General features: G+C 38.9%; 4 protein-coding genes and 1 pseudogene across 4 annotated transcripts; 2 read left to right on the forward strand and 3 right to left on the reverse strand.

The window, feature by feature from the left end:
* Nucleotides 1–9,629: 9,629 nt before the first annotated feature.
* Nucleotides 9,630–10,492, forward strand: LOC115955025. The gene is made up of 2 exons (XM_031073055.1): nucleotides 9,630–9,899; nucleotides 9,980–10,492. The coding sequence occupies exons 1-2, from the start codon at nucleotides 9,852–9,854 to the stop codon at nucleotides 10,490–10,492; spliced, it is 561 nt and encodes a 186-aa protein (XP_030928915.1). The 5' UTR covers nucleotides 9,630–9,851.
* Nucleotides 10,493–11,722: 1,230 nt separating this feature from the next.
* On the reverse strand, nucleotides 11,723–13,299 carry LOC115955035. The gene is made up of 3 exons (XM_031073067.1): nucleotides 12,797–13,299; nucleotides 12,025–12,700; nucleotides 11,723–11,779 (listed from the first exon to the last, which is right to left on the reverse strand). The coding sequence occupies exons 1-3, from the start codon at nucleotides 13,297–13,299 to the stop codon at nucleotides 11,723–11,725; spliced, it is 1,236 nt and encodes a 411-aa protein (XP_030928927.1).
* A 6,418-nt stretch (nucleotides 13,300–19,717) lies between these two features.
* On the reverse strand, nucleotides 19,718–26,418 carry LOC115955041 (annotated as a pseudogene).
* A 2,315-nt stretch (nucleotides 26,419–28,733) lies between these two features.
* LOC115958365 (transcription factor RF2a-like) lies at nucleotides 28,734–31,609 on the forward strand. The gene is made up of 4 exons (XM_031076813.1): nucleotides 28,734–28,748; nucleotides 28,877–29,009; nucleotides 29,113–29,197; nucleotides 31,273–31,609. The coding sequence occupies exons 2-4, from the start codon at nucleotides 28,914–28,916 to the stop codon at nucleotides 31,431–31,433; spliced, it is 342 nt and encodes a 113-aa protein (XP_030932673.1). The 5' UTR covers nucleotides 28,734–28,748; nucleotides 28,877–28,913; the 3' UTR covers nucleotides 31,434–31,609.
* Nucleotides 31,610–33,157: 1,548 nt separating this feature from the next.
* On the reverse strand, nucleotides 33,158–43,637 carry LOC115991408 (ER membrane protein complex subunit 10). Its single transcript, XM_031115106.1, has 8 exons — nucleotides 43,177–43,637; nucleotides 42,993–43,055; nucleotides 42,817–42,912; nucleotides 42,460–42,507; nucleotides 34,805–34,876; nucleotides 34,141–34,199; nucleotides 33,684–33,771; nucleotides 33,158–33,555 (listed from the first exon to the last, which is right to left on the reverse strand). Exons 1-8 carry the CDS (start codon nucleotides 43,498–43,500, stop codon nucleotides 33,409–33,411), a joined length of 897 nt encoding a protein of 298 aa, XP_030970966.1. The 5' UTR covers nucleotides 43,501–43,637; the 3' UTR covers nucleotides 33,158–33,408.
* Nucleotides 43,638–71,728: the final 28,091 nt, after the last annotated feature.

Below are 71,728 nucleotides of genomic sequence, written 5' to 3' on the forward strand. Positions count from 1 at the left end.
TAAGTGCCACTCCGCCAAACCAAGATCCAAGACTGCATCAAGACCGTCCATGGTAGATCGTTTTCTCCATCCATAGCAGATCGTTTTCTCCTCATCAAGCTTGTGAGCTCCGGCCATGGAGCTACAGTGGAGAGAGAGATTTCATCCATAGAGGGTGGAGAGAGAGAGAGAGAGAGAGAGAGAGAGAGAGAATTGGAGATTAGAAAAATAAATTGACTTAAAAAGATAAGGTTAAAGAAATAAGAAGAAAAAGAAAAATAATTTCAAAAAGAGAGAATTTGAGATTAGTAAATGCTGATAAGGTTAAAGAAATAAAAAGAAAAAGAAAAAGACTAAGATAACGATTTTCGTTTTTTTCATAAATGATTTTAGTTTAAATTAGATTTTTTTTTTTAAATTTTTTGAGGTGGCTTTTTTTAAAATTAAAATGCTAATGTGGTATTTAAATATATATATATATATATATATATTATTATTATTATTTTTGTAAGGACCAAAAGATCTGATGGCCTAAGCCCACTTAGAACAGTGAATTGTGCAGTTCAACCTTGGCCCAAATCAATAAAATTTGTAAGAGATGAAACAAATAACAAGAGAGGGCTATGCTCGAGGATAAATATAAGGAAGAAAGGGCTAATGTAATAGAATAGATGAGTAAATGTCTCCCTACAAGCCTGCCCGAGGAGGCCAATGTTATACAGAAAGTTTGTCTCATCCCTTCTCACTATTCACTCTCTTCTTTCAATGTTTTCCCTTTTTTCTCTTTTTGATACTTGTGTTTGGCCCCCATTTTTTTGAAAACCGTCTTTTTTATATACTCTCCCTTCCTTCGCATCCTGACCTTCCATCTTTCCCTCCCCCATTTCTCTTCGTGATACTTGTCCCCTTAAACATTTGAAAAATGTGGTAGATGGAGTTTGCTTAGCTGTGAATTACACTGTTCAGATCACTTCCTCACTACCCCCAATTGGAAACTTCCCCTACTTTCACTAATTCTCTCTCTTCAGACTATTCTTCCCAACTGGATCGCCTTAGAGTACTTTGTCTCATCCTCTCCTCTCCTCAATTTCCTTTTCAGGCATGTGATACCCCCATGTCAGTACTACAACTCATTAGTCCTGTCCTCGGTCCTCGGGCACCCACAATAGCCCCCTAAAACTTTTTCTATTAACTCTAAGATAAAAGCGATGTTTTAGTTATACATCCCATTTGATACGTGCCAAACGCGTTTCCATGTGGTAATGTCTTTTCTCTTGTCATCAGCATATTCCTGGTGCCTCAGTATTCACAATCCCATATTTATTGTGTCAGGCAGTTGCTTGTTCCCCCACGTTCTACGGTGAAATGATGATCCTACGGTCCTTACTTACCTGCATTTATGAGCGGGAATTTTACCGCTCATTTTTCACCCCTATATAAGGAGAGGCTGAGGCTAGTTTGGCCTCATTTACTCATTTGGCAAATTTTCATTAAAGCAGCAACTCGAGGAAAGACTATTGTATTACTTGTAGGTGTGTTTGGATTCATATTTTTTGCGCTAGATTTTTCATTTCTTACACCATAGATCTTTATGGGTAGATTTGCTAGGCTGGTAGATACCCCTGAAGGCTGGGTTGCCTTTAGGGCTAAATACAGGATCCCCAACGGTGTTGAACTTCAACACTGTGAACTAGGCAAATGGCTGGTTATGAATAGACTTGCTGGCTCAATGGTGATTCCAATGATCACATTCATAAAAGGCGGGATGGAAATTCCCATGGGAAGGATCACTAGAGACTTCCTGATGAACTATAGGCTGACCCCCACACAATGCTCCCCCAACATTTTTTGGGTCCTCAGTAGCGTAGATATGATAAACTGGAAAATAGGGACCAACCTTACATGGCATGACATGAATTGGGTGTACAGCTGCCAGAAAGGGAAGTAAACCAAATACTACATCAAATGTAGGGTCTCCGTCGTTAGGTTAATATCCTGAATGCCTGAGTCAAACAAGGGGATGGATGGGGACTTCCTCATCATCTCAGGTGACTGGCACCATGGGTTGTACTGTCCCACCCTGGAAGGGGAACCAGGTAGGGTTCCCACAAACCTTAGATGCGCGTAGGAAAAAAGAAAAACTTTAACAAGATTTTTTCTTTAACCTATGACTTATGTTACTCCCCCTTTTCGCAGACGAACACCACACCGCCCCGAAAAAGAATCTCGTGAATTTTCCCAACCTAAATCGGATCCTTAAATCAGAAATTTTTCTACATAAGGATGGCCAACTCTAGGCGATGCACCTAATCCTCAGGTTTGAACCCCTCTTCAAACGTTTCCAAAGCCCGAAGAACGTAATCAGAGCTAAAGATAAATGGTTGGCCTTAATTGACATAGCAATCCTGGTTTTCTGCTAACTAATCCTCCTTCACCTAGAACGCAAGAGGCCTAACTTCCAACCCCGCTGGTGACCAGACTCCTTTACTTTCACGAGCAGCCTATACCCTCAGACGACGAGGATACAGAGGGCACTCCCAAACCCACCCAAGAAGTAATAGACAAGGATTTCGAGGTCTTCTACCATCAAAAAGACCCCGAAGATTCCCCCAACCCTTCCCAATGCAGTCCACCTTATGCCTAAGTCAACACTAACCAAGAGGAAGTTGACTTATCTGAAGGGATGGGGTTCCAAAAAAAGACCCCAGACTTGCTGGCCCTACTCAGAGCGCACGCTGAGGGTGCCTCCCCAGCAGTTCCCATAGTGCCTCAACCACCCACTCCTGCCCCTACGCACGCGTCCTCTGGTGACACTGTGGACAAGAAAAGAAAAAGGGTCCAAGGGGGCAAGGGATCCGAGGACATTGAAGAGGGAAAAGCCACACGTCCCTCGAAGCAGCCCTCATCCAAGGAGCCCTCAAAATCTAGGGCTTAGCAGAAAAAGAACATTCCTTCTGGGAGGCTCAAAGGCTCCAGCCGAAGGCCTCGGCCTGAGGGCCTTCGTTTGTGCTGAGCTCGGGGAGCCTCGTCATGAATGACACCAATCTCTAGGATCTGCAGAAAGGGAGATCGGGAATTTTGGCAGAATGTCTAAAAAAGGCTCTCCTTCTGCCTAAAGACATGCAGGAGCTGTGGTCTTTTCGAAAGCATGAGGTCTTTCTTTCACTAAAGAGAGACCTTGCCAAGGTATATACTCATTCTCTTGTTTCCATAAGTTAACATAATTCATGCAAGGATACTAACCCATAGCAATTTTCCAATCTGGGCAAGTAGCCTTCGTGGCTGAGGAGTGGGTATACCATGCCTTGGGCCAAGCTCATAAAGTTGAAGGCAAACTTGAGGCCACCTAGATGGCCCATGCTAAGACTGAGAAGAGGTAGAAGGACACTCTTTTTCACCTGGCCGAGGTAGAGAAATCAAGAAATAATGCTAAATATGCCTTGGCTAGGTTTGAGAAACAGGCAGAGGAGGCAAGAGCTTCTTAGAAGGTCGAAAGTCAGCTGGCCTTGGCCATGGTGAAGGCCAAACAACAACAGAAGCAGCTAGAGGCCAAGGATGCTGAAAGGGCCAAAGCCAAGCAGGATGCCTATGATGCGGGCATGACTAAGATTGCTCAAAGTCTTACAGCCTAGCTTAGGGATGTTGTTCGGGCCTTTTGCCTAGAGGTATGGGGTGAAGCACTGAACGTAGCTGGGGTTAGTGCTGAATCAGAGCTCCGAGCTCCTGATAAGGTATACTATCCCTTAGCCTTATGTTTTGCTCCTAGTTTCCCTCAGCCCCCAGTTAATCCTAACCCTGCCTCCACCTCGGCTCAACCTACCTTTACTTTACTGCCACACCTCCTGCAGAGCAAGGGCACGATCAACCAGCTCTAGTAGCTACTGTGGACGTGGAACAGGAGGTAACTGAAGTTGAGCAACTGAAGAGGAAGAAGAAGGAGAAGGAGAAAGAGAAAGAAAAAGAGGCTGCAGCCTAACTTAGTTATAGGTTGAGCTATTTAGCCAATTTTGTACTAGGGCTTGAGAGTAGTTAATGTCTCATCCTTCTCTTATAGCAATCCAACTCTTGAACTTTAATGAAAATACCTGATTTTTACTTTGCACTTTTCCATCTATTCAAGTTTAATTTGCCCAAGTATATTCCCCGCTATTCCCCTTTTTTAATATTATCTGGAACATACTAATCTTTAACTAACTTAACTAATTCCCTATACTATCCTGATCAATCTGAAATGAACCTTAAGAAAGTTATTGGACTGACACTTAGGGCAATTCATAATAACATTATGATACTTGGTATAAATTTCAAGCAACAACTTACCTCAATTCGGACTTGGAATGCTAAAAAAAACCAATCTACCTTGTGCTTGTAACTCGAGGAAGCAAGCAAGACTTATGGTTCTATCCAATACTTAGAAAATTCTACGTAAATGCTAACTCGACCAAGGTTCATGACCCAAGGAGCTGAACAAGACTAAGATCCTGTTTTACACTTAGAAATTTTTCCCATACAAGATTAATTTACCTAAGGCTTGTGACCCAAGGAGTCAAACAAGGCTGAGGTTCTGTTTAACACTTAGAACTTTTTCCATACAAGGTTAATTTACCCAAGGCTTGTGACCTGAGGAGTCGAACAAGGCCGAGGTTCTATTTAACACTTAGAACTTTTTCCATCCAAGGTTAATTTACCCAAGGCTTTGACCCGAGGAGTCGAACAAGGCCAATGTTCTGGTTAACACTTAGAACTATTTCCATGCAAGGTTAATTTACCCAAGGCTTGTGACCCGGGGAGTCTAACAAGGCCGAGATTCTGTTAACACTTAGAAATTTTTCCATACAAGGTTAATTTACCCAAGGCTTGTGACCCGAGGGGTTGAACAATGCCGAGGTTCTGTTTAACACTTGGCGCTTTTTCCATACAAGGTTAATTTACCCAAGGCTTGTGACCCGAGGAGTTGAACAATGCCGAGGTTCTGTTTAACACTTAGCGCTTTTTCCATACAAGGTTAATTTACCCAAGGCTTGTGACCTGAGGAGTCGAACAAGGCCGAGGTTCTGTTTAACACTTAGAACTTTTTCCATACAAGGTTAATTTACCAATGGCCAATGCCAAGGCCAAGTCTTTTAAGTAGTAATCCCCAATGCCAGCAGCAGAGGTTATCCTATATGGTCTTTCCCAGTTGGGGCCAAGTTTTCCCCAGACAAGGTTCTTTACTGTCCCCACCACTTTTCTTAAGACCAAATCTCCCGAAGCTAATGGCCTTAACCTCACCCCCTTATCATACCCTTGCTTAAGTCTCTGCTGGTAATGTACCATTTTTACTGTAGCCACATTTCTCCTTTCTTCGGCCATATCTAGGCTATCCAAGAGTAAACAATTATTTTCCTCAGCATTGAACTGATCAGTTCTTAGGGTTGGGAATCCTAACTCCAGGGGAATTGCCGCTTCTGCCCCATAAGTCATTGAAAAATAAGTCTCTCCTATTAGTCTTCGGGGCATAGTACGATAAGTCCATAGTACATGGGCAATTCATCGACCCATTTCCCTATAGCATCATCTAATTTTTTCTTCAGTCCAGACACTATAACCTTATTAGTGGCCTTGGCCTGGCCATTCCTTTGAGGATAAGCAGGTGTAGAATACATGTTCTTGATCTCCAACTCCTTACAATATCTTCGAAAGGCTTTATTGTCAAACTGAAGACCATTATCGGAGATCAATGTATGTGGGACTCCAAACCTTGTGACGATATTCCTCCAGATAAACCTATTAGCATCCACGTCCCTGATATTAGCAAGTGGCTCAGCTTCTACCCACTTGGTAAAATAATCAGTCCCGACAAGGAGCCACCTTCGATTCCCTATAGCTCGAGGAAATGGTCCCACTATATCCAAGCCCCAATGAGCAAATGGCCAAGGGCTGCAGAGTGGATTCAAGACTCCCCCTAGTTGATGAATATTTGGGGCATATCTCTGACATTGGTCACACCTCTTCGCATAATCTTAGGAGGTTTTCTGCATGCTCGGCCACCAATATCCCTGGGTGAGGGCTTTATGAGCCAAAGACCTCCCACCTGTGTGATTCCCACATATATCCTCATGTAACTCTTCCAATAAAGGCTCCACTGTTTCGGGATCTTGTACAACTTCTGCTCTTTAGATAGCCAATAACGAGGAGCATTCCTACACACCTTCTCTGCCTCCCCCTTGTCTTTAGGCAAGAATCCTCATTCCAAAAAAGTTACTATGGGGTCCATTTAGCTTGGCCCCACCTGGAGACTATGTACCCCCACTAAAGGCCCCCTTGTAAGACTAAAGCCATCCATGTCATCAACAATAACAACTCGAGGAAGATTTGATCCTAGAGAAGTGGCCAACATTGCCAAAGAGTTTGCATGGGAGTTCTGTCCCCTAGGGATTTACTTTAAAACAAAACTCTTAAACTGGGCTCGAACCTGTTTTACTTTGGCAAGATACCCTTACATCCTTTCGTCTCAGTCTTCAAACTCTCCATTGACGTGGCCTACCACCAATCGAGAATCTAAATGCAACTCCACCATTTCTCCTCCTAGCTGACTGACCATAGCCACCCCAGCTAATAGGGCTTTACACTTAGCCTCGTTGTTGGTATCTAGGAAACCCAATCGCAATGACTTCTCCATTACTAGTTTCTCGAGAGTGATTAACACAATCCCTATCCCTGCTCCTTTTCGGCTGGTTGCCCTGTTAGTGTAAACTTCCCAAGGGAGAATTACCACGGCCGAGGTGGTCATAACACTCAATGCTTTCTCTTCCTCACTGAATGTACCCTCGGTGAATTCTGCCACAAAGTCTGCTAGGGCTTGACCCTTTATAGCAGTCCAAGGCATGTACTTGACATCATAGGCACCCAGCATGGTTCCCCATTGTGAGAGTGCCTTTTTTTTGTGACACTCAGGCCCAAGGATCCCGGGCCTAATAAGTGGTTTGGTGGACCGGGCCTTGACTCACCGCAGCTAACAGGCTGTTTAAGAATCAAGTGATGCACAGGGGATGCTTCCTACAATACACGTAAAATGACAAGCAAGGATATTCGTATTGAAAGACATATCAAAACAACAAGGTAAATTCAGAGAACAGGATCAGCAAAGGAGCACAAAATAATGTTATGAGGATCTTTGAATCACTGAGACATATTTCATTAATATGTTATTTGTTATAGTTACAAAATGCTCACTAAGACGTGATACAAGGTTCAATCAAGCTCAAAAATTACAGTCTTAAATGGCTATCTCAGCCTTCAAAACTTGCAAAGTTTGATTCTCTTTGAATCCAAGTATGTGCAATAGTGGCTTTTACAGGATACCGGGAAGCAATATTAACTTTGATAATTCTCTCTTTATCAGTGGGTTGATAGGACTCGAACGTTGATCTTTGGGCTATTTCCTGTAATACAAAGGACACAAAATCAGAGGGGACCGGTGGGGACCGGCCAAAAATCCTCCGATGATCAAGTCAGTTACTTTGAACTCTCTGTAACGAAGAAATGTTCTCTCAAAAGTAAAAGTGTCTGAATACCTTTACCCTTCATCGAAGAAGCCTTATATAGTGTGTGTGTGTGTGGAACGGTTATCTCTTTAGTAACCGTTCCCAATGTCGAGGAGTCCGGAGAATTGGGAGTAACTTCCATAACTGCTGTGGAAGTTACCTAGGTCGGACGGGCCGATGAACTCGTCCATCCATAGTAAGGATGGACGAGACCTCCAGGATGATCTCGTCCATTTTTAGTGGAAGATGGACGAGATCATCTTGGAAGGCTTGACGTTCATAAATGATAAGTAGATCTCACGAGGTATTGCTCGTCCATGTATGGACGAGGTTCGCCAGTACACATCCAAGTTTAACCGCCTATTGTAGCTTCTTTTGTTGGACGAGACATATGGACGAGTTATAGACTTGGGATTATTTATGACACCATCAGTTGCCCCCTCGTCCATGTGAGTCGTCCAAATGGTTGAACGTCCTTGGACTGGTGTAATTGGTTATTAATTGTTTGCACCACGTGTCATTTTTTTATTGGCGACTGATTCCATCGATTTATATTTCCGAGGTAGATGCCACGTGTCGCTTTCGTATTGGTTGGGTCGTTTCGATTACCTAGGTCAGCATCCTATAAATAGTGGAATGCCTCCCTTAACCCTTTTCATTCCAGAGATTTTCTTCCTTGACATCCGTCGTCTAGAGCCTCGTCTAGGAGTTCCTCTGCGTCTAGAGTCTTCTTCCGTCTAGAGCCAGGTACTCTTCTTCTCCTCGTCTTTAGGTTTTAAGTTTCTTGTTAGAGATGTCTGTTGCTTCCTCGTCTAATGATAGCCTTAATAAGGCTATAGACGAGTACTGTGAGGATACTAGTGAGAGGTCTGACTCTAGCAGCGCTAGTGATGAGAGTGGAGGAAGCACGGACGAGAACTACTCTTCTGGGGCCCCTGGGCTCCCTATTGAGGTCGTCCAAGAACAGCTTAGGAGAGCTTCTGGCTCTCAAGCTGGTTCTCCGTCCAATCCTACGGACGAGGTAGAAACCGTCTTCAGTTGCGCTGTAGGCGTCCATTCTAAGACGGACGAACAGAGGTTAACTAGCCTTAAATCTTGGTATCAAATCCCAGACGAGTTTAACCCTAGGCTGCCGGTCCGTGGAGAGTGGTGTTGTGAGCCCCGTTTTGGTATAGGCGTCTATGAATCTTACTTCTTAGGTGGCCTTAGGTTTCCTTTAAATGCCTTCACTAGAGAGTTATTAGTTAAGTTAGGTTTAGATGTTTGTCAATTCAATCCTAACGCATGGAGACTAATTATCTCCATGCAAATTTTGTGGAGGGAAGTTTTTGGTGGGGACCGTCCTCTTACAGTGGACGAGTTCCTTTATTGTTATAAACCTTCTGCCATAAGTCAATCTGAAGGTTTTTATCAGTTTACTGCTAGAGGGAATGATTGTAGGTTGATTAAGTCCCTAGCTTCGTCTGATAGGAAATGGAAGACGGAGTTCATTTTCGTTTCAGGCTTCTGGGCAGGGAACCCTGTGGACGTTGGCAGGGATCCCTTTCCCCCTTACACTGGGGACCTAAGGAACCTTCGTCCAGAAGGTATGTCCCTTCCCCTTGTTTATTTTTATTCTCGCTTCTATTTGGCATATTTACAATTTCTGACCTTTGTTTGTTCATTCTGCTGTAGCTGCCAAACGTCCGTCCTTGAGCAAATTTCACCGTGACCGCATCCACAGGGCTCGTCTACATTCAGATAGGAGCTTTCATTCTCTTGTCACGTTTAGACGTCTAGCCAAGTGGGGTTTAGGTCCTAAGCCTTCAGACGAAGCTATCGCCCACGAAGTTACTGTGCGAAAAAGTAAGTTTTAGCTAAACCTCCTTTTCTTTTTCTTTTTTATTTATACATTCCTAACTTGTTCATCTCGTCTTAGGAATGTCAACAATGAAAGAGAACAGAGGGAAGGAGATTGCAGGAGAGGGGAAACGTCCTGAGGGTCAGACCCAGGATCGTCCTGAGGGTCAGACACGTCCAACGGCTGGGGACAAAAGGAAGTTCTTGCCAAAGAATATTGACTTGGAAGGGCTCCCCAATCGTAGAGACAAAAGGGTTAAGCAAAGCTCGTCCAAGGTGGTCAAGTCCAAACCTCCCCAGTCCCAGCCTGCCGTCCAGATAGTTGATGTGGACTCGTCCACTCCAGTTGAGTCCACTCCGTCCAAGACTCCGCCCAGAACTCCTTTGGCCAAGTCTACCACGCCTGGCTCGTCCCAGCCTTCTACGAACATTGTTGAGAACGAAGACCTGGCTTGGGAACGTTTCCAGTTAGCCGTCAAGGACGAGGATATAAACACGTGCTATAACATGGGCTTGAAGGAATTTGAGCATTCAGGCGTCCATGACCTCTTCAAGGTATGTTAGTATCTCTCGTCCTTGTTCAGTTAGCCACTTTTCCTTATTTAATCATTCTATGTTGCTTTGTCTATTCATAGGCCATGTCGAAGTTTATAGCAGCGTCTAGACAGGCAACAGAGCTGGACAAGACGAGAGTCTTGTTGGAGACGAGGATTCAGCAGGTGAATGCTGAGTGTAAAAAATGGGCTGGGGTTGCTGAAAAAGCTAAGGACGAGGTCAAGGAACGTAACAAGCTGATTGAGGAGCTAAGGACGGATGCAGTGGAGAAGGATACGCGCATTGATCATTTGCAGAAGATGAATGATGAATTGAATGCTCGTCTCTCCAAGGCAAAAGAGGACGCTGTGGCTGAGTTCAAGTCGTCCAAAGAATATACAGACACTTTGGATCGCAATTATGCAGCTGGTTTTGAAGATTTCAGAATGGACGCTATTGAGAACTTCCCTGAAGTTGATTTTAATGCAATCAAGCTTAACCTTGCTGCTGCCACAAGCTCTCTTCTCCAGACTGGCTCTGATGACGTCAACGTGGAAGACGACGCTAGTACCCAGCCTCAAGACGCACCAGTTGTGAATGCTCCCCTTTCTTAGGACGAGACTTTTAACCTTGATGGTTTTCTCTTTTTTTTTTTTATTTGGTCCTTTGTTTTTGGACCTTCTTTTATGTAACAAGAATACATTATACTCGTCCATGGTTTTAGGACGGGTTTTTAAGTAGTTTCTGCTTTTCAAACTAATCAAGGGTTTTTTGGACGTAGGAAGTCCACCCTTTGAATGAATTTTTATTATCTTTGCATGGACGGGTGATTTCATTCTCATGGACGAATGTTGCTAAGCTATTTTAACTCCAACTTTAGCTCGTCCATGTCGAGATTACATATTTTTCATGTAGTCTGACTCGTCTCAGCAGGCAGTATTTTTAATTAGCTTGATTCGTCTTAGGACTTGCAAACTAATTTTACTTACCATCTTACTTATTTTGCCAACTTTTTCTCTCGTCCAGATTTTGGATTGTTTCAGTTGGCTCCGTCTCGTCTATGAGTTGGACGAGTGTGGATGTGATTTTTTCCTTGGAAAATTTAGACGTTACATCTCTGCGTCCAGAGATTTTGTTCGTCTTGGATCTTCCAACCCTCTTGAGGATTGACTTGGACGACAATATCATGGAGAAATTTCACACAACATTTAGCACATAACATAAATATTGTTTACAGACAAGGCATATGCACACTGATGCCTTTTTATTTAATAAATACATATTTCATGACTTCGTTCATAACCATAACACAACTATAATAAGTAATAAGATCATAGTTTCAAACTCCACACGTAAGCAACACCAAACATAATAGTATCAAACAGAAACAGCATCATACGTAGTAGTAGGTTAATTAGACAGATAAGACCCAGTCTCGTCCATAGGTTCACTCTTACTGATAGTACCTCCTCAGGTGCTCCACATTCCAAGGATGCTCCAGCTTTCTCCCGTCCAGGGCCTCCAGGTAATAGGATCCTTGCCTTTTACAGTTGATAACTCTATAGGGTCCTTCCCAGTTTGAGCCTAATTTCCCATGTGCCGGGTTCTTGGTCGACAAAGAGACCTTTCTCAGGACGAGATCTCCAATGTTGAAACGCCTAGGCTTCACCATCGCATCATACTGCTTAGCCATGAGGTTCTTATACTTTGCTGCCCGGTGTTCTGCGTTTGTCCTTACCTCGTCTATTAGATCGAGGTTCAGACGAAGCTGATCTTCATTATCCTTGTCTTGATACATCATCACCCTGTGATTAGCCATATGTACTTCTGCAGGTATGACTGCATCACTTCCATAGGCTAGCTTGAAAGGAGTCTCCCCTGTAGGTGTCCTCACTGTGGTCCTGTATGCCCATAAAACTCCTGGTAATTCATCTGGCCACACTCCCTTTGCCCCTTCAAGCCGAGTCTTGATGATTTTCAACAAGGATCGGTTTGCAACTTCAGCCTGGCCGTTGGCTTGGGGGTGTGCAGGCGAGGAGTAATGGTTCTGAATTCCAAAATGTGAGCAGAAGTCCTTGAAGAGTGCATTGTCAAATTGTCGTCCGTTATCAGACACCAATACCTTCGGCACTCCAAATCTGCATACGATGTTCTTCCACACGAAGTTTTTTACATTCTGTTGTGTGATATTTGCCAACGGTTCTGCTTCTACCCATTTGGTGAAGTAATCGATGCCCACCACCAGAAACTTCATCTGCCTTACTCCCAAAGGGAAAGGACCCAAAATGTCCAGTCCCCATTGTGCGAAGGGCCATGGTGCCACCATTGGGGTGAGGTATTCCGATGGTTGCCTGGGGACGTTGCTAAATCGCTGGCACTGGTCGCAGACCTTAACGTATGCTTTAGCATCAGCTTGCATGTTCGGCCAATAATACCCTGCACGGACGACCTTGTGGACAAGTGATCTTGCTCCCGAATGATTGCCACATGCCCCTTCATGAACTTCTCTCAGCACGTAGTTTGCGTCGTCCGGAGCTAAACATCTAAGGTAAGGTTGAGAGAAACCTCTCTTGTATAGCACTCCATTCATGAGAACGTATCTAGCTGACCTCACCCTCACCTTTCTGGCCTCGTCCTTCTCTTCTGGCAGTCGTCCGTCTTTCAAGTAGGATATAATGGGAGTCATCCAATTTTCTCTGTTATCCACCTGCTGTACTTCCTGGGCATCTATACTTGGCATATATTGAACTTCATCTGACTTCTCTAATGATTCATCTGCTGAGGCCTCCTTCGCTATAGTATCAGCTTCCACGTTCTCCTCCCTTGGGATTTGAACGAAGTCAGCTTTTTCAAACCTTTTCACAAGGCGCATCACCCTACCAAGGTACTTCTTCATCCGTTCTTCCTTCGCCTCATACGTCCCATTCACTTGGCCCATGATCAGTTGGGAATCCCCCATGACACATATGGACTTTGCTTCCACGGACTTTGCCAATTCTAACCCTTTGAGGAGGGCTTCATATTCGACTTCATTGTTTGTCGCTTGGTACTGTAGACGGACTTTATGTTTCAGTTTATCTCCCTCTGGGGACTGCAGGACCACACCAATTCCTCCTGCATGCCGTGTAGACGAACCATCCACGTGGACGACCCATCTCTTACTGTCCTCTGCCTCATTATAACTTGGGGTAAACTCCGCAATAAAATCTGCTAGGGCTTGAGCTTTTATGGCATGCCTTGGTAGATACCTGATATCGAACTCACTTAGCTCCACAGCCCACTGGATTAATCGTCCTGCAGCTTCCGGCCTATTCATTGCCTTTTTGAGAGGATGATCTGTCATAACATTAATGACATGTGCTTGGAAATAATGCCTCAGCTTCCGTGATGCTGTGATTAGTGCGAAGGCCAACTTCTCCATTTGTGGATACCGTCCTTCCGCTCCTTTCAATGCCTTGCTTGTATAGTACACAGGTCTTTGCGGGGTTACCGCTAGGTACACAGGTCTTTATCTTCCTCTCTTATCAATGCCGAGCTCACGGCATGCGGGGTTACCGCTAGGTACAAATATAGTTCCTCTCCTTCCACTGATGGACTCAGCAGCGGTGCCATGGTAAGGTATACCTTCAAATCTTCAAAAGCTCTCTGACACTCGTCGGTCCATTCGAATGCTTTTTTGAGAACCTTAAAAAATGGCAAACATTTATCAGTAGCTTTAGAGACAAACCTGTTAAGCGCAGCGACTCGTCCAGTGAGGGATTGGATTTCCTTGGTATTTTGCGGTGGCTTCATGTCCAATATTGCCTGAATTTTATCTGGATTCGCTTCAATTCCCCTGTGGGATACCATAAAGCCAAGGAATTTCCCTGATAATACTCCAAAGGCACATTTGCTAGGATTTAGCTTCATGTGATACTGCCTCAATGTCTCGAATGTCTCCTGCAGGTCGTCTAGATGTCTTCCTTCGTCTTGACTTTTCACCAGCATGTCATCTACGTAGACTTCCACATTCCGCCCAATCTGTGGACGAAACATGTGGTTGACCAACCTCTGATATGTTGCCCCTGCATTCTTTAAGCCAAACGGCATCACCTTATAGCAGAATAAGCCTTGACTGGTTACAAAAGATGTCTTCTCTTGATCAGCCTCGTCCATTCTTATCTGATTGTATCCTGAAAAGGCATCCATGAAGCTAAGCAATTTGTGTCCTGCAGTTGAGTCTACTAACTGGTCAATGCGCGGTAGCGGGTAGCTATCCTTGGGGCAAGCCTTGTTCAGATCAGTGAAGTCCACGCACATTCTCCACTTGCCATTCGCTTTTTTGACCATTACTACGTTGGCCAACCAATCCGGGTAATACACTTCCCGAATGAACTTTGCTACCATCAGCTTCTGGACCTCGTCCTTGATTGCACTATCTCTCTTAGGGGCAAACACCCTCTTCTTTTGCCGCACAGGCTTGGAGGAAGGACATACATTCAAACGGTGGGTAATGACATTAGGGTCTATACCCGGCATATCCTCGTGACTCCACGCGAACACATCGATGTTTTTCTTCAAAAATTGGACGAGGTCCTTTTTAATCTTCTCTTCTAAATCTGCTCCAACCCTGGTACACCTCTCAGGGTTAACTTCATCCAAGGAAATATCTTCCAATGCTTCAGTAGGCTCTGCTACAACCTTCTTTTCTTCAATATTCATTGCTTGAACTTGTTCATCCATGGCCAGCATGGCCAAGTAACATTCTCTTGCTGCCAGTTGGTCACCTTGTACCTGTCCTACCCCGTGTTCTGTTGGGAACTTGACTGATAAATGGTAAGTGGAGGTAACAGCTTTCCAGCTATTCAAAGTTGGTCTCCCAATGATGGCATTGTAAGAGGATGGACAATCTACCACAAGGAAGTTGACGTCCTTGGTAATTTGTCGTGGATATGCCCCCACTACCACGGATAAGGAAATGGTACCCACTGGTTGCACCTTCATCCCACCAAAACCTACTAGGGGGGAGTTCACTGGACGGAGCTGGTCTCGTCCTAATCTCATCTGCTGAAAAGCTGGATAGTATAAAATGTCTACTGAGCTTCCATTGTCCACAAGCACTCTTCTGGTTGTGTAGTTTGCAATTAGTAGGGAGATGATGAGGGCATCATCATGAGGGTGATGAATTCTGTCAACATCTTCGTCCGTGAAAGTAATTGCCCGCTCGTCCGTAGACCTTGCTCTCGGTGATCGTCCAGAAAGCTGGACGCTCTGTACTACCTTCAAGTAAGCTTTCTTGGACTTGGACGACTGGCCAGTTGAACTTCCCCCAATGATGACTCTTATCTCCCCGAGTGGTGGTCGCGATGAATCTTCCATCTTTCCCTTCTGTTTCTCGTCCCTCTGGTCTCGTCCAAGGAAACCCCTCAACTTCCCTTGCCTTATGAGATTTTCAATTTGTTGCTTCAAGTCAAAACACTCGTCCGTGTCATGACCATGATCCCTATGAAAGCGACAGTACTTGTTCCTGTTGCGCTTGTTGGGATCACCCTTCATTTTCTCTGGCCACTTCAGTGAAGGATCATCTTTGATTTGCATAAGGACTTGCTCAAGTGGGGCGTTTAAAGGGGTATACTGCTGGTTCCGTACTGGAGGGCCTGGCTTCTTACTTTCTCGATCTCTCCTTTCCTCCGTCCGTCCTTTCTTTGGACGAGTTCCTTGCTCGTGCTGACGACTGGGATTTGCATCCATTCTCTCGGACCTCTTCCTCTTCTTAGCGATGATTGCATCTTCTGCATTCATAAAATTCTGAGCCGAATGGACGAGTTCTGCCATGGACTGGGGCTCTTTTTCATAAAGCTTATGTATAAACAGATCCGAATTCACCCCGTTGTGGAAGGCTGCCAGTAGAAGCTTATCATCTGCTTCATCCACACTGAGAGCTTCTCTGTTAAAACGGGTGATAAATGACCGAAGGCTCTCGTTCTCTCCCTGCTCTATTGTCAACAAACTGGACGAGGAACGCTTGTGCCTTTGTCCTCCAATGAAATTGTTAACAAACAACTTACTCAACTCTTCAAAAGAACTCACCGAATTTGGAGGTATTTTGCTAAACCAAACTCGCGCTGAACCCTTAAGGGTGGTAGGGAAGACTCTACACATTATCTCATCAGGCACCCCTTGAAGATGCATGGTGGTCTTGAAAGTGGCTATGTAATCAAACGGGTCACGTGTTCCATCATATGAATCCAGAGAAGGCAACTTGAACTTTGACGGTAGGGGGTGACCGTTGATGGAAGCCGTAAAGGGAGAATCAGTCCTGTGAACCAAATCTTCTATCGGATTCGCCCTTTTCATACTTTCTTTCATCTCCTCCATAACTCTCTTCATTTGGTCCATTTCTTCCTTCAAGTGCGGTACCGTTCGTGAAGTGGTGCCCCTAAACTGACTTCCAACTTCGGTATTCTCTCTTCCGCCATGACTCTGCGTTTGTCCACCTTCACGTTCTTCATGTGTTTGCCTCCTCATATTAATCTCCATTCGTAATTCTTGGTTTTGGCGAGTCAACTCCGCCATAGCGTCTGCCATAGATTGTGCATGTTGGGCAGATGACTACATGACCGGTGCAGACTGGCGATCACGATGCGGGTTGCTGCTTCCCTGATGGCCTGGGCTAGTAGCCCTTGATCTAGTCCGAACCATCAAACCCTTTGTCACGGAGAAGTAAACTGTGAAACAATTTCTTTCCCCACAGATGGCGCCAACTGATAATTCTCTCTTTATCAGTGGGTTGATAGGACTCGAACGTTGATCTTTGGGCTATTTCCTGTAATACAAAGGACACAAAATCAGAGGGGACCGGTGGGGACCAGCCAAAAATCCTCCGATGATCAAGTCAGTTACTTTGAACTCTCTGTAACGAAGAAATGTTCTCTCAAAAGTAAAAGTGTCTGAATACCTTTACCCTTCATCGAAGAAGCCTTATATAGTGTGTGTGTGTGTGGAACGGTTATCTCTTTAGTAACCGTTCCCAATGTCGAGGAGTCCGAAGAATTGGGAGTAACTTCCATAACCGCTGTGGAAGTTACCTAGGTCGGACGGGCCGATGAACTCGTCCATCCATAGTAAGGATGGACGAGACCTCCAGGATGATCTCGTCCATTTTTAGTGGAAGATGGACGAGATCATCTTGGAAGGCTTGACGTTCATAAATGATAAGTAGATCTCACGAGGTATTGCTCGTCCATGTATGGACGAGGTTCGCCAGTACACATCCAAGTTTAACCGCCTATTGTAGCTTCTTTTGTTGGACGAGACATATGGACGAGTTATAGACTTGGGATTATTTATGACACCATTAAACTTTTCCCTCAGTTTTCCTTTCTTTTATAAAAACTTCACTAATAGTTCTTTCTCTCTAAAAATCTCTCTACCTTTTCTTCGTAACCTACCCCTCCTTTTATAGTGAAATTCTGGCATCCCAGGGGAACCATTGGTTCCCCTATTTCGTCTTATGGTTAACAGAGCCCTGTTTCGTGCCCATCACTCGGCAGGTTCTATTTCTAGTTTTTCTCATTCTTTCCCTCTTTCAGCTTTGATTCTTTTGAAAGTCCATGGCTGGTTACCTACTTTGGGATGTGTTGAGGTATGCCCTTCTCGGTCTCACCGTTTGGCAGTTCCCCTTTTGCCGTTTTTCCCATCTGGGCGGAATCCCATTCTGCCTACTTGAAAGTCGCCTGTTGCCATTCCTCTTTTTGTATTTCTCTGTTCTGGTTCCCCGAGATGCTTCCCACTTGTGCCGTGAGAGGTTGCTGGTTATTTCTTCTTTTTTTGTTGGGTCTTTTGGCGCTTGTGGCTTCTACTCTGTTTCTTATTTTCTTTTCTTGTCCTTTTCTTTCGAGTTGTCTTAATCTTCCTTTGACTATGCGCCTGGAAGGATCCGTGCCTCTTGATGGTTGCTGAGGATCCTGGCTATTTTCTTTAATTTTTGCCGTGGGTTTCTTTTCCTTCTTGATGTTTCTTCTTTTGGGCTTCAAGCATCCTGGGCCTGCTTTTTCTTTCGTGGTCCCCTTGCACCTGCTTCCTTGGACTTGGCTTATTTTCTTTTGGACTTGGCTTATTTTCTTTTGGGCTTGGCTCACTCTTTTGGGCTTCTCTCACTGTGATCCTTTTAGACCTCAACACCCACTTAGCAATTTTGCCTATATAGTCTGATTTTCTCAAAAGAGCTTGCAAATGGAGTTGGGTGAGCACCACCACAGTGTAAGCCTGAAAATAATGAGGAAGCTTCCTGGTGGCATGCAAGATGGTCAATACTGCCTTCTCTAGGGGTAAATAACGTGTCTCAACCTTCTGCAAGGACTTACTAACATAGTAGACAAGCCGTTAGACCCCATCCTCATTTTTGACCAAGACCAAAGTGATAGCATAATTTGTAACTGCCAGGTATGCATACATCACCTCCTCCTTCTCGGGCCTGGATAGGATTAGGGGACTTGACAAATACTGCTTAAGCTCCTCAAAAGCTACTACACACTCCTCGGTCCAATGAAAGTCCCTCCACTTGTGAAGAGGCTAGAAAAAAGGACGACACTTGTCTGCAGATCGAGAAATGAATCTATTTAGAGCTGCTGCCATCCCGATCAATTTCTGTACCTCTTTGGGATTTTGGGGAGGGTGCAAACTGTTTATAGCCTTAATTTAATCGGGGTTGACTTCAATCCCTCGGTGTGTTATCATATAGCTTAAAAACTTTCCCAAGCTAACCCCAAAAGAACACTTGGATGCATTTAGACGTAGCTTATGCTCTCTCAATACTGAGAATACTTCCCCCAAATCCGCCAAATGCTCTTCTACCTATATGCTCTTTATCACCATGTCATCAATGTAGGCATCCATATTCCTCCCAATTTGTGAGTCAAACATCTGGGTAACCATCCTTTGATACGTGGATCCTGCATTCTTAAGGCCAAAGGGCATCATGCGATAGTGATAGTTCTCGTTAGGAGCACGAAAAGTTGTCTTCTCCTGATCAGATAGTGATAAGGGTATCTGATGATACCCTTGGAAGGCATCCAAAAAACTCATCTGAGGATGCCCCACAATTGAATCCATCAACTGATTAATCCGAGGGAGGAGAAAAGGGGTCCTTCAAGCAAATCTTATTCAGATCAGTGAAATCCACACACACACATGCCACTTCCCATTTTTCTTCTTTACTACCACAGTGTTAGCTAACCATTCGGGATAGAAGATCTCCTTAATTGCTCCAGCTTGTTTCAACTTGTTTACTTCTACCCTTACTGCCTCGACATGCTTTTTGGATGAACGTCGAGGAGGTTGCTTACGTGGTGTAGCATCGAGATTCACATTCAATTGATGACATATGAACCCAGGGTCAATCTCTGGTACATCATAAGTGCTCCACAAAAACACATCAATGTTAACTTCCAAGAACTTCACCAATTCCGCCTTTTCCAATGGTGGTAACTGGGATCCCACTTGAAAATATCGCTCCTCATCCTGCGCTATTACCATCTTCTCTAGCTCCTCGGACAACTATTCACATGCTTCGGCCTACTGCCCCCCTATAGGGCCCTTTGGTTGCTATGGGACCTGATCCTTTGTTACTGCAACATGATTTACAGGATGCTATGTAATTGCTAACACCAAACATTGCCTAGCCATTGCCTGGCTACCAACCAACTTTCCACTCTTCCCTGAGTGGGATACTTAACCTTTAGATGTAGAGTTGAAGACACCACACCTATAGCATGAAGCCAAGGTCTGGCCAAGATAGTTGTATATGGGGAATATGCTTCTACAACGATGAAATTGACCTGTACCTCCTCGTCCCCGGCTTATATGGGTAATCTTATCATTCCTCGAGGGACCACCATCCTCCCATCAAAACCCATTAAGGGTGAATCATACCTTTCCAGGTCTTTGGGTTTTAAATTTAACCTCTTATACAAATCAGGGTACAAAATCTCTGCTCCGCTTCCCTGATCAACTAGTACCATTTTTATGTCATAACCACCAATCCTAATGGTAACCACTAAAGAATCATCTTGTGGCTGAAACATTCTCTCCTTGTCCTCCTCAGAGAAACCCAGGGTAGGGGGGGACCATCACTCTAGTTCTTTTAGGAGCCTAATCCTTGGCCCTTAGATCAGGGGCCCCACCCACGGACATGATCCCAGAACTTGCCCCAACATCACTCCTTGTCCTGGCAAAAATCACATTAATAGTGTCCAATGCTGGCTGAGGGACACCACTCCTATGAAACTCAGCTCCCAAGTGCCCAAACTGCCCCGTAGGCTAATGTACAAACTGATTGAGCTTCCTTGCCTTCACCAATTGATTCAGGTGATCATGCAGGGTCCTGTAGTCCTTCGTAGTATGTCCCTTGTCTTGATGGTAATGGTAATAAAGGCTTTGGTTTCTCCTAGATGAGTCCTCACCCATTTTATTGGGCTACTTGAAATAGGGCTTGTTCTTTATTTTCTCTAGTATTTGATATACTAGTTCTTTAAACATCGAGTTGGCTAATTAAGTCCCCATGGATAACGTTTGATTAGAGAATTCCCTTCTAGGGCGATTACCCTGATATCCCCCTCCCCAAGGATCCCTCTTCTCTGGGAAAATCTTAGCCTTGCCTTTTCCTTGGATTTGGTCCTCCTCTACCCGCTTATACTTATTTATGTGATCCATAAGCTGGTGCATATTCAGGGCAAACTTCATCGTTAATGACTTCCTCAAATCATGTTCGGTAGAGAGGACAACCTTAAAGGTTCTCACCACCACATCCTCAAAGTCCACATCTATCTCATTATACATTTCCCAATACCTATCCTAGTAAGTCCTGAGGGTCTCTCCTTCCCTCATGGTCATAGATAGTAGAGAATCAATTGGCTTGGGAACTGCACGTTATGAATCTAGTGCCAAATGCCCTCGTTAACTCTTCAAAGGACCCAATTGACCCTTCCTGCAAGGCATCAAACCAACGCATAGCCACCGGCACGAGGTTGGAGGGGAAAACTTTGCACATAAGAGCCTCATTACTAGAATGAACTGCCATCTTTTGATTAAAGTGGCTGACGTGCTCCACAGGATGTCCTCCCATTGTAAATGGTGAAATTTGGTTGAGAAAACCGATGAGGGAGCTTGGCTTTGTTAATTCTCCTAACAAAAGGTGACTTAGAAATTTGCTATAAGGCTTACTCATTGCATAATTCCCCATGCCACGGTGGGAAGACCTCCTCCCACACCTGTTTCTGTCCTGGCATGAGGAAGCTGAATAGGACTCACTAGATGGAGTTCTATATCTATAACGATATGAGTGATCCCTGATTTCACTCAAACCCTCACTTGATGGGGGAGATGGACTCCTTCTATCATGCTCCCTGTGCCTCAACTTCTGCGCAGGTGGTCTATCTCCTGTTGCAATTTCTGTGTCTCCTGATTTTGTGAGACATGACTCCCAATCCTTAAGTGACTCCGCTCTGTACGTTCAGTGTGCTAAGACTCCACCATAACACTTGGGGTATGTTGCCTATCTCTCATTCACTCTAAGTTAACAAATTGGTTCTCCCTTTATGAGCCAACCGATTCTTCCCTATCCTAGTCTATGTTAGCCATAACTGCTCATAACAAATCCACCGCACCTTGATGTTCCCATAGACAACACCAATTGTAAGGACCAAAAGATCTGGCAACCCAAGCCACTTAGAACAGTGAGTTGTGCAGTTTATTCTTGGCCCAAATCAATAAAATTTGTAAGAGAGGGCTTTGCCCGAGGATAAAAATAAGGAAGAAAGGGCTAATGCTATAGAATAGATGAGCAAATGTCTCGCTACAAGCCTGCCCGAGGAGGCCAATGTTATACAGAAAGTTGTATTGTTCACTCTCTTCTCTCAATGTTCTTCCTATTTCCCTTTTTTTTTTTTTTTTTTTTTTGATACTTGTGTCTGGCCCCCCCTTTTTCTAAAAACCATCTTTTTTATATACTCCCCCTTCCTTCACATCCTGGCCTTCCATCTTTCCCTCCCCCATTTCTCTTCGTGACACTTGGACCCTTCATCTGAGGAAAGTGGTAGATGGAGTTTGCTTAGTTATGAATTACACTGTTCAGGTCACTTCCTCATCTTTATATATATAAAGATGATGTTTACTTGAGAATAAAATGAGATTTGGTGGGTGTAGTTATTAAGAAAATACCCCACCCTTACAAGCTTACCCACAAAATTACTAGAAAAAATGAAAGAGGGCTTTTTTGTGCTAGGTTTCCGAGAGAGAGAGAGAGAAAAAAAAAAATTTAGAATTTCTAGAGGATTTTCTCAGAATTTTTCCACTCTTTTCCTTTTCTTTTCTTTTTTTTTTTTCCTATTTTCCTCACTATTTTGTCGCAAAAAGTTCCTATTTTTCTCAAAAAATGAGGGGGTATTTATAAGGGGATGAGGCCAAATGGAAGGCTAGCTAGGTGTAACATGGTCTCCCATTTCTTGACACCTCATCAGCCTACTTTGTAATTTTTTTTTTAAATTTTTGTTCCAATATTCGTGCAACTATTTTGAGGCCTTTTCAAACTCCTTTTTTATTCAAAATTTATATGCCTTGAAAGCTATGAATGTCTAGTTTCCAATGGTCTTGTTCTTGTAAGATTTGGAGCTACAGTCGTCAAGATATTGCGCTTGGAAGGAAGATGGCATAGTGCTGAAACATTCTGTGACGTTTTTCCTTAAAAAAGCAGATATAATCGAGCAATATTTACTAAAAGTAGTCAAGACCTTTTTCTTCAAGATGGGTCAGCCAGATCGCTCCAGTGCCTGCCCAGTTGGTACAATTTATTGCGCGAAATCGGCCAAAAAATTGCTTGTTTTTTCCTTGAAAAAAAAAAAAAAAAAAAAAAAGAGTTAGATTTTTATTAGGGTTTTTGGTATTTTGGTGATATCTCATCTGTTTTAACTCCAATTTTGGCCCGTAAACTATAGTTTCGAAGGGAAATATATGTCCTACAAGACGGTCCAAAATTCAACTTGATTCGACTGTTGGATTAAAAAATTCAACGTTTTGACCATACTTGGTTAGGGTTTTGGCCTCAATTGTATTTAATTTTACCCTTTTTGGATTTGAAACTTATAATTTTGCACCTTTTTTCAATTTTTTAAATTTATTTTGGCATTGTTTTGACGTGCAAATCAGGGCTGGACAAAATATAGTATCGACAGGTTTTACTGTAATTAGGTACTTTAGGATAGGGTAAAATTCATTGTACTATTCTTGTTAGTTTTTTTTTGGAAGTGGTGACCTAACATTCACCATGTGGGGTTTTCCCTGTGAGAGTTTTCCCATCGTGATCAAATCTCCATGTCAAACATATTTTCTAGTGTACTTAATCTAGTTTGGTAATTTGATTGTGCCTTAACTGGATTTGCATGTAATTTGGACTAATAACTCAACTTGGGTAATTGACTAATTAAATGGGGTTAATATATAACCCAATAGAGGTTAATCTCTTAGGAAAATGCATGCAATGAAATAAAGTCCCCCCCCCCCCTTCTTATGGACAAAATCCAAATTAAGCTTCTAAGTCCCAAAATTTCATTTCTCTCTATAAAATGCTAATTACAACCTAGCATATATTTAGAACCCTCTTTAACACAAATCAAGGCTTAATCACTTTTAGTCTAAAACTAACAATTAGTCTAATATAAGTGATTAACCAAATTTCATATTGCAAGCCTAAACAAGTAAGAACTAGAGCATATAAATAGCAATATGAAAATGCGGAAAATAAAACAAACTAAAACTAAACACAAGGAAGTGTTTAGGAAGAGGAAAACTAGAGCACCCAGGTGGAAAAATCTCTCCCCTGGCCACACGGTTATAAAATATCGACTAGATGAACAGTTGCAGTACAAGTAAGACTATGAACCCTCCAAGCCCATATCCCTTATGTACTTGAGCCCTCCAAGCCCTAGCTAGTAATCGATTTTACCAAGTCCTTTATTCAACTAGCTTCCCAAGGACACTACCATTGAGTAGCCAACAGAGAGCCACAGTTAGGTTTGGATTTGTAATGGCTCTTATGGTTTCCTAACCTTCAACATATAATCACAACACTCAAAGGACTGTATAGGAGGTGATGGTAATAAAAATCTCTCAAGGATGCAGCAATGGAGAGAGAAATGGAGAAGAGATATTGGGAGTGTTTCTATCACTTAGGCAAAGGCTCTCTCTTTCTCTACAAGGTGGATGGGATGAACCAAACAATCACAAAATTTCCCAAGAGTTCCTTTCCACCAAAGCAAACTATCTAAAAGCATTTTTCAAAATTTTACTTGCATAGAAAAAAACAATAACCCAAGTGAGCACCTTTAGGCTAAACTCTAGAACCATAAAACTTTCTTGTAAATGTCATATTTTTAAGTAATTGACATATAATATGACAAAATGCATTGAACTTGTATTTTGGGTAGCTCTAAGTGGGTTCAAGTAGACCATAAAAGCTTATATATCAAGTGTTATGATTGAACACATGAAGATTACTCAAGATTCATTGCAGAAAAGTGGGCTTGATCTTGTAGAAGACTTTTGTCTTTTGCACTGATCCCAGTATGTGACTAGCACCAGCAACTTGAGAGTTATTGTTGGGTGCAAAGTTTTTCAATCCACGCTTGTATATCTGAAAGCAGCTTGGTACATAACCCAAAGGTGCACAAGAGTGGCAGCAGCTTCATAGTTTTGTGTATCACACAGTATATGTCTCTGTGTTTGTCTCTCTATATGACAATGACTATAAAATAAGTCTTTTATATCTCTAAAAACCTATGAGTTGGTATTTTGGGATAGGCCGAGTAGTGGTAAGATTCCTTATACTTGTAACTACTTATTCTTAATTAGTGGATTCTTGGGAGTAGTGAACTAAAATTCATCCGGTGAAGTTTTTGCCTTGTGAAGGTTTTCCCCATTAGTTAACAAATCACTGTGTCCAATTTTACTTTCCACTACTCTTTAGTTTAGTTAGATTGGTGATTTTTTTCGTGCCTCCACAATATTGTATGTAATTTGAATAATTAATTAACTTGGGTAATTGAATTAATTAACTTATGTCAATTTATAACCCAACGTTTCCCATAAGCCAAAGTTTCTCAATATTAAACAATAATAAATTCATATTTTTAAGGTTTCAAGGTTATTTTGGTTATATTCCTAAAAATTCTTTAATTTTCTAGCTTAAGGATGAATAATCTGAGAAATTAGTTCGAGGATTTAGTTACTCATGTGTAAGATATCTATATATTATCGTAGTTGTACCTATATAGATTTAGTTATTCGTGGGTTCCAATTAACTCAACTAGTAAAGTCTCTAACGGTTGAATAAGAGATTTGGGGTTCAATCTCCGCCTACACCAAAAACCGATTGGTGTCTTGGTCTGATAATAAAGAGTTATTATTAGGAGCGGACGCCATAGGTTGAACTCTCTCTCAAAAAATAAAAAAAAAGATTTAGTTATTCATATTATATTCTACTTTTTAAAATATTAATCTTATTAATTTTTCTATATTTTTGTATGTATCACATTTGAAAATCTATCTTACATGGGATTGTCTCCTATTATGTCCACAAGAAGAATCAATATGCTCTTACCTTGTAAACCATAAATCTAACTGGCAACTCATAATGTTGCCAACGGAGACATCAAGAATTTAAATCCTTCATCTCCATTGTAATGATCAAATTCATCAAAATAATAATTACAAACCATAAATCTAATACATGATATAAACCTTTATTTTAAAATACTCTCTCTCTCTCTCTCTCTCTCTCTCCAAATCAAGATGTAATAGGCCTAAATAACCTAAGCACATCACAAAGCTTGTCAAAAATGACTAGACTTTCACTAAATAAATCCCAAAATGTCAATACTCACTTTATAATTTGTCTTTTACACTTCGTTTGTTTTGAAAATATTTTAAGGAAAATGTTTTTCCATTTTTAATTGTTTGTTTGCATGTAAAATGATGTCAAACTTGTAAAATATTTTTCTTTAACCATAAAATATTTTATAAAATGTTGTAAAATGTTTTGCCTTTTAAAACATGGTAAAATATTTTACAAAAACACACAATGGCTCCCCCTCCCCCCATTTGGTGGCTAAATCACCAATCTGGTGGGTTGGGCAGCCTATGCTAGTGATCTAATGGTTTGGTGGCCATAGATGCCATTTGGGTAATCAACACTAGCATTGGCCTCTAGTGGTCTAGTCACCGAGACATTATTCTGGCAACCAAAGCCGCCGTTCTGGCTACCAATTTCAAAGTTGTGGCCACTAGAGATGTCGTTATGGTGATGAAAGCCATTGTTTTGAGGATCGGTGCTGACAGTCCAGTCACGGAAGATGCTATTCCAACTATGGTTGCTGGCAATATAGTGGGCTAAAGTCATCGCTTTGACGACCGATGCCGATGATCTAGTCATTAGAGACATTGTTTGGTCTGTCAATTCCAAAGGTTTGATCATCAGACCTCCTGCACCAATAGCTCCAATTGTTACCATCGACTTTGATGGTTGGTTTGAAATTTTTTACATGTCACACAAAACACCTGAAATATTTTATAGAAAATGATTTACATGTATAATATTTATGTTTGAAAATATTTTACTTCAAAAAAAAAAAAAAAAAACAGAGCATTAGAACCTAAGAAGTTTATCATTTATTAGCCAATAAAAATTGTAGTTTCTGCAACTAAAATTTCAATAATGAATTAACCATAAATTATCACTCCATATTCTACCATTGATATATGGTAAAATCTTATTACACATGGTTCATAATTAAATAGCTTAGTGAAAATGGAAAGAAAATAACATCCAGACCTAAAACATAATTTAAATTCCCATTTAAAAAGCAAAAATAAAACATAATTTAAACAATATATTTATATATAAAAGGTCTATTAGTAATAGACTAATAGGAGTGAAAAACAAATACACACACCAACAGTTTCTACTCCTTTACCAAGGGATTTCATACCTGATATCACATTATCAATGGAGGGAAGAAGGTGAGTTTCATTCTCAATATATTGGTACTTATTTATTTATTTATTTTTCCTTCCATTTTATTGTGGTACTTTTTGATGAGATATTCTTACCTTCTTAACATTAATTTTTGGAATTCCTTAATTATAGTACAATATTTTTGTGTTACAATATATGTGTTCTATTTTCTTGACAAAAGAGGTTATCACAACCTCTTCCAGTATCTGACTATTCCTTCAGGTATTGCCATATACAGGATCTCTTGTCCTTCTTATCAACATGTTTTCAATTTCATTGATATATGTATTGTGAATATTTTTTACTAGTGTAACAAACTAAGATTTTTTTTTTTTTTTTTTTTTGATTGGTAAGTTTACACACAAAACAAGTGATTAAATTCCTTGTTTAATAAATTCATATGAAAGAAATTTATTTGATATTAGAGGACCAAGTATTTAGCAATGAAATTATATAACTTGACTTTCCTAAGGTTATGTTTGGTTGGGGCGAAAAGAGAGAGGATGGAAAAAGAGGAGAGAGAATGGAAGGGTAAATAGGAGCTTTTCTATTGTTTAGTTGATGATAGAAAATTAAGGGGAAGAAAAGCAAGCCCAAAAACTTCAACCTCCCCCCCCCCCCCCCGGCCCCTAATTTTTCAAGTGTTCAATTTATTCTTTTTTGTTTCTTTTGTCTTCCTTTGGCTCTTCCAAGGATCTTGGGGCCTGTCTGGAGAGAAAAGTGGAGTGAAAATGTGGACAACAAAGGCATTTACTATTTTGCCCTTTTAAACCCATTTGTCCAAATTTGCTTTTCTTTTATTAATTATGTAGTATGGGCAATAAGGGGAATCCAAACAAAATGCTTTTTTCATTCTCTCATTCCCCTTACCAACCAAACAAAGACAATTTATATTTATTTTTCATCCTCCCACCAACACTCATCCTGTTAAATTTTCTCAATTATGCATACCAAATATTTATTACAAAGTTCATGTTTATCAAAGAGAAAGTGATCACTGTCATTTGGGGCTCATTTGATTGGGGTAATTATTGTGGAGATGGAAAATGAGGGAGAAAAAATTATAAGGAAGAGTGTTTGGTTAAGAGGAGAAAATGGTGGGGTCTAGGAGTTTTCTCCATGGGGCCACCATTTTGGGTAATTTTGGAATCTCCCTAATTTTAGGAAAAAATGTGGGGGAAGAGAGAGGGTGGGGTGGGGGTGGTGCTTGATGGAAACTACCCATCTCCTCTCACTCATGTTTTTCATGTAACTTCTTTTCTTCTTCTCCTTCTTCTTCTTCTTCTTCTTTTTTTCAAACTTTAATGTTTAAGTTATTTTTTATATATTGAAAAAAAATTTGTTTTCTTTTAAAGTATTAATTGGTTTATGCTATAGGAGTATGAGAGTAAATTTATACAAACTTACATTTTTTATCATCTCATTTTTCTTCTCAACTAAACAAAATATTTTTTTCATCTCTCTACTTTTTCACCCCCCAATCAAACATACATAAGGGGAACTAAATATGTTTCATTCCCCCACTTTTCCATCCTCCAACCAAATAAAGTTTAAGGAAATGTTTTGAGGAGAGAGAGAGAGAGAGAGAGAGAGAGAAGATAAGAAAAAATGAGAGGAAAAAGTGACCAGGATATACTAAGGATATTTACAAGTTGAGGAGATGATTAGAACTAGTAAACAAACTAAGACTTAGTTTCATTTATTCTTCTTTTTTTCCCCTTTTTTTTTTCTTTTTTTTTTTTTGTGTAGCTCAATAAGTGCCATTTTTTCCATAAATGGTTCAAGTTATTTAACAAGGTTTTGCTCTTTACTTCCAGACAGCTAAAGTAAGCCCTCTTTTAATTAAAGTGGTCAATATACCAAAATCTCTCTTCATTATCAACTTAGATTTAAGAGCCAAAAGGCTGTTGAGACCTAAACAAATTTCACATCATTATTGTCATGCATGTTATAGGAATGCAACATCCACAACCTCTACTCAAAGGGAAATCATGAGGAATATGCGCTATATTTCCGAACTGAGGAGAAAGATACGAAGACTGGAACAGGAAGATGCTGAATTGAAACAAAGGCTGAACATGATTTTGGTAATTTACCTCTCTCTTTCTTCCAAATGCTTTTATAGCTCAAGTATCTGGAGACTGAAGTAGATTTCTGACTATCTTTTCTCAAATGGGATTCTCATAACAGGCTGACTTTGATGAGAATATAACTGAAAACAACCAGCTTGCCTATCTTCAACAGGAAGTGGAGCACAAACTTCAAGTGCAAGAATGTAAGCATTTTATTTTAAAAATTTTGCTTTTGTCTACATTTTTGTCATGGGGAAGATTTTCTTTTCTTACTATATCTAAAATCAAATGTGGCCATCCTCATCTACTAGGTTTAAGGTTGCAAGTTTTTAAACAAATGTGGCCAAATTCATGGAAGGATAACTACTAATGGCCACTATTTACAAACTTGCAAGTTTTTAAACTGACAGCATAGAAGCAATGTTTTATATGAACTCCAAAACTACCTAGTCTCTTAACCTGGGCCAACCCAAGGGATTTTGGGGCCTAAAGTGACATTTGAATTGAGACTTTTATATATTTTAATTTGATGAAATAATATATATATATATATATATATATATATTTTTACTTAAAATCTATTCTTTTAATTTGTTTAAATGCAAAAAAAAATTAGTTTTTTATTTTTTGTTCATTTGTGAGTTGTTCATCTAAATTTTTTTATAACTTTTTTTTGAAAATTTTCTTATTCGTTTTGTGAGATTTTTTCATAGCTTATAACAAATTATCTAGAGAATCATTTTGAGACTCGGTAAAATTTTCACAAAAACGTTTTTATTTTTAACAACTAGTATATCTATAAAGCTACAAAATAAAATTTTATCAAAAACAAAAAAAAGTGGGTGGACTGTGGTCTACAGTCCACCTATACTTTGCTAAAAAAAATTCCCTTTTTTATATTTTATTTTTGTCTTTAATAAACAATTTATTTTGAGTATTACTAGGGGTACAACAAAATGTCACAACATTCTTAAATTAGAACAGCAAAAAAATTAAATTAGAGATTGTGATGGGCAAATACAAATCCTTTGTCCCAATTTTTTGTGTACTACTTCATGCTCCACCAATCATGATATGTCATAAATATATATATATATATATATTTTCATTTTCTACTTTGGTTGACAAGTTATGATTGGTGGATTGTAATTAAAGTGGTACATAAAAAATGGGATAGAGAATTTGTTTTCATGGTGGAGCCATGTGTGACTTGGCATGTTAATTTAGAAATGTTATGTGAAATTATTGTGACATTTTGTTTTGTCCATAGCATTACTCATTTATTTATTTTTTTTATTGGCTAATATTTGGGGTCTAATTAATACTCTTATAAGTATTGAGAAAAATTAAATTTGGGGTCCATGTTCCACTTAGGGGCCTTAAGCGACTGTGTGATGCCCCAATTTGATTGATTGTGTGATGTGTGTGGGTATGTAATGAGTCCCACATCAGGTATTTACTGGGTAAATTTGGGCTTTATTAGCAACTACAAGGAGTCTCAATTGCGACTAGTCCTTTTGAGATATAGCACAGATGTGACTAGCATTTTTCCTTGTGTCGTTACATATGGTATCAGAGTCGGTCCGGTAATCCTGTGTAGGCTCAAAGACACTACCCCACAAAGTGGACCCTAACGAGGACGTTAAGAATTTAAGTGTGGAAGATTGTGATACCCCAATTTGATTGATTGTGTGATGTGTGTGGGTATGTGATGAGTCCCACATCGAGTATTTACTGGGTAGATCTGGGTTTTATTAACAACTACAAGAAGCTTCAATTGTAACTAGTCATTTTGAGGTATAACGTAGATGTGGCTAACACTTTTCCTTGAGTCGTTACAGACTGCTTAATTGGCCTAGTGGTAGTGCAAGCCCTACCCTTAGCAAGCTATACACTATACACAACTTATTTTAAACTTCTAGTGGCCTTTAAATGTGATTCTTTATTTCATATGAACACTCATTTTGGTGTGTTTAGCCAAAAGTATGATTGTTCCACCAATGTGAGTGATTGAAAAAAGAATATGGTATTAACGTGCATATTGAACGCCACCTTCTTAGGTAGACCTGAAAGGCATGGGACTCACCCCTATGTGAAAGGAGCGTTATATATGCCTCTTACACCATATACTAGCATGGAACCCACTTCTATGTTAGACGGGTGTTACATATGCTTGTTACACCATTTATCCTCTCTAGCTATTGGCACTTTATCCTTATATCACCTTTGTTAGTAGCATGTATGACCTCAAATAATGTTGTATTTCTTTCAATGGTAGCACTCAATTTTGCTATGGAGGAGGAGAACAATGAGCTGAGACGAATTATTTGCCAACAGCAGCTATTACCAGGTGGGGATGTGAACAACAACCCCATTGAGCCTTCTACAAACCAGGCTGAGGAGAATGATCAGGATGCTGACCTAAAGCCTAAGGAGTGAGAGCAAGTGAATCTGCAGTGATGGCCAGTTATAGAAGAACCAAAATATGACTATGCATGAATAAAGGAATAAGGCCAAAACATATATCCTGGTTCTTCAAACATAATAACAATTTATGAGCTGTTTGAGCATATTTTTCATATATGACTGCTGAAATTATCTTTGATAAAAACTTGGCTTGCTAGTTCTGGAGCTAAGATATTTAATAGCAGATTTGTTCTCACATGGTTTTATGAGTTTCAGTATATTGATGAAATACATCATTTCTAATTATAGTCTAGAGAGACCAAGAAAATCAGCTACCTTAGATTATAACCAAATGCTACCATGTACAAATAGGTTCCCCAGTCCTATCAACTCTATGGTTTTCTCTCAAGTAGACTCCCTTAGTTATCCATAGTTATGAGTCAATTCAGCAGCCAGTGTTCCCAATATACAGGCTTGACGGTTAGGTCTTTGAACTCTGAAATTTATCTATTATCTCCGGCATACAAAAAAAGAAACGAAATTTATGTTGCTTGCCATGGTGATTTTTTTTTTTTCACGATTCAATATAATTGGATTTTGGGGCTGAAAATTGGATGTGGGGTCCTTACTTTAGCAGAGGGTGAAGGCAAATCATGATTTTGGAGGATTAAGATTTTAATCTACTTAGTTATCCCAAATGAGCTGTGTCCATGAATGGAACTATTTATTGGATGATACCCGGTAAATATAATTAAGGAAGTAGGTAAAAAACGATGTCAACCCCAAGCTTGTTCAGATTGCGCTCTAAAGTTAAGATTTAAGGTAGTCTTGAGAGGTTTGTTGTGTTAATCTTTTGCCAAAGAGTGCAATGGATGTATGAGTTCAAGCCTGATTGAACTAGAATCTGAGTCAATGAGTATAGAATTAGCTATAATTTTACTAATATTACGGAAACATTTTATTCCTTTGAGATGGAAGAACAATGCTTTCTAATTGCAGACAAGAATTGTTAGTACTCACTGATGCCAAAAAAAAAAAAAAACCATGTTCAAAAGTTGGAATTTAAGCATAGGCTTTTCTATCATGGTTTTTCATCCTTTATGATGGTTCATATACCACATGATTATATATATATTGACAAGTAAAATAATACACAAAATATTCAGCATGTATTCTATTCATGATTTATATGCACGGTGAGGCATGGTCATCCATATTCCGTTGTAAGGAAAAAAAAATTGAATCATAAGCCTTACCATGAGTTTCAGCATGTAGCCTTACCACAGCTGAAAACTGAAAAACACTGTAGCAAATTAATTTTTGAATGTGTAAATAGTACCGTATGACCTATTTTTAATAAAAAAAATTACTGAAAAGTGAGATTTGTGAGTACCGTGATTGAAAAGTTGCTGAAAAGTTTATCAAAAAGGTGTTGGAAAAGTTGCTGAGGTTGCACTGTTCACACCTTTCCAATCAAAAACCACGGCACAGAAAAAAAAAAAAAAAAGAAGAAGAAAAGGGTGAAACGTGTTTTGTGAAAACGTAGTACCCAAACGGAGGCTATATTTATAGAAGGTTTTTTCAAAGAAACAAACAGAAGCAAACTTTACACATCCAAGTGCTGTCAACAGATGAAGGGAACAAAGAAAGGGGAAGGGATCAACCAGCAATTTATTATAGGGATAAAAAGGGGAAGGGAACAAAGAAAGAAGTTATTCTAGCCACAGGTGCTTTAATTAGCATTCAAGAAAACTATGTAGAAGACGGAAAACAGTGAGCGAGCAGCACGAATCTCCAATTTAACTAACGTTTTTAAAAGTTTTAAGTTGCAACATGTTATGATTCCCAATAGAATTCAAATGCATCAGTGGAAATTTTGAGGGCTTTACCCTTCTTCCGAAGGCTATCTCATTAACAGAAATTTGGAATAATAACAAAAATTTTACAGACAGCGAAGGTCAGTCTATATAACTCCACACATGCTAGATGTTAGAGGCAATCAAACCCATCATCTTCTCCGCACAGCAGGAGTTGGCCCACGCTGGACTGCAGCCCCTGGCTGCTGCGCTTGGCCACCACCTTGTTCTTCCGGCATATTCATTGCTTGGGTTATGGCATTCATGACGATCAGTCCAAGAGGGATCAGGTACATCCACTGATATGGCCACAATCCAATGGTGTACAAAATTATTGTGATGAAAGAACGTTTAAGGGGGGAAAAGTACTTATAACAAAAATTAAGGGGAAAAAGGTTAAGAAAACAATTAATTCTTAGGTACTCACATATTTAGCCCAAAAGGACCTTTCTGGTGGCAGTATAACTTCACCCTCTGCAGTCTCTCCAAGAATATCTTCAGAAAATACTGGAGCTCTGCAAGTAAGAAATTTACAACTATCAACATGATTGATAAACCATTTAGAAAGACATAAAGATTAGTACATTGATAAAGTAATGACTGCACTTGAAATATTTAATAAAAAGCACCAAATCAATTAGCAGTCTTGAACATAACCTAATCAAATAGACAGATTGACCATACGAACTCGGATGGATGAAACAGGTAACAATGACGTCAATCAGTTGAGCCGACAAGAAGGAAACATTATAATTTTTTTTTTCTTTCAGTAAATTTTTCTGGAAAACTCCATTAAACTTTTTCTGAGAATTAATTGCAGCAACATACTATACCAGATGCTACTTCTACAAGGTGGAAAGAATTAACAATATCAGACTAGTTACCTTGGTGCCTGCTCGCTGTTCTTCAAAACCGTGTGTGACTTGAAAGACCACTTTGCAGGCTGAAATAGAGACAACAAAAAAATTGAGAAGAGTAACATTTTTTGCTACACATCATGCTCCACAGCTTAGTCTCTTATCACTCTCCAGATGTAAAGTTCCAGTTGCAAAATTTAAAACAAATGCTGCTCGTCAACCAGCCAAAATCAAGATAATTAAATTCATCATCTAAATATCAGCTGCCATTGTTGGATTTAAGCACATCATATGATTAAAATTCCAAGTTTTCAAAGATACAAGCATTGAAGAACAAAAAGCCCCCCCCCCCCCCTCTCTCTCTCTCTCTCTCAAAATAAAGTAGTAATTATGCCACAACAAAGATTGCTAGGATTATAGCATCTTAACTGATTAACTACTACTTTATAAAGCACAGCCAAGAAATATACCACACTCCAAGTCCAAGAGAAACCTCTCTGGTTAGGGCTTCATTTCAACTCAGCCATTACCCAAGGGGTTAAAGCCTTAAAGGGATCAAAGAAAATCTGAAACCAACTAAAGAGTCCCAGATAGTCAAACAATGGTAAACTATTTTTATATCAGATAAAAATTCCAATTTTTTGGTTCATTCAGTAACATGAACAAAAAACAAAGATCAATTTTGACTTACAAGTTTCAGTTGCCGGGGATGTGGACATGCCCCAGGGGCACCATAATTTACGGCCAAGATATTGACACCTTCCTGCAAAAAATGAAAAATAAAAAATTAACAAACAAATAAATGGAGGAAAACATCATAAAATTACGCAACCTAGATCCATCAAACAATGACAAAGCACTGAATCATAAAACAACCATCTGTCCAACATATTGATGAAACTAAGTGTCAAATCCATATCAATAAGAAATTTGTTCTGGCTGAACCTACTGATTTGACATCTCATTCTAGACTAGTAGATTTAAAAGATATTGTTCAAATTTTTCTGTAGGAAAATACAAAACATTAGTTATTATTTTATTTGTATAAAACTCAACAAATAATAGATAAAATGAAGTTCCCCCAAATGTAAGATTCCTCTGTATGCAACCAAATATAAACTTTAGTAACAAATTTTCTATCCATTTATCATAGCTAAAAGCAACACAATATGCAAGTACAAGACAGAGAAGAAATGTTAACAGAGGTGTTAGCATACAATTAAGATTCAGATAAAGCAAATCATCTTAGATCAAGTGCATCTTCTGCACATATTTTCATCTAACTCTGTTTCATTTCCCAATCTTCTCAATGCCTCCAAAGAGTTATACACAATGTAAACATGTAATAACATTTTTTTTTTTTGATAGGTAATCATAAGAATTATTAATGAAAAAATTAGGAAAAATACAAGTTCATGATGATGAACAACAGGAAATGAAAAAAAAAAATCCGGAAATAAATCTAAGTGAAAGCATAAACTCATGTAGAGAGGAACAATCAGTAAAACCCCAACAACGAGACCAATCAAAGAGACTATGCTAGCAGAGCACAATTAACTCTTCCAACGTCTTCTCAATGTCCTCAAAAGAGCGGTGGTTTTGTTCCAACCATACAATACACATCAAACAAATTGGGATCAAATTCCAAACATTCGAAGTATAATTCCCAAGCCATTGATGCTAGCACAAAAATAAACCTGCCACTGAGTCTAGCATGACTCAATACATGTCGAAGACCTAAAGCATATAAATCCAAAATGTATGTGTAACAGGAAAATGTAGAAGTAAGTGGTCCACCGATTCCCCATCACAACGACACAAACAACACCGATTTGCCAAAGAACGTCCCCTAAGCATGAGATTATCCAGAGTAAGAATCCAACCATGAGCAACCGTCCACAAAAGGAAAGCCACTTGCTTAGGAACCTTAGATTTCCAAATACCCTTCCAAGGGAACAAAGAACTTTGAGCAACCCAAATCTTATGGTAGAAAGACTAGATGTCAAACCTACCATTACCTTTGAGACGCCAACAAAGAGCATCACTTCTCGTACCCTGGGGAATGTGAGATTGGATAAATGCAAGAAGTGAATAAGATGTAGCTAGCTCCCAGTCTTGAAATTCCCTGTAAAGTCTCATATCCCAAATTCTAACATTTCCCCCCTCTGGAAGCCACAAAACCTCAGAGACACAAGCTTCCTTGTCAGTTGAACACACGTAGAGCTCAAGATATAGGGATTTGAGGGTATTATAACCAATCCACTTATCATGCCCAAGGTAGTCAAAGGCGTCAGGCGACCTTGAGGCGCTAAGGCCTTGTATCGCCCAAGGCGACGAGGCACCAAAAAGGCGCTAGCCTGAGTGAAGCAAGGTGCTAAATATTAAATATAGTTTTTTTTTACATATATAGAGCTTAAATCATATATATTAATGTACTTAAAATTATAATCAAGCCTCTCTTACCTTGTTCCTAATGCATAGGAATTAGTCTATAAAACCAGTTTTTGTGTTGAATCCAATAGAGCCCAAAAAAAGAAGAAGAGAGATTATAGGAATAAAAATAAAAAGAGGAGAGTTGCTATTAGAGACTAGAGGGGAAAAAAACTGACAGAGGGGAGCTACAAGGGAAAGAAAAGAACAGAGAGAGCTGCTTTGAGTAAGAAAGGAGAGGGAAAGAAAAGAACAGAGAGAGTTGCTCTAAGTAAGAAAGGAGTAGAAAAAAAGAAGAAAGACAAAAACAAAAAAAGAAAAGAGAGCAGAGAGGTCCGGAGAATGAGAAGCAATAGTAAAAAAGAGAGCTTTTTAAATTAAAATTACATGTAGGAAATAGGAATAAAATAATGTTATAAAATTTAAAAGTAGAAATAAAACCTGTTGAGGTAGGGTACTATTGGGCAACTGTTGTAGTGGCTAGAAGGTCCATGTACTTATATATTATTTTATTATTTATTTGTGGTTCTAAAAAGCTAAGGTCTGATATGCTTTTTATTAAACATTAGTGGCTGCCAACTCAAACCCCACTAATGTTACTAAAAGACAAAATTAAGTTATAAATTAAGAAAAAGCCAGTCATCTTTTTAACAAAACCAAGTCCTCTGCACCGGAAAGAAAACAAAGGCGACGGAGGCTCTCGCCTAACACCCGGAAAAACTGTTCAAGGTGAGCGACTAGTCGACAGACGCGCTCGCCTCACTAAAGGCGCCTCGCCTCAGTGACCTTGAGGCGCTTTTACACCGCCTCGCCTCGCCTGAGCGCCTAGGTGCTTGCCTGAAACGCCTTTGACTACACTGATCATGCCAGAAACGGATACGAGTGCCATCACCCACTAAAAACGAAAGATGCTTAGAAAAGCTCTCCCTCTTGAATACTACGCCATAGGCACATCCATGAGCCCTCTTGCAAACTTTAGTGCTCCACCCCCCTTGACCCTCTCCATATTTAGTGGAGATAACTCTCTGCCAGAAATGGTTAACTTCATGTCCATATCTCCAAATTCTCCACAGTCATTTCCTTAACAAGGCTTGGTTAAAAGACACCACATTTCTTGTCCCCAAACCATCCACCTCAATGGGTGAACACACATTTTCCCAAGCCATCAAAGGGTATTTGAAGCACCCCTCTAAAGACCCCCAAATAAAATTCCTCTGGATACTTTCCAATCTTGCAGCCACAACCTTAGGAATGGTGAACAGAGATAAATAGAACGTTGGGAGACTTGAGAGAGTACTCTTCAATAACATGAGCCTACCACCCTTAGATAATTAGAGACGCTTCCACCCTGATAGTTTCTTCCCCATCTTCTCCAAAATAGGGTTCCAAATAGAAGCTGTCTTAAAACGAAGTTCCCAAAGGCATTCCCAAATATTTCATAGGAAAACTGCCCACTCTACGCCGAAGAATATTAGCCAAGACATCCAGGTTACTCACCTCCCCAACAAGTACAATCTCACTTTTCCCAACATTAACCTTCAACCCCGTAAAAGCTTGAAAACGAGACAAAACCAACCTTATGGAAAGAAGCTATCCCCTAGAAGCATCACAAAATAAAATAGTGTCATTCGCAAACAAAAAATGGGAAATACGCACATCGACAAAATTCACTGCTCCCTCTTGAAAATCCCGAATAAGATCGCTCTCCTTCGTCTTTCTCAAAATTCTGCTCAAAACCTCCATTATCAAAAGAAACAAAAGGGGGATAGTGGATCACCTTGTTGCAAACCACAAGAGCTTCCAAAAAACCTTTAGGGAAGCCAATTTACTAGGACAGAAAAACGAGTAGAAGTAACACAGGCCTTAATCCACCCCCTCCATTTCACCCTAAAACCCATCTGACACAATAGATATAATAAAGCATCCCAATTCACATGGTCATATGCTTCTTCGACATCAAGCTTGCAAACCACACCCACAGCTCTTCAACCTACTATCTAGGCACTCATTAGCAATGAACACTAAATCTAGAATTTGCCTTCCACCAACAAAGGAATTTTGAGACTCAGAAATGAGATTATCCAACACTGCCCTCAATCTATTAGCCAACACCTTTGACAGCAACTTATACACATTGCCCACCAAACTGATAGGGCAAAAATTTTTAATATTAATGGCATTACTCTTCTTAGGAATTAAAGTGAGAAAAGAAGCATTCATAGACTGCTCGAACACGGAGTGTTGATGACAGTGTTCAAAAAAATCCATAACATCCTTTTCCACAACAGTCCAGCATTTGTGAAAAAAAGCCATCGTGAACCCATCCAGACCAGGGCCTTTATCCCCCTCCATCTCCCTCAAGACCTAGATGACTTCCTCCTTCGTGAATTCTCTCTCTCTCTCTAAGGACAACCTCTCTTCCTCCTTTATACATGCAAAATCTAACCCATTCGTAGTAGGGCGCCCCACTTCGGTTTCCTCATACAACTTCTAGTAGAAATGAACTACTCGAGATCGCAAATCAGACCCATCCTCATAAAGAACACCATCCACCTCAATCCTCTTAATTTGGTTAGCTGTTCTATGGGAGTTTGCTAACCTATTAAAGAATTAAAGAACACAAGACTTTTGTCTCCAGAAAGTCTCCTCCATAGAAGCCAAATGTTCTATGTCACCTTTGATCTGAATACGACGATTCTGATCCTCATTCGAAAGGCCCAGGAACTCTTCTCTAGCATCTAAACCCAATAATTCAAACAGCAAGCTCTTCTTTCTAAAGGCCAAATCCCCAAACTCCTCCCTATTCCATTTTTTAGATAAACTTTCAGAGCCTTTAATTTTTGGGCCAAAACAAAACTTGGAGAGCCCACAAAACATTACCCAGTCCACCATTGCTGAACTACTTCAACAAATCCCTTAGCTTTCAGCCACATATTCTCAAATTTAAAGGCACAACAACCTTGACGAAAACCACCAACTTCCAACAAAAGTAGACAATGGTCCGAAATAACCCAAGGAAGCACCCTTTGAGAGACATTCCCAAAACGATCCTCTCAATCTAATGATACCAAAGCCCTGTCTATTCTCAACATAGAGCATATTCTAGAATCTCTAAACCAAGTGAAATAAACCCCTCTAATGGTAAATCCACTAAGAAATTGCTCTCTATAAAAAGACTCACAACCAAGCCTCTCACTCGGGGTATCTAATAATGTTGAAGTCACCTACCAAGCACCATACCATGGTCCACCTATCACGCACCCTTGACAACTCCTCCCACAAAGCAGCCCTTTGACCATCATCATTAGGGCCATACACACCTGTACAAGCCCAAACAAAACCATCCACCACCCCTCTCAATAAGACATTGACAGAAGATTGTCCAACCATAACATCCATTTTTTCAAAAACCCTCTTATCCCAAATCATCAAGATCCCTCCTGAAGACTGGACCGCATCTGACACCACCTAGTCAATGAAAGGACTACCCCATAAACTCCAAACAAAAGCAGCATCAATAGAGTATATTTTAGTTTCCTAGAAACAAACAAAATCACATTTCCACTCTTTAAGAAGTTTCTTACAAACCTATCTCTTCCGGGGATTGTTGAGCCCCCTTACTTTCCAAGACAAAAGTCGCAAATTCATTTAAAATTACCAACACCCCCCACAACATTAGAAGAAACTCTATTCCTACTCCTAGAGGAGATACCATCATAATTAACAGAAGAAATCAGCCCCTTAAGCTCTCTGAGACCTCTTGTCCTTGGGTTTATAGTTCGCTTAGCCACCTCATCCTTGGTCACCTCGAGACATTCTAGTTCAAGAAGACAAAATAGAACCAAAAATTGAGCTGCATGTTTCACAATTGGAAAACCCACCATATTACAAAAAATCTTCATCAACTTCTGTCACCTGAGTACCCTTTACAGTATCCTGAACCAGCAACAAATCTCTGATTTCGCTGGGATCCCACCGAGACAAAGGGTCACACTTCAACAAACAATTATCATTCTCTCCACTACCACAGCCATGGTCATCAACCCCACTGTTATCCCACGGTAGAAGGAGAAGCCTAGAATCACTCTGAAGTTCCCCAACATAATCCACTGACCTCCGCTATGTCGTATCATCATGGTGGCTACCCACATCAAAAGCTTCGTCATGATCTTCCCTTTCCCCAAACTCAGCTTCCACCCCATTACCCAAGTCTGAAAGAGGAGAAAAACGATTTTGAACCACCCATATGTGCTGACAAAGGATCGGCAACACTTCTCTCATAATCGGAGACTCAAATGCCACCGCCGCTGAGCTAGCCACCATCTCTCTGGTGAACCCAAAATTTCGGTTACCTATCCCATGGTTTACCTTGGCATCGAAGCCCGTGACCATAGAAGGATCAGCCTCTACAAAATCAAGATTGAAGGCAGAAGAGATACACCTTGACGCCAAGTCTGTGCCAGTCTCCGGAGCACCAAAAATTCTCATCGACAACTTCCCATCGCCACTCGAACTCTCACCTACCTATCTCTCTATCGGCTTCAAACCCCGAGACTTGCTCTCACCCAATTGGTTCTCTATCGGCTTCATAACTTGAGACCCCAGCACATATAAGGGTTGGGCTACGGTCTGGGCTAAGGGTTGAACTAAGAGGCCCTTTACCTTTAGGGTCTTCCGGAGCCAGCATATGGGCTTTGTCAAGCCTAGGAAAGTCAGTGCTATTAAAAATAGGAGGAATGGGCCCCTGAGCTTCTTCATTAAAAGGTTCATATTTAGTAATTTCATTGGGCTTTAGCCTAAAGCACTTTCCCTTCCCATCTTTTGGTTTAAAAATTCTCAAAGCCAAATTCTCAACAGTCAACTTAAAAATAAATGCATGTGTGGGTCTATTTTTGGTAGAGCCACAAAGAATCACATTATTACCCAGATTATCTCCAAAAATTTCAAAATTCCTAAGCTTCCGCTAGTTACCATAATTGTTCATAGCTTGCCTATTCCGGCCACCATTGGCTGGCAAAAAAAAACCGCTCTCACCTCCATAATCTAGCCTTGATTTGTCACCAGAGAAGAAGAAGCCTAACTCTTTGTGAAACAAAAGCCACCCAGAACGGTTAGTGCTTGCTGGTATCATAACACACCCTCGGCGAGCCCCACCATAGTACTCTACTATGACCACAAAAAAGCTAGCCTTATTCAATCTCCCACAAAATTCCAATAACTTATTATTCCAATAACATTATCCAAGATGAATACAACACCCTATTGCTAAAATAGTCTCCACCAACCAAATTATAATCCTGATCCTAATCCAAACAATGATTTTAAAATAAATAAATATAAGGCAACAAGAATTGTTAGAAATAAAGACAGAATGAATCCCAAATGTGGTACTTTCAATATAACGCCAAACTGGTACCCTTCATAGGCCAGTATAGTGACTATTTAGTCCTAGTTTAAGTTCCCAAGGCAAAAGAAACAAAATGGGGAAATAGATTTTATAATGGGCATAGAACTTAATAATTTTTAAACCAACCACAAGAGAGATTTTCAGTTTCTCCTGTCTGTTTTTCCCCATACTCCCATCCCATTATCTACTACCAAAAAACTTAACAAAGTTGACATCACCTACCTACCTTTTTTGTTTTGTTTTGGTAAACACATGCACCTACTAGGTGTCGAACCCACCACAAAGGGACAGTTGAGCTATAGCTCATTGGCATCACTTACCAAATTCTAAAGAAACATCCATAAGAGACTTCCTCTATTTACCCAAACTAGAATAAAGGATTGCTAAGTATCAAGTCAAGAAAAGAGTATAGTTTGAAAAATCAGAATCAGAAACAGAAGCAAGAATGTAGTTTTTCTTTTGATAGGCAGCAAACATGAATTTAGTATGAATCCCAAAGTTGAGAGTACCATGTGTATAACAAAATGTTCATCGAGGCTTTCTCTTGGAAGACATCTCTGCATTTAAACAAAATTGCAAGTTAGTGCAGTCAGGAACTCAGCCATTACAATGGTACAAAAATGAAACACAGATAACAGAGGCAAAACCACTAAAATAGTCACATTTGGTAGCAGAAAGAAGTATAAAGTTTGGGACACCTTTAGAAATATTTTTATTAGCACAAAATTTCAAGGATAATTTTTAATTAATAACAATGAAAAAGAAAAAACCAATCAGTAAGCATTCTAATTTGATTTTCTTGATGAAAATTATCCATATACATGATTCTCCAAATTAGTTAGGTGGTGCAAAAATGAGAAACTTACTGCTTTCACAGAGGATATAACGTATTCCCTCCCAGGGGAGCTCAAAACATTGGAAGGCAATCTTATCCTATAGAAGTCATCTCCTTTCAGAAGATTCTGCAATAACAGCCAGCATCAACATATTTCAGCAGAGCAATTGCGCGCACAAAGAAAGACAAGTTTGGATAAATAATTACTTGAAACTTCTCCTTCTCCACCTCAGTAAAATCATTCCTCGAAAAACGCAGCTTTGTTAGTGTCTGTTACAAGTAAAACAACACCAAAGTCAGTCCAGCACCAATATATATTGGTATTTCCACGACAAAACCTAAGGCCCGTGTCTATATATAATATATAAGAGAGAGAATAAAAAAAAGAGACCTGGGCCCCGTGGTTCCAAGTTTTGAGGCGAGCGTTGAAGATGCCAGCAGGAGAGAAATCGGAGTCACCAAAGGCGTGTTCGAGTGAGAACTGGACCTTCGAATCCTGATCCGACTCCGAATACCTCTTCCGGGTTGGGGTTGTTGGAGGTTGTGGTGATGATGATCGGATGTGGGCGAGATCAGGGAATCCGCCTTCTGAGCCCAAGTCCTCTTCTTCGATGAGGAGTTCATCCGATTGGAAGGCCAGAGATGAGGAGATGAATAGAGACAGAAGCAACAACAGCTCACACATTATTATTATTATTATTATTGTTCGCTTCATTCTTCGACTCTTCTACTTCCACTTCCACTTCCACTTCTAGTTCCTGAGGAGAGAGCAAATACAAATGCAAGATTGGGAATATGTTTTGTGCTTTTTGTGTCTTTCGCTCCACTGGGGTTGGGTTGGGGATTCAATGACTTTCTTTCACAATAATATAATAATGGAAAATTATTGAATATAATATTTGTTTAATTATTAATTTTTAATAAATAAATAGCACTATTAGTCAAATTTCAAATTTTCTAAAACACAACCTCAAGGTTATGTTTCCAAATACCATTTTAGCGCAAAATACGATAAAACTAAAATCATGTAGGAAAAACAATCTCAATTCCAAAAGAGGCTATTCTCCAAATATAATTCTTCCACAACGCTATTTTTTATAATTAAATAACAAAATAAGAAAAACTTAACAAATGCCTTAAAGGTATTGATTTAAGAAATCTTTTGTTGGTTAAAAAAAAGTAACTAATTTTTTTTATAACTTATTATATTTTCAATAGAAATGGTATCAAATTTTTTTTTTTTAAATTATCCATTAACAAATTTCTCTAAATAAACCATAAAATAATAATATTTTCCTTATGAAAAACCCAACAAGTTCACTTACATTTTTTTTTTTCAAACAATACATTAGAGTTGTAGATACCGTATTTTGTTTGCCTTCAATTTGCGTACCGGACCCCGAAATCTCAAAAATATTAACTTTTTTCCATGGCGCCACGAAAACATCTGGATTGATGTGGCGTAACTCATTCAGGTATTAGAGCACTCAAAGTGTCATTTTAGATCAAATTGACCAAAATGCCCTTGGTTAACCCTAGGTTGACCAAAAGTCAAAACTAGTCAAAATCATTCCAAAACAACATTTTTCATGTTTCTACATCAAACTCGAGCTACTCAGTACTTTTCATCAACTTTGACCAAGTTTAACCCGAGATTAACTCCTTAGGGACCACGAAAACCCTAATTTTGATCTGATCATCGGAACAAGTTGAGACCAGCGTCATTGCAAATATTATTGAATTCATTTTCTCCTGAAAATCGTACAAAGCGTGTCAGCTCGCTTCTCAAGACCATAACTTTTGATCCAACCGTCAAAATTTCAATTTCTTTAATGTTTTGGAAACTAGACATCCTAAGATTTCCAAGGACACTAAGATTAGCTCGATCAGAGTCCGAGAAGACATTCAAATATGTGATCAAAGTCAAAACCGGAATAGTCAAACCTTGGTGATGTCAACACCAGCCCGGCGCACCTTTAGTGGCCGGCGGCCACTAGTTGCCGATAGTCGAAGAGTCACAAAACCATTATAAATACCCTAAGACCCCCAAATTTCAACCAAAAAAAAAAAAAATTTGGGCAATTTTGGAGCATTTTCCTGGGCAGATTCTCTCTCTTTTCCCCTCTAAATTTTCTCCCAAACACATCAAAAAACTTTTGATTTCTTTCTTTTTTCAAAATCAAGAGGTAGTGTTCTTGCACTGTTTTTCCTCTTCTTGGTCTTAGGACCTTAGATTTGAGGTTTTAAGGGTATAGATGTAGCTTTTTAGCTACAATCTACACTCTTTGCTTTATCTTTCTTCTTACCATGTTTATTTGTTTTCCATAGTATATCTTTGCTTTATCTTGCTTCCTTGCATGTTTTATAATCTTTTTGGCATGTCTCCTTGCTTTTTGCCATGTTTTACTGCTTTAATGTTGTTGGCCTAGCCTTCTTGGGCTGGATATGCCTAGATGTTGTGTTTATGCTTAGATCCATGTGCCTAGGTGCTTTTTGCCGTGTTTATGCTTAGATCTACTTGTTTATGTGCTCCTTGCCATGCTTATGTTTAGATCTATATCTTTGTTTACTCCGTTCCTTGTTCATGTGTGTAGATCTACATATTGGTTGCTATGTCATGTGCTTCTATAGCCTTTTTGTCTCTTTGTCTCCCTTTTCTTGTGTTTTTTCCCTTTAGGTAGGGTGTAGATCTAGATCTTGTGGTCTAGGCCTATATCAAAGGGCTTGGATCATTTTCTTTATGCATGTCTATATTTGCTTGCTTCTATGCTTTATCTCCATGTTTGTCTGACTAGATCTAGGCTAGGATATGCCTAGATATTGTGTTTGTGCTTAGATCCATGTGCCTAGGTGCTTTTTGTTGTGTAGCTTGTTTATGTGTTCCTTGCCATGCTTATGTTTAGATCTATATCTTTGTTTACTTCGTGCCTTATTCATGCGTGTAGATCTACATATTGGTTGTTATGTCATGTGCTTCTATAGCCTTTTTGTCTCTTTGTCCCCTTTTTCTTGTGTTTTTTCCCTTTAAGTAGGGTGTAGATCTAGATCTTGTGGTCTAGGCCTACATCCATATACCTAGGCCTATATCAAAAGGCTTGGATCATTTTCTTTATGCATGTCTATATTTGCTTGCTTCTATGCTTTATCTTCATGTTTGTCTGACTAGATCTAGGCTTTGCCATGCTTTGTGCCCTCCGTGGGCTTGTGCTCGTTGATCTTTGGGGCCACTTGCTTGTGTGGTGGCACCCATCCCTCTTGTGGCTTATTTGGGTGTGACCATTTGTGAGATACACCTCCATGCTGTTGGTTTGCTTGATGCATAACCTTTCTCTGCTTTGTACAATGTTAATATGCTTGCCTTGCTTGCTTTGTGCCACCTATAGAGACCGCATTTTGTACCCATTAATAAATTTTGGTCCTCGGCCCCAATGATGAGCTTGACATATGTCAACTAAGGGTAATTAAAGAGTTCACAATAGTTTGGAAGTAATCACAACTCAAAAGTGCTCAAATTGCTTTGAAATTGATATTGAAAAATGACATTTGCTCACTGTTTTGACCCTAACTTTTGATCCACAAAGAATTTTTAAGTGAGATTTATTTCATTGGAAAGTAGACATCATGGGATTCAATTTGAAAACAACTCTTTCCTAATTTGGACTTATTTTGAGTGAGTTATGACTTTTTGAAGTTGGGCCAACTAGACAATCCGATTTGTTGGGTTTTAAAACTTCATTTTAAGGGCCAAAACATAATGCTTTGATGTGGGCCAGTCCATGAACCCTTGAGAATGTCCAAATATCATTACAAAGTCTGAAAATCCTAATTTTAACTTATAAATACTCATCTTATGTCTCCACTCGTCCAGGGCGTACTCTCCTTTGCGCCTACAGTGGTGACTCCGCTGAGGATAGAGATGAAGTTTAACTTTGACGAGTTGTTAGGCCATAATTAAATAAAGATTTTATTAATTGAGATTAATCCAGTTTTATTTTGTTTGCACACACTTCACTTGGTTCTTTTGTCCTTTTTTCCCCGGTTGGTGATGAGTAGGAAGATAAGTACGCTCCATTAGGGCTAAAATCTTTCAAAATTCATCCCACTAGCTCTCAATTTGTGCCATTGCCTATGATGGGCTTTGTGTACATTAACGGTTTGCCACCAATCCACAAAGGTCCACTTAGGCCCTCGGTTGGAATCATGGCCCATCTAGTTATAAGTGACCTACTGATTTGTCCCTTTAGCTTTAAGAAGCTTACCCACACGTAGATAAGCTTAAAACCCAGTCATATAGGGTTACCTAATTGGGTGTGCATGTGTGTGCTTTGTTTGAATGGTTTGTTGGGCTAATAAAGTGGGTCAATCTTTTTTAGTATATTATGTTTTCAAAAAATAAAAAACCAATTTTCTTTTTTCAAGTTGTCAAGTTCTTTTTTAAAATAAAATTTTTCAAAAAAAAAAATATGTGAATTTTTTACCCCAAAAAAACAAGTAAAAAAGGTGTGAGTTTTCGTTAGGTTTATATATATATATATATATATATATATCTATAAATTTCAAAAAAATTTCAAAAAACAAGTGAGTTTCTTTGTAAATATATTTTTTTCAAGAAAGAGTTGCTTTCAAAATAAAAATTTTTCAAAAAATAAAATATGAGTTTTTAGTGAGATTTTTTATATAAAGTCCTAAAAAAGGTTTTTCTTTTTTTAAAAAGTGAGTTTTCTATAAATGAAAAAATCAAATTGAGTTTTCTAAAAAGAGTTTCTTTCGAAATAAAAATTTTCAAAAAAATCTTTTGAGTTTTTCTTTAGTAATAATTTTTTTTAAATATTGGCCCATTCCAGTTGCCCTTTTTTGTTTGATGTTTAAGCCTTTCTTTTGTTGTGTCTTAGGCTTAGGCCCATCTGTATTTTGTCTTGTTTTGTCTTGGGCCTTAAGTTCATCCTTGTTTTGTCTAGAGGCATTAAGCCCACCATTGTGTTGCCTTAGGTCCTAGACCCATCCTTCGTTGTGTCTTGGGCTTTAGACCCATCCTTGTTTAGTCTAGGGGCATTATGCCCACCCTTGTGTTGTCTTGGGCCTTAAGCCCATCCTTGTCTTTTCTAGGGGCATTAGGCCCATTCTTGTGTTGTCTTGGGTCTTAGCCCCATCCTTTGTTGTGTCTTGAGCTTAGGCCCATCCATGTTTTGTCTTATCTTGGGCCTTAAGCTCATTCTTGTTTTGTCTAGGGGCATTAAGCCCATTCTTCTGTCATCTTAGGCCTTAGGTCCATTCATGTTTTGTCTTTGGCTTGTCTTGGGCCTTAAGCTTGTCCTTGTTTTGTTTAGGGCATTAAGCCCATCTTTGTTATGTCTTGGGGCCTTAGGCCCATCCTTGTTTTTGTTTTGGAGCCTTAGGCCCATATTGTGCTCTCTAGGGTTGTTACCTTATTTTATCTTTTGTCAAGGGCCTTAGGTCCACTCTTGTTTGTCTAAGGGCACTAGGCCCATGTCTTGTTAAGGTTTGTCATCTTTTGGCGTCTTCATTTTTGTGTTTTCAAGTTTCATTCTTTTGGGTCTTGTCTAAACTTTATGGTCTCATTCTAGGGGCATAGTTAAGTGGGAACTGCACATAAAAGTTTTTGTTGGTAATCTTCATGAAATATTTCTCATAAGGATAAGTCTCTTGTAAGTGACCAATCATTGCTCCTAAAAAGAGTATTGCACAACCCTCTTGGTCTAAAACCTCTGATAATCGCCTCATAAGAACCAATCTTGCTTCTGTCGACCAAATGGCCTTAAGTGACCAAGATATTTTGAAGAAGATGGAAGAAATGATGGCAAAGATGACTGCTCCCTTCATTGAGAGGCTTCATAATCTTGAAGGTGCTCAAGAAAAGAAGAAGGTAGTACAAGAATCTCAAGATGAAGACTCTATCTTTGATGATGATTGTTTTGATGAGAAAAAGGCTGAGATCAACAAGGAACCTAAGAAGAAAGAAAAGTCAAAGGAAGCCAAAGAGACGAGTCAAGAAATTGAGAAGATGAAGGGTATGCTTAAGAGGTCCCAAGGTATGGAGGACTTCATGCTTTATATTGAGGGATTGTGTCCATTTCCCGATGTCCAACTTCCCCCAAAGTTCAAGATGCCAAAGATGGATTCTTTTGATGGAACTGGAAATCCCAAAAATCATTTGAAGCAATATATTCTTGCCATGAAGCCTCTAGGTCTTACCAAGGAACAAATCATTATGTGTTTCCCTCGAACCCTTAGTGTTGTAGCCCTACAATGGTATCTCTCATTGGAAAATGCTAAGATGAATGATTGGAACAAGATGGCTTAAGCTTTTGCACAACAATATTCATATAATATTCAATTGGATGTGAGCCTTAGAGACTTGGAGACTACAAAGAAATTGAGTAATGAGTCATTTTCCAATTTTCAAATGAGGTGGAGAGGAAAAGCTTCTAAGATACCTAATCGTCCTAGTAAGAAAGACCAAGTGAGGATGGTCATGAAGAACATTCTACCTACGTATGGGCGCTAACTTGCACCAATTCCTTTGAAGACTTTTATTGATTTGTATGATATTGGTATACAAGTTGAGGATGCTATTAATAATGGACTTATTAAGAAGAGTGATGTAAAACCTCAAAAGAAGTTTAGGGTAGGGTATTCAAGTAATAGTGGTAACAATGGTGGTAAGACAATCGAAGTTAATGCTGTTAATGTTCAAAGAGAGTTTACTCCATTGGGAATGACTTTATCCCAAGCACTTGAAGCTTTGTCAACCAAAGGATTTATCAAGCCCAATCTTGGAAGATATACTCCAAACTACAACACAAGTGAGTATTGCAAGTACCATCAGAACTGTGGTTATTCTATTGATAAGTGCACTCGTCTCCATCATGATATTGAAGATCTCATTCAATCTGACAAGATTCCTAAGCCACCCATCAACCTTTGAAACATCAAGACTAATTCTCTCTCCGACTACCATGCTGTGCCTCATCCTACTTGGGGTTGATTGATCGAGAAGTTTAGTCTTTGTTATTACATCCACAAAAGTCTTTCATTTCAGTGTGTCTTTCAGTTCAGAAGTGTCCTTATTATTTCAATTCAATATGGTTTTGTTGTTTCAATTCAATGAGTCTTTCAATTCATGTACTCTTTTTTAATTCATTAACAAAGTGGTTTGCAATGGTTTCAGCTTTATGATAAGTTCTTAAAGTTTCAAGTTGATTTGATTCTCAAAATGTGATGTTGCATGTTTTCCCATAATTGAACAATGGAAACTGGGATGAAGATAGACCATTATTCTACTATCCTAAACATATTTCCCTTTGCTCACCCCTTTTGAGCCTTCAAAGTTATTTTCTTTCAAAGTAACCCATGTCAAGGATTACCCCCTACATTAGGGGCAATGCATGAAATAAAGTGGTGGAAGTAAAAAAAAGTTAATCAAAATTAAGCAAAAAAAAAAAGAAAAGAAAAGAAAAGTGAAGTGAAGTGAAATGCAAAAAAGAAAAAAAAAGGTGAAAAAGTGAAAAGGTGAAGTGAATTGAAATGCAAAAAAAGATGAAGTGAAATAAAGAAAAAAAAAATGAAAGTGAAGAAAGTTCAAAAGTGATAAAAAGTAATACTTGACCAAGTTGTAACCCTCAAGAAAGTAAGTTTGAGCCTTTGTTATCCATTTCTTTGTGAGCCGAGAACCAAAGCCTTCATTATAGGCCAAGTAAAAGTCCTTTCTGATCAATTGAAGTTGTTTGTGTGAACTACATTAGCCTTGATTCCTTTTGGGTACGTAGGCAACCTTGTGAGGTGCAGCCATATTACATCATGTAAATTGTGTAACTCATGTATTGAGAGTTTGAATCAACAAATTTTTTTTGAGGATAAGTCGTAGCACTTATTCATTGCATCCCATTTGTTTGTTTCTTGTAAAAGTGAAAGAGCCTGCTAGGCTAAAAACTCGTAAAAACGGTCTAGGCAAAAGTTAGGGCCTTAAAAAAAAGTAAAAATGCCCATTAGGTTAAAAACTCATGAAGCCAGCCTAGGTAAAAGTAGGGTAAAAAAAAAGTAAAAAAAAAAAGAAAGTAAAATATAGTAAAAAATGCATGTTAGGTTGAAAACCCGTAAGGGCGGCCTAAGCAGAAGTTAGGGTAAAAAATAAAGGTGAATCAGTCAAGCTAGGGGCAAAGTGGACCCACAAGGAGGATGTGTCTTAATGTTTGAACATTTCTAAAGCTATCCATAATGAATCAAGTGTTCAGTTCCCATTTTTACCATGCCTCATTAGAATGGTCTTGTTTCGTGTCTTCTTTTCTTAGAATTTGTTCAAGCTTGAGTTTTGTGTCCTTCGTGTCATCTTTGCTCTTGTTCAATCTTTGTGGTTTTTTGTGTTTGTCACTTCTTTAGAAGTTGCCGTGTCTGTCCTTGTCTTTGGTATCTTCATATTTTCTTGCAATCCTTGCACTTCTGTGATCTTTTATTGTTTGTTCTGTTGTCTTGTGTGTTTGTTTACATGTTTGATGCCTCGTGTGGTTTTTCATGTGTTTGTGTGTTTGTTTGTGTCCTTGTTTCATCTTGGGCCTTAAGCCCATCTCATACTTTGTTTGGCAAGATAAAGACATGAACATAGTTTACAAGAGCATAAGGAGCAGTTTTGTAAACCTAGATGGCATATGGATGAATATAGTTTACAAAGGCATGAAGTGCATGTTGGTAGGAAGATACAAAAAGAAAAGGAAGAAAGAACTGACCTCAAGGAGATTCCAAGTCCCCACCTGCTGGCATAGAGTTCCCTGGCTGAATGTGTCTAGAGATGAGTATAGGTAGGTGAGACAGGCTTGACCCTAGTTAGCCTCTCGAGCTTCCTCGAAGTCACGGAAGAGAGGCATCCATCTCAAGAACAACGTCTGCCCACTGTTAGCAAAGAGATATGCCCCCAATATGTACATCAAGAATGCCATAGCCATCTAGGCACAATCCTTAGGCATCTCTTGAGGAAGAGGTCTGTGATCCATCTTAAGATCAAAATAATAGACTATCTTTGTCATGTGCCTCCACCCTAGCAAATCTATGTCCAGCTATATACTCGACTCACCCTCTAAATTAATGAGCGACCCATCACATCGAAGATCGGTCATCTGGTGGAAATCATAGGGAGTCACTATCATCTCCCGCTTAGCAATGTGGAAGGTGTGGGTAGGGTTCCACCACCTCTCAACTAATGATTGCACCAAGATGGCACTAGCATGACTCTCCAAAAGCAAACAGAGGACGAGCTCGAAGCTAGCCAAGGCCTTGTACCAGAAAGAGATATGACTATTGCTACCGCTGCCTAAAAAAGGGGGCAAGACCAGCAAAGAGAAGAAAAAAGAACATAAGAATGGTCGTTGGATAAAGAAATAAGTGAAAATGAGTCAAAATAATGAAAATTGAGGTTTATGAGTGCTAGTATGTGCACACAAACCTGTGCATGCGTGCCAAGGTCCTTGCATTCGTACGCATGTTGGAACATGCTTCCATATAAACTAATGAACACGGACGTGTATGCATGAATACAGCCTACACACGCATGCCCTACGCATGCGCATGCATGAACACAGACAAAAAGGTTTCTTCGACATTTTCAACCTACCATTGATCAAAACTCATCCTAAGCATGTTCCTACCCTTCTTAAGGCATCAAGTTTTCATCTCAACCCATCCTACAACAAACCCAAGCATTTACAAGTCTAAAAATGGATTAAAATGGAAGATCAGAGCAAAACTAGAAAATGAGAAAAGTTTGAAAAACTTACCAATCCGGCCCTTGCACCCTTTGAGAGATGATTTTATAGCCTGTATGTCAGTGGAGACTCATTTAACCTTGTAGCCCTATTCCAATGTGTGAGATTGAAGACATCACTAGAAATTAGGTAGGCAGTTTTCTTGGTTTTGGACTTGGGTGCCATTGGAGAGGATGAGAGAGTTTGAGAGAGGAAGAGAGAATCAGATGTTAAGAGATGAAGAAATGAAAGAGTGACAGAGGCTTTTGTAGAGAGAAAATGGAAATTGAAGAGTTAGAGAGAATGTGAAAAGATGAAGAATATTAAGAGAAATAAGAAGAAAAAGAAATGGTTGGTAACTGTTGGAGAAAAATGAAGAAACGGGAAGGTTTGATGACTAAACTGCATGTAGTTTAGGCCTCTTGCTAAACTATGTGTAGTTTAGCACCCAAAAAAAAAAAAAAAAAAAAAATCCCCAGCGGACTACCAAAAGGTGGGAAGTATAATGAAAAAATTCAAGAAAGCATCCAAAATGACAGAAATACCTTCAGTAGGGTGGAAGACACAGGAACTCTCAAAGCATCTCTAGTGGATTGAAAGAATCAAGAACATCCCTTAGTGGATTGGAAATCACTAAGGAAACTCTTTAATGAGTCAAGATTATTAACCAAATCCCCAGTAAGTGACAGAATAAACAAGTTTTTCCCAAGTATCATAGAGAATTCCCCCATGGGTCCAAGGCATAAAGACAAATCCTTGAGGGCTGTGAAGAAAAGAATTTCCCCAGAGAGTTGAGGAAACTCCCTTATGAGTAGAATCAACAAAAGCTTCCCCAGTTCCCCAATGAATCAAGAAGGAGACGAAGAGAATTTCCCCTAATGGACTACACACCATCTAAGACTTCCTTGTAGGTCAAAATTACCAAGAAGGCTTCGCCATGGGCCACCAACACATTCCTCAGCAAGTTATTCTCCCCAGTGGATCTTACACCAAGTACTTCCTTGTGAGTTAGAACTACCAAGGTCACATGTGCACATATCCTACAGGAATTGAATATGCAGGCATAGGCCCCATACAAGTCAAAAAAGAAGAGTACAAAACTTGTAAACATATTTCAAGGGAATTGAATATGCAGGCACAAACCCTATACAAGTTAGAAAAGAAGAGAACAGAACTTGTTCACATATCTCGCGAGAATTAAATATGCAGGTACAATGGAAAAGATAAAGGCCGTTGGCCATGTTTGTTTTTCTTTTTTAATGGCTCTATGATAGCAAGTCACTCGCCTTTTGCTTGCAATTGGCAAAACAGGTTCTAGGTTAGTGAACCTGTCATTGCTTGTTTCTTGAGTAACAAATGTGGGATTTCAGACATATGAATCCCACGCAACTTTACGGAGTTGTACCCCACACTATGTATATGTGTTGTTTGCCACGTGTGTGGGTTGGGCTCGAACTGTACGTCGAAAAAAAATGTTTTGTCTCTTATTCTTTTGATTCCATTTGTGGAGCTTACGAATCAAAAGAAGGGCATCAATAGACATTGCATTTTGTACCTCTTACGACTCGAGCCCTGTAGACACCACATTTTGTACTACTTACGACTTAGGCCCCTGTTGTAATGCCCCAGCCCAATTCAAAAAAAGAAAAAAAAGAGAGACAAAGGTCAGATTTTTTGGACCCTCCACATGCCCCACCTACCCCATTCATTACCACCACACATCACACTCCCTTATCTCCCTTTTTGGCTGGTCAAAGTAAGTGTTCCTTACACTTCTTTTTCTTTTTCTCATAAACACACACTCCTTTCTCACTTTCCCTCTCACTTCCACCGGTGTACCTCCATACCACCACTTCCACCATCTTTTTTCGGTGAAGTTTACTAGAAAACTCCATAGGAAAAAGCTAAAGCTTACTCATCTCTATTATTTGAGGTAAAAATTCCTAATCTTTTGGTGGATTTATATGCTTTTTTTAGAGGCTTTCTTTATCCAAGTTCTGATAATGATACCTATGTGATTTATGGGTTTTGGAAGTGATATTCATGTGTTTATATGTATTGGTTTTGTCTTGGTGGATTTATTTGATGAGCGGGTTTATAGTTTTTATGATAGTGGCTATCTAAGTGATGAAGATTTAGGGGTTTTGGCTTTTCAATGTGAAATGAATCTAATTTTTATTGATTGTTTGGAACTAGTTAAACATTCAAATTGTTTTTCTTGGAGGATATTATGATTTTGGTGTCATGGATCTTTTGATGATGTTGTGTAAATCTTATGGAAGGTACTCATAAATTGTTAATTTTAGTATTAGGGAGATGATATTAAATGAGTTAATTTTATAAATTGGAGCCTATCCCTTGTGAATTAATTTGTTGAGAAACTTTAGAAGTAGAATACATTATTTGTGAAGTTAAATACTAGGCTTGGCTAATTAAGTGCTTATTTGGCAATTTCTAAGTTGTAGTTAAAGGCAATATCAAGCTTGATACTTATCATGATAGGTTTGCTTGGTATTGTTTAGGTTCTAGCTAATCTCCTTTGGAGCACGGAGAATTAGGCTTTTTGCAGGTTGTAAGGTAAGTAGCTTTTTAATAGGATTTTTGGAAAGTAACCATATTGCATAAACGTTATTTTTGGGTTAAACACATTTTGGAAAATTATTTGCGGGATTATGTTTTCTTGAAAAGTATTGTGTTGTGACCCTATTATATATGACTATTTATGAAAAGTTCTTCATATTTGGTAATACATATGGGGAGATGCATGATTTGTTAGCATGAAAAAGATAAGCATCTTTTAAAAAATTCTTGGGAATGGATTTTATGGATTTGTTGAATTATTTGCAAATTCTAAAGATGTTTTATCTTGACTTGTGATATTTGGAAAATTGTTAGAAAATCTTAGTGAAAAGAAATGATTTTGGAAAATTTGAGAACTTTGTGAAATGCTTGGATATTAAAAGGTTTTATGAAACTACTTGGAAACAAACTACAAGTTTCAATTTTATTTAACTGTGAGTTGTATGTTGTTTTTACCCTTGTGCCGTGACAAGTGTGATTACCAAGCCAGATGCCGCAGTCTTTGTGACATAGGTATCTTGGTACCCCGTCTTTGTGACAGATTGATGTCTTTGTGGCATAATTTGCATAATTTGATGTCTTTATGGCATAATTGATGTCTTCGTATACTGCAGTCTTTGTGACATAGGTATCTTGGCACCCTGTCTTTATGACAGATTGATGTCTTTGTGGCATAACCTGCATAATTTGATGTCTTTGTGGCATAACCGATGTCTTCATGGCATAACTAATGTCTTTGTGGCATACCTAACGTCTTTAAGGCGGCTTGTCATGTGACCATGGGTTGGATTTTCAAGTTTTTAAATAGTGTTTTGATAGCTCACAGTAAATAGTATGTAGTTTCATGTTGAAATATTTTGAGAAAGCTTGGTGATACATTATTTTAATCATTCTTGTCATTTTATTAAAAAAAATAGATTTGTATGATCCAAATAGAAATTCCCAAATTATAACACATTTTGTAAATCGTTCATCATCATGAAACTTGTATATCCTCCACCCCCATTAATTATGCTATTTACTGAGTTCTATCTCATCCTATTCTTTTACAAAATTTCTTAGAGTAGGAAACGATCATTTTTAGACAAGTTTTTGTGGATAGTAGTAGTTAGACTAACTATTGATAAAGGTTGGACTTTTGTGATGGAGATATTTAGATGATGTATATCCTAAAGTAGGCTTGACTTATTCTTTTGTATATTATAGTGGTTATGACTTTATTTCTATTGATGAGACAAGTTAATGATATGTAATTGTATTTATTTTCTATTCTTTTGTGGCCAATGATCCTTGTAATTATTACATAGAGCTCTAACATACTTTGAGAGTATCATTAATGGAATTTTTATGACAATTCTTGATGTTGTTACTTTGATAATGAATTTTAGATTGAATTTTCAAAAAGGAAAAATCAACAGGTACCTTTAAGATTTTTGTCTAATGCTTTGGATCCTTTTGGATTTGGGGCATGACACTAGTTCCCTAATGATGCTGAAATTTTAAGGCCCAAAGTTTGTTTAGGACCCAATCAGACTACAAATTGATTCGAAAGGTGTTAAAATAGATAATATAACTTTTTATGAGCAAATAAATCTATTTTTGGAAAATAAAAGGATAAGGAAACCCTCGGCCTACGTACATAGGTCTGATGCAAGCATACGTAGGTACAGACTACGTACACAGCTAGGGTTTCAAAAACCTAAGAAAGACAAGTTTTTTGCATTAAAGACTGAGATTTGGAATGAATCCTACATTGTCTGGGAGCTATTCCAAACCCCCATTTTTCAACTATATGAAGTCTTACATGGTATATTTCAAAAACACATAGAAAATCCTAAGGGAAAACACAAGATTTACTAGAAATAGTGAATCAAAAAGGGAGTTTTTCATAAAACATCCTCAAGTCAATTTTATTTGATTGAGACATTTTTTGGTCTTGATCTTTCAAGTTTAAGATTACTAATCACTTTTATATTTGATTGTGAATAAATTGACTAAGGGGAATGGTCAAAATCAAGCTTGAAAAGCTTCTTATTTGAGTTATTGAGTTCGAAACTTTTTCTTTTCATTTCTTCATTTTGATTATGTTTTAATCTGTTTTCTTGCTTTATTTCTGTGTTAACATGTTTTTTTAGCTTAGGTTTTCTTTGCTTTATGATTTCGTGCATGTTAGTTTATTAGATTTTAGTTTTGTTCGTTTTTTGCGTTTCTATGTTTTTGGGTTAGGGTTCCTAAGCAAGTTTGTGTACGCATACTTTCTGCATGCACATGTAGGCTTGAAGTATGTGTATGCATACAACTAGTCTGTGTACACAGTCCTATGTATGTGCACGCATACTCGTGCCTAAAAACCTTAATTTGAGTTTTCTACTTTTGTTTCTTTATTTCTTTCACATCATATGCCTCTGTTTTGACCTCCTTGTATGTTTTTGAGTCCTTGTTCTTCTGTTTAATTGCTTGTTTGCCTTTAACATGGTTTCTTTTATTTCTTACTTTAATGCCATGAACATGCACTCACACGACCATGCATTGATGCCATAGGTGTTGTGATGCAGAAATGGTAAATGAGGTAAGCATGGTTTTAAAAACCGGTACGATCAAAGAACCGGTAAAGAGACTGATTATCGGTTTTATGGTCCGACCGGAGTCGAACCGATGGTCGAACCGATGATGTCATAAATAATTTAATTTAAAATATTTAAATAAATTTTATGTGAATTTTTATTTTTCATAAATTATATTAAGAAAATATTTTAAAAAATAAAAAATTTTCTTTATTCTTCATTTTTTCCTAATTAATAATTGTAAAAAAAAGTATAATTTACTATTTTAGTTCCATATATATATATATATATATATTATATAAATAATAGTGTGATATTTAACTTTCAACTTTTTACTATTTAAAAAAAAAAAAAAACCGAAAACCAAAGTTCAAAAGTTCAGAATGACAAGACAAGTCATTCATTACGTTACTCTCATAGCATACCAATTGTCAGAAACACTTACTCACACACGTCCACTCTTCTTTTCCTTTTTGTTTTTTGTTTTTTTTTTTTATTTTTTTATTTCCCTTAAATCTATCACCACACATTGCCACCTACCCACAACCTCAAGACCTCAAATCAGAATCAAACTCCTTTTAAATTTTACTCCTCAGTTTTCTTTCCACACCTTTTCGGTAATGCAGTAGCCAGCAAACTTCATCTCAGCTGCTCCCTCTCAAATCTGAAGTCTTTCTTTTTCTCAAGATAAGTTTTTGATGGTCTTTCTTTACATTTTATTCCAGTCAAAGCTCAAAGCACAGATTTCTTATACATATCATGTAATAGAAGTATTCTTTTATTTTATTTTCACCATAAATTTTCCCCAATTTTACTATAGGGCAAATCTAAAAAGCTTGTTCTATTTTAATCCAGTTTTTCTTTCTATTCTTCTTCAGATTCAAGAACCGGTTTAACCGTGCCGGTTTCCGGTTTTCCGATTCAACCGGCCGGTTTTCACTATTTTTCGGTTTTTAAGCTTTTTCCGGTTTTTAATGATAACCGGACCGGATTAGTATCCGGCTCCCGGTTGAACCGGTTGAACCGGCCGGTCCGGTCCGGTTTTTAAAACTATGGAGGTAAGTCATGCACTTACATGAACATGCATATGGATCTACCTTGATGATGAGTATGAATATGCTTTGTTTGAAAGATATGCTTTAGATGTTTTGATGATATCATATGTTTGTTCAAACTTTGACATGCCTAAGTTTTTGTCATATATACTTACTGCCTCGTCTATGAATGTTTGTTTGCTCGCTCGGATGTGATGTGATGATAAGCATGATAGATGATTGCTAAGGTTTGTGATGTGATGAGAAGTATGATAGATGTATGTTAGGTTTGGGATAAAATGTCATGTTGTATGCTTGGATGTGTGCTAATGTGTGTGTGAGTTTTAAGATTCAATATTGCATATGTCTTTAGTGAAATTAAGACGTAAGACACAATGAGTGGAAGTTGACCCACGGGTCGGGCGATTTTGGATGCCTAACACCTTTCCAAAATCGTACCTAAATTCTGATCCCATACTCTGGTAGTAAGTTTAGTCCTTCCATGTAAGGGTGTTATATTCATGGTTCCTAAACCATAAAACTAGGTGACGACACATTGTTTCTCCACCTCGGTCCACTCAGCTGAGGCAAACTCTCCAAAAGGCTAAATGCACGTTGCGCTCACAGTGGCGACTTTGTTGGGGATAGAGAGTTTGATTCGAATGTGTCCTATTTCTTAATCTTAATAAAGGCTTGTTCAATACTTGTTTGCACACACATACTTCACTTGGTTCTTTTGTCCCTTTACCTTGATTGGTGATGAGTGGGAAGATGAGTACGCTCCATTCAGGCCAAAGTCTTTCGAAGTTCATCCCACCAACTTACAATGTGTGCCATTGCCTATGATGGGCTTTAAGTACGTTAACGGTTTGCCACCAATCCATAAAGATCCACTTAGGCCCTCGGTTAGAAACATGGCACACCTAATTGTGAGTGGCCTACTTATCTATCATTTTAGCTTTAAGGAGCCTACCGACACTTAGAAAGATCCTAGATCCCATCAAAATGAGGGTACCCTTTATGTCTCTTGTTTGTTCAACCATATATCTTGTATTCACCTAATTCTAAAGGACAAATAAAGATAAAAAGGTGTAAAAATTGAAGGATGGCCCAAAAGTTATGGCATACCCTGAGATGTTTAGGATAAAAGAAAATAAGTTCTCACATATAAGAGAGGCTTATCCCAAAGTCCAAAGGTATATCTTAACTTGAAATGTTCATAAAACCATAGACTAATTGCTATCATAAGCCCAAATCAAAAGGCCTTTTGAAAAAGAGAACCTTGGGTTTAAAGTAATAAGTATGCTATGGATTTAGCATCCAATATCCTACAAGTCAACATGAAATTCCCTAAATCTTGGGCCTCTTTGTTGCATGCCTAGACCTAAAATGATGAGAAATTCATAGGTTTTGAGAGGAAGGTTACAATGTATCCTAGCTAGAAGGCTGCTTTAAAAAGAAAATGATGGTAATAAAATGAAAGAGAAGGGTCCAAAGGTGATGAATACATTTTAGGCCCATATTTAAGACGAAGGACTAAAACCTAATGAAATAAGGGGCAAGGTTCATGAAAGGAAAAGGGGGTGATTTTGTAATTGGGCCTTCATTAAAATGGACCTAAAGACTTTATATGAACATCTAAAGTTAAAAAGGACATTTTAATTGGGATATGGACTAAATAAAGATGAGACTTCTTTTCAGGCATCGCTGTACCACCAAGATCAAGTAAACACGTCCCTGCTCATATTTGGGTCCAAGAGAAGCACAGAAGGCGCTTGGTCAAGAGGACACACATTAAGAGGAAGTATTTCACAAAGAGGAATCATCTCAAGTTACAATGGGCACTCCAATAGACGATGAGACCACACGAAGGATATTTAAGGCAATGGAAGAGCAAAGAGATGTTCTCATAAAGATGGGAGTCACCTCACCAAACTAGAAGAAGCCAAGCTGAAGAAGGCCGCACATGTAGGGATTCTCGATGATGAAGAATGGGAAGGTTAGGATGAAAAAGATAAGGCTGATTACGAAAGGTACAAACAATTTGAGAAGCTCACTGTAGAGACCATGGCTATGAAAGATAAGATGGAGAAGATGCAACTAGCTTTTTGTAAGGCCCAAGGGATGGATGATTTCCTTTATAGCATGGGAAGCATAAGTTCAAAGGCCCTTATCTCATTACCTCCAAAATTCATGATTTCTGATGCAGAAAAGTTTGATGGAACTAGAGATCCAAAGCAACATGTTAGGAGATATCTAAGCAATGCTAAAATGAAAGGGTTAGATGAGAAGCAAACTTTGCATGCATTTCCTCTCTCACTTACGGGAGGTGCGTCAAAATGGTACTATAGCTCAGATCCGAGCAAGACTAAAGTGGAATGAACTAGTAGAGTTGTTTGTGTATCAATTCATCTTCAATACTGTGATTGATGTGACTTTAAGAGACTTAGAGACTGCTAAACAAGGGGTGAGGGAGACATTTTCCGAATATTTGACTAGGTGGAAGGGAAAGGCGTCAAGGATGGTCAATAGGCCGAATAAGAAAAACCAAATCAACATGATTATCAAGAATTTTGTTTCGGCATATAATAGTAGCCTCTTGTCATAGCCTATTAGTTCTTTTGGAGAATTGTGTGATTATGGAACTAGAATTGAAGATGCCATCAATAATGGACAATTGGAGAAAGGTGAGAGCAAACCTCCAATCAAGAAGACGTATGAGGGAAGAGTAACTACTTCTAAAATGCCCAATCCCATAAATGTAAGTGCCATTATACCCCAACAAACCTTAGCCTACCCAAGCTTTACAAAGAAAGCCCGCCAAGAATTTTCCGACCTAGGAATGACCCTCGTCCAAGTATACGAAAATTTGTGCTCCAAAGGATTCATCAAACCTCTAGATCCCAAACCTACGCCTAATCCCCTACCTCCCACTTGGAACCTCAATGAATATTGCCACTTCCACCAAAAATCCGGCCATAAAACCGACAATTGTTTCCACCTCAAACACAAAATACAAGACCTCATAAACAAGGAAACTCTCCTAAATCCCAACATTATCACCAAGCCTAGCATTAGGAAGAACCCCTTGCCCGATTACCACCGAGCTCCTCCTTCATATCAGAATTATGTGCAATTAGATGAGATCGAATGGGGTTGTTCGAAGTTGATAAAGACCGTAGAAGTTAATGTGATAGAAGTTCAAGGGATATAGAATGATGAGGATGAGATTTTGAAAAATGCGATGGCTGTGTAGGGGATACTCCCTAAAGGGATAACCAAGTTAAAGAAAAGGGTTGTGGAAGACAATATGGCAAACATTACTCAAAGTGGAAAGCACTACAAGCCATCCTTTTTAGAAAATGATCACCCTGGTAGGGACATAGGAGAAGCGTCTAAGCCCACGAAGCTTAGAGGAAAAGAGGAAGAGGAAAAAGATAGATTTTTGAGTCAATTAAAGAAGACTCAAGCCCATGTGTCTATATAGGGTTTGCTAATGGCTTCTCACAAACATCGTAGTGCTTTCTTGGATGCCTTATGGGAGTTGAAGCCCCATTTCATCTTCTCCTTGCCTTTTCCGACGAAGAACTTCCTCCCAAAGTAGCCATTCACACTAGGTCGCTGTTGCATTGGAGACAATTATGGAATTCCATGTGATGGACATCACCCCTAACTACAACCTTCTCTTGAGAAGGGCGTGGCTTTATCCCATTGGAGCTATTCCTTCTTCTCTACACCAAAAGATGAAAATTCCATGGAAGGGGGGTATTACTATGGTAATTAATGACGGTAAGATCTTAGCTCCCGTCTGTGGACTCGAAGAATGAGGAAGTGAGCTTCAAATGAGTGGCTTTAAGTTTGTAAACATGACTGACAATGAAAGGTATACTACGGACTTGCTTCCATATTGTAGCCATAAGGTAATTGCAATGATGAAGAACATGGGGTATATGCCTAGTATGGGTCTTGGAAAAGAAGGAAAATAGGTGGCTAAATTCCCTAATTTTAAGACTCAACTGACCAGGGAAGGTTTGGGATTCTTTAAAGGCTGCGACAGAATAAAAAAGAACCTTGGTACCCTTAATGGAAACTTTGTGAAGGAAGGAGGAGACTTTTCTTTTTGTGACTTTCCTGAACTTTAGGTAGGTAAGGACAGAAAAGTGTATCCGGGTTGGGAGATGTTCTTTAACGAGAAGCTTACTTTCAAGGAAAAACCTACTATGGTGATCTAGGAAGCTCAAGGGGAAGTCGACTAGGTGGACTACATGGATGCTGAAGCAGTGGAGATTATGCTAAAGATGGAAGGGGATGTATTTGCCATCACCAATGAAGAGCTAAATGATCCTTCCACCATCATTGTGCTTGCTGAGGGGCACCTCAATAATTAGACTTGGGTTGGGTTTTTTAAGTATGAGGGAAAGAAATTTTGTAATGCAAATTCCAATGTACTTTTCAACATTTTCAATAAGATGAATTCTGATTTGACTTATTTTGATGTGTCCTATAATATTAAAATTTTGCACTTAAATAATTCTAATGAATTTGAACATGAAATTAATAAATAATTGGAAAAGAAAATTGAACTTATGGAACCAACTTTTGAAACTTTGAATTTGGGCAATGATGAGAATCCACGCTTAATTAAAATTGGCTCAACTCTAAATAAGAAAGAAAGAAAAGATCTTAAAAAGCTTCTCACAGAATTTCAATAAGTATTTGCATGGCCCTATGAAGATATGCCTGGCATCAATCCTGAAATACCTTAAAACCACATTAATACTCATGCTCACATGGTACCCGTTAAGCAAAAGTTGAGGCATATAAAAACCGAATAGCTTCTAAAGATCAAAGAAGAGGTCACTAAACAGTTGAAAGTAGGGTTCATCAAACTCTTACACCAAGCTGAATGGATAACCAATATTGTGCCCATACCAAAGAAGGATGGAAAAGTAAGGATGTGCATGGATTTCAGGGATTTGAATAAAGCTTGCCTTAAGGATGATTTCCCTCTTCCCCACATAGACTTCCTAGTGGATATTATGGCCGGTAGTGCCTTGATGTCTTTCATGAATGGTTTCTTAGGATATAACCAAATTAAGATGGCTTCTAAGGATATGACTAAGACCACTTTAACCACAGAATGAGAAATCTATTGCTACATGGTAATGCCATTTGGGCTCAAGAATGCGAGAGCGACTTACTAAAGGATGGCCACAACTTTGTTACATGACATGATGCACAATGAGGTTAAGGTGTACATGGATGACATGGTTGTGAAATCCAAGGATAGAGAGGGTCACATCATTAACTTGAGAAAGTTCTTCGAGAGGATTAAGGAGTATAGATTGAGGTTGAATCCCCAAAAGTGTGCCTTTGGAGTAATAGCTGAGAAATTGCTAGGCATTTTGGTAAGTGATAGAGGGATAAAAGTTGACCCATCCAAGATCAAAGCCATATTGGAGATGCCTCCACCCAAGAGTGAGAAAGAAATAAGGGGATTCCTAGGTCAACTACAGTATATCAGCCGATTCATTGCCAAAATCACTTCCACTTGTAAGCCCATTTTCAAGTTTTTAAGAAAAAACGAACCCCATGCATGGAACGATAAATGTCAAAAAGCCTTTGAACTTATCAAAGAATACCTCCTCCATCCACCCATCCTAGTACCTCTAAGGCAAGGAAAGCCATTACTCCTATACCTCTCGATCATAGGAGATGTGGTCGGAAGCATGCTTGCACAAGAAGACAATGATAAAAACGAGAGAGCAATGTACTATTTGAGCAAAAGATTCCATGATTATGAGACTAGATACACGCCCATAGAAAAGTCATGTTTTGCACTTGTGTGGGCTGTGTAGAAGTTAAGACACATCATTCTACCATTCCAAATATGGATAGTAGCTAGAATAAACCCATTGAAGCACCTATTTGAAAAACCCGCCTTGAACGGGAAATTGTAGAGATGGTTGATCCTATTAGCAAAATTTGATTTGAAGTATATGGCAATAAAAACTATCAAAGGAAGCACAGTGTCAGATTTTTGTGTCGAGAACCCCATAGAAGGAGATGACGGAAAAGAAGATTTCCCAAATAAGGATATTTTGGATATTGAACTAGGGAATGGAAAATGTACTATTGATCACCCCCGATGGATCCCATGTGCCTTTGGCTGTTAGATTGAACTTTGAGGCAACTAATAACATGATAGAATATGAAGCTTGTATCGTCAGAATGGAAGCTTTCCAAGAATTGGGGGTAAATGAAGTAGAGGTATTTGGAGATTTAACCTTAGTCATATAGCCTAAGCACAGAAATTGTGGAAAGTAAGGGAAGAACATTTAAAGCCCTATTAGCAATATTTAGAGGATTTAACAAAAACCTTTAATAAGGTCTGTATGTTTTTAGACCCCTTAAACACAAACAGATTAACCTAGTTTTTTAGCCAAGTGATTAACTTAGGTAAATTATGCAGATCTAGGTTAACATAGATAAATCATATCATTGAAACAGTGCATAAAATAAATAACACAACAATATGATAACTCAGGAAAACCAAACCGGTAAAAAATCTTGTGAGGATTTAACTTAATTATCTTCAAGGTAAAATAGATCCACTATGAAAGAATTGAAGTTTACACAATAGCGACTTAGACCACTAACATCTTATTGCTACATCGAGTAGGAAACTTACTATCACGATCACGTGACAGCTTCAAGTCCACAGACTACTTCTTTCTTGAATTCACAGCAACCACAAGAACTCTCACTTGTGTTTTCTTTAAACTCTTTATGCAGCAACTGAAATGATCACCAAGCTCTCGACATCAATCTTGAGATTGGAAATCCTAAGTATGTATGAAGGCAAACACCTCTAGATCTCATAAGAGATTCATACACATAGCATAAACAACAACATTAAAACGTGGCTAGGGTTTTTCCTTTATACTTAAGGGAAAACATAAAATCCTACACAACAAACAGGCTTAGGCTGAGTTGAAAAATTCTGCAGAAAAAAAATCTGCATGAGTTTCGATCGATCGAGTCTAATTCTCGATCAATCAAGCCAAGCAGATTTACACAATAAATCCTGCAGTACACTCGATTCCAACTTTACACATAAACATACTTTGAGCAAGTCTAAAACAAGACTAAATGTTTTGATCATGATTTGCCAACATTACAAAATGAAGTTCTAATACATTTAAACCTAAAATCTTAGAACCCAACAAACTCCCCCTTTGGCGATTTGTGACAAAACACAAAATAAACAAAATGCTCAAAGTTTACCAAAACAGCCTACTACAATAACATTGCCCAACAAAAACAAATTCAACCTAACTAATATCTATCAATTGCAAGTGTAGACAGCAGCATGACTGAATCAACCTGTGTATTCCTGTAATACTTAACAAACACATAAATGCATGTGTGGAAAATACAAGTAAAACAAACTAAATTCTTGATTTCACATAATCATAAACTACAAGACATATATCTTGAATAACCTCATAAATATAAATCAATAATCAATGTAGCACAGTGTGAAACAAGAAACAGAAATAAACACAAGATGTCTCCCCCTATCATATACAACTCATCAAAAATAAAGACATCAAAATAAATACATCATAAGCCAAATCATAAACTACAAGACATATATCTTGAATAACCTCATAAATATAAATCAATAATCAATATAGCACAGTGTGAAACAAGAAACAGAAATAAACACAAGATGTCTCCCCCTATCATATACAACTCATCAAAAATAAAGATATCAAAATAAATACATCATGAGCCAAAACAAATAAGTACAAAGTGAAGCACCTAGATACAATCTAAAGCTCTAAAGCTCAAAAAATCTCAAAAATCTCCATCCATATGTACTCCCCTTTTTTGTGACGAATTGCCAAAAGGCAATCAAGACTCATCATCAAAAGAAGGTGGAGGAGGTGACCGTCTAATGCTCGCCAAATCTGCTCTCAAGGCCTGAAGCTAGGTAAGCACGTCCACCAAAAGCTGACGATGAGCTGCCTGAACAGTCATGACAGTGTCTAACATACGACGAATGCTAGAAACATCTGAAGCAGAAGGTGGAGGATTAGCAGCAACAGTCGGATCAATGAACACATCAGCAGTCGGATCACCTGAAGAAGAAGGAGAAGGAGGAGGAGGAGGTGCACCAGAGGAAGACTCTACTCTAGGGCGTTTAGAGCTAGTTTGCATCTGAGCAGCCCTCTGCCTAAGGAATGTGGCACCTATAAGAGCTATGATATGAACAGGCTCAAACGCTAGAAACTCCTCTAGTCCTAGATGTAACAAAATCCTATGAATAAAAATAAGAAAGAAAAGAGAATGAGTAGAAGAATTACTCCTACGAACCTCAACCAAAGAACGAATGAAAAGATGAGGAAAACTCATAGGAGCGTCTGTGGCAAGAGCATACAAAAATGCACATCTCTTGATAGGAATAGTATGCAAATGAAAGATAGGCTAGATAGAATGGCAAGAAATTCGAAAAAAGAGATAATCAATCTCGATCAACTCGTGAGAGGTGATCCAAGGATCAGAATCCCACTGGATAGAAGTCCTAGTAAGATATGACATAATGTCATCAAGGGGAGGAGACTGATTGTAATGATAAACAGGATGCTGGACCTTAGGCACCCCAAGAGTAGAGGCCACTGCCGTAGGAGTAATGGTGTACTCTTCACCCCGTATCCAACTCTTCATAAACTGAATGTTGGAATCATTGGAGTGGACAGAGAGGTTTGAGTAGAACTCTTTGATCAAGGTAGCCGGAGGAGGATGATCAACATCCAACAAAGGCAACCAGCCCCTACGCTCAAAGTTTCTCCTAATCTCCGGGTCAAGTTCATCTAAAACTACTTTCCTCTCAGCCCACACATTCCTAAGAATGTTCAACTTCTCATAAGTTTTCTAGTTTTTCTCACTAAGGAACCTCTCACTATCAAAAGATGAAGCAGAAGAAGAAGAGGATGTCTTCCTAACCATGACGCTAAAGAGCAGAAATGACATACAGAAAAGAGACAAAAGACAAAAACACAAGAAAAAATAAAACCAAGGGTAGACTGCATCAGACATAGTTAGAGCAAAAACAATAGAAAATAACAATCTATATGATGCATGAACAGAATTAACACATGATGCATGCTCTAATGCTTTGAGAATAGTTCAATTACACTTTGAAAACACAAAATTGGCTTAAACATAGAGTTTATACCAAAAACCCCAAATTTTGAAAATCCACTTTCAAAAATCCTAATAAATTGACCAATTGATCATTATACAAGTTAGATAACAGAATATAATGACCAAATCAATCAATCAAACAAGCCAATTTCATCAATTAATACTCAATTGAACAAAAGCCCCAATTCGAGTAGTTTCAAGCCTTAGAAAATCCAATTTTTCCCAATTCATCAAATTGATCAAATTAAACCTTAAAGAACATATTACTATCATCCAACAACAAAAACCCATTAATCAATTTTGAAAGAAAATAGCTAGAACATCAAAAACCCCAAATTTTATGAAGTTCGAAAATTCTCCCTTAAATGCATGAAAAATGAAAAGAAACTGAAAAAGGAAGGGTATAATAGTCTTAGCTATAGAAGAAGAAGGGGTTCCTTGGCATTATGACATCATGAAATTCTTGGAATTGAGAGTGTACATTGACGGTGCCAATAAGGGCGAACGTCGTTTGATAAGGATGATGGCTATGAAATATATCCTATGTGGAGAATGGCTTTATAAGAGGTCTTATGATGGCATACATCTCCGCTATTTGAAGAAAGAGGAAGTCGAAAGGGTTATGGAAGAAGTTCATCAAGGGAATTGTGGTCCTCACATGAATGGGAGAATGTTAGCCAAAAAGATCTTAAGGATGGGGTACTATTGGAATACGATGGAGACTGATTGTGTAGACTTTGTAAAGAGTTACATATCTGCCAAATACATGCAAACTTGAATCATGTACCACCTAGTGAGCTGTATAGCATGACCTTTCCTTGGCCTTTCTTAGTCTGGGGTATAGATGTGATTGAAAGGAAAGCCCTAAAGGCTTCGAACGGACACAAGTACATCCTAGTGACGATTGACTACTTCACCAAATGGGTAGAAGCAGCCTCCTACTCTGTATTGAAAGGCAATCATGTGGCTTGGTTTGTAGAGAATAACATCATTTGCCGGTACTGGGTACCACAAGAGATCATCGCAAATAATGGCTCCCACTTTGAAAGAGAGGTTCGAAGGATCATGGAGTTGTACAACATTGAGCATCACAAGTCTTCACCATACTGACCACAAACTAATGAGGCTATAGAAGCAGCCAATTAGAACATCCTAGCCAAGATGGTAGTAACATACAAGGATTGAGTCGAGAAACTTCCATTTGCCCTATGGGGCTACAGAACTTCTATTTGTGCATTGACTGTGGCAACCACTTACTCTTTGGTTTATGGATGCAAGGCATTCCTTCCCATTGAGGTAGAGATACAATATTTGAGAGTGCTAGTGGATACCAAGGTCTTAGAGGAAGATTGGATGAAAGGAAAATATGAACAATTGACTTTGATAGATGAGAACAGAGTTATGGCACAATACCATGCACAGGGTACCAAAAGAGGATTACTAGAGCATTCAACAAAAAAAAATGAAACCTAGAAACCTTAAAGAAGGGGACTTGGTCCTAAAAGTGCTTAAAGATGAAACTTTTGATCCAAGAGGAAAGATGAAGCCAAGATGATCTGAGCCTTTTATTATCAAGAAAATTATGTCAGGAGGTGCTATAAGAATTACAAATTTGGATGGAGAAGAGATGCTTGCCTAATCAACATGGATAGGCTCTGAAAATATAACATTTAAAAGAAAAAAAAGAGAGCCTATTAGGTTGAAAACCAGAAAGGGCTGCCTAGGCAAAAATTAAGGCAAAAGAACCTCGCTAGATTGAAAACCCGAAAGGGTAGTCTAGGCAAAAGATAGGGGAAAAGACCATGGGTATGGCGAAAATTCCTATAAGGACATCATGGGCAAAAATTACATGGCATGAAAAAAAGAAAAGAAAAAAGAAAAAAATAATGACAATAAGCAAAGATAATAAATGGATGATTCTCTTATTGCTGAAATTAAAAGACAATAAATCATTTCCATAGGGGATTTGGAACCTCCCAATCCTTTATTAAATTTGAAAGAAAAGACATGAGAATCATACAGTATAGAAAAGTTAAATTTATGGCATATCAAGGTAGTCAGTCAGCCTTCTTTCTTTTGTTAGACCTCTTTTAAGCTTTTTCATCCATGTGAACCCACTTCATGTCAGCCTCTAGCCAAGCTTTGTGGCCTTAAGTGGGATGAAGAAATTGAGGGAAACAAATGTCTTTAGCCACCATCCTCTTCAACCAAGTCTCATAGATCCTACCTAAGACCCTCTCGTTGAAGATAGATATATGAAAGACACCATCATTACTAGGGATCCTTTGGTGATCTCCAAATTTCCTTGCAATACGGTCTGAGGAATAATAAGAGCAACAATGAAGCCCAACCAAAGGAACACAGTTGTCTTTGAAGACGTGGTTGACCATGCCTAAAATGCGCCACCATTCCACTATCCATTGAATATTTGTGACATTAATGCACTTCATTAACTCAGTGAACTCATCAAAACTCATCTCAGCACGTTTGGGCCTACGGTCACGGTAGTGCTTAGGGAGATATTGACTAGGAGGAACAGTGGGGGATGAAGGAACCGAAGCCTCTTATATAGCCATATCTGAAAGAGGAAAATGAAAAAAAGAGAAAACAAAAGGAAAGCATGAGTGGAAAAAGGAGAGATAAAATGAAACAATGACAAAGATGATATAAAGAGCCTTGATGAGTTGAAAACCGAAAGGCAACCTATGCAAAAATTAAAGGAATCCCTCTAGGTTGAGAATCTAGGCAAAAATTAGGGATTATACCTAAAGAAGGAAAGGGCTCCCCGCAAAGAAGTTTGCTTCCTCCCTATAAATAGCGTCCAAGCCATTAAGAGTTTTAGCCAAGATCATACCTACAGGGCTTCCTTTGCCTAGATTGTTGACCACCAAGCACATCCTTTGATCTACTCGATATATTTCATGCACCAAGAAATACCTCGTAAGGAGGCATAAACAGAAGGCGTTGAGATAGTGAGAGCGTCTCCTACCAATCATTGAAACAGCCAACTGAGAGAAGTATGTAAAGGCCATGTGAATGTTCAAATGGTCAAGCGTATGCCATTGCCGCGCCACAGTTAGAGAAATCCATAAAAGGTCATGATCTAAGTTAGCGAAGTCCTCACCAGTGGTGGGGAGGATAAGAGTGCTAACTTTGGGTTTGCTCATGATTGCACTAAATTCTTCAAGAATGGGGCATATCTCCACACCGTTGAAGTGAAAGACATGCTGAGTAGGAATCCAAAAGTTGGCAGCAACACGAAGGAGAGGTTCATCCACCTTGATTTGGTGATATGGAAAGATGCAAGAGTGACCAAAAGGAATAAGAGCCTCTTTGAAACTAGGGCCAAGCTTCTTGATCCATGTCCAGACTTCTAAAGGAGAAAATTTTGCCATTGGAAAGCCTTAAAGAGTGTTTTCTAAGCTTAAAATACATTTGGTGAGGGTTTGGAGGCCTCCAACGGCTATTTTATACTTGAATAGGGCAACTAGGATTTTTTTGACCCGTGGCACACATACGTAGAGTCAAAGTTGCATATGCATGGTCAAGACCTGCACATGTAGGCGCACTTAAGCATACTCATGAAGGAAGGCAAAGTCGAGTTCCTTTTTCTACTTGGAGTGCGATTCCTCCACCAAGACCCCCATGATTCCTATAGCCTAAAGGACTACTCAAGGCACACTCAAGCTCATAATTTCAAGCATCAAAGATCAAGAAAAGCAAAGTTGCATAGAATTGTGCAATTATCCCCATAAGTTGTAAATGAAGTACATTTTATAAGTAAAGCATAAATGCAAAAA

The sequence above is a fragment of the Quercus lobata genome, chromosome 1, assembly GCF_001633185.2.
Source record: "Quercus lobata isolate SW786 chromosome 1, ValleyOak3.0 Primary Assembly, whole genome shotgun sequence".
NCBI lineage: Eukaryota > Viridiplantae > Streptophyta > Magnoliopsida > Fagales > Fagaceae > Quercus > Quercus lobata.

What these genes read in the sequence shown, in the direction of transcription:
- LOC115955025 (XM_031073055.1), top strand. Translation starts at nt 9,852, where the DNA reads ATGGGCTTGAAGGAATTTGAGCATTCAGGCGTCCATGACCTCTTCAAG. An exon ending in GCGTCCATGACCTCTTCAAG is followed by an intron (nt 9,900 to 9,979) that starts GTATGTTAGTAT and finishes GTCTATTCATAG; the next exon opens with GCCATGTCGAAGTTTATAGC.
- LOC115955035 (XM_031073067.1), bottom strand. Translation starts at nt 13,299, where the DNA reads ATGGAGAAGTTGGCCTTCGCACTAATCACAGCATCACGGAAGCTGAGG. An exon ending in ATGGGCCAAGTGAATGGGAC is followed by an intron (nt 12,701 to 12,796) that starts GTATGAGGCGAA and finishes TCAAATCCCAAG; the next exon opens with GGAGGAGAACGTGGAAGCTG. An exon ending in ACTTCGTGTGGAAGAACATC is followed by an intron (nt 11,780 to 12,024) that starts GTATGCAGATTT and finishes ATGGGCATACAG; the next exon opens with GACCACAGTGAGGACACCTA.
- LOC115958365 (XM_031076813.1), top strand. Translation starts at nt 28,914, where the DNA reads ATGAGGAATATGCGCTATATTTCCGAACTGAGGAGAAAGATACGAAGA. An exon ending in AAAGGCTGAACATGATTTTG is followed by an intron (nt 29,010 to 29,112) that starts GTAATTTACCTC and finishes TTCTCATAACAG; the next exon opens with GCTGACTTTGATGAGAATAT. An exon ending in CAAACTTCAAGTGCAAGAAT is followed by an intron (nt 29,198 to 31,272) that starts GTAAGCATTTTA and finishes TTTCAATGGTAG; the next exon opens with CACTCAATTTTGCTATGGAG.
- LOC115991408 (XM_031115106.1), bottom strand. Translation starts at nt 43,500, where the DNA reads ATGAAGCGAACAATAATAATAATAATAATAATGTGTGAGCTGTTGTTG. An exon ending in CTTGGAACCACGGGGCCCAG is followed by an intron (nt 43,056 to 43,176) that starts GTCTCTTTTTTT and finishes TACTTGTAACAG; the next exon opens with ACACTAACAAAGCTGCGTTT. An exon ending in TGGAGAAGGAGAAGTTTCAA is followed by an intron (nt 42,913 to 42,992) that starts GTAATTATTTAT and finishes CTGTTATTGCAG; the next exon opens with AATCTTCTGAAAGGAGATGA.